General features: G+C 35.0%; 3 protein-coding genes and 2 long non-coding RNA genes across 5 annotated transcripts; 4 read left to right on the top strand and 1 right to left on the bottom strand.

The window, feature by feature from the left end:
- The first annotated feature begins 10,113 nt into the window (after nucleotides 1-10,113).
- Nucleotides 10,114-11,257, top strand: LOC123551006 (uncharacterized). Its single transcript, XR_008370794.1, has 2 exons — nucleotides 10,114-10,676; nucleotides 11,011-11,257. It is a non-coding gene; the product is annotated as an uncharacterized LOC123551006 (long non-coding RNA).
- A 10,733-nt stretch (nucleotides 11,258-21,990) lies between these two features.
- Nucleotides 21,991-39,148, top strand: LOC128556205 (uncharacterized). The gene is made up of 10 exons (XM_053540444.1): nucleotides 21,991-22,093; nucleotides 24,847-24,936; nucleotides 25,653-25,793; nucleotides 27,994-28,114; nucleotides 29,209-29,422; nucleotides 31,127-31,274; nucleotides 32,914-32,980; nucleotides 33,655-33,810; nucleotides 35,304-35,458; nucleotides 37,380-39,148. Exons 2-10 carry the CDS (start codon nucleotides 24,847-24,849, stop codon nucleotides 37,476-37,478), a joined length of 1,191 nt encoding a protein of 396 aa, XP_053396419.1. The 5' UTR covers nucleotides 21,991-22,093; the 3' UTR covers nucleotides 37,479-39,148.
- A 15,221-nt stretch (nucleotides 39,149-54,369) lies between these two features.
- Nucleotides 54,370-56,448, top strand: LOC128556724 (uncharacterized). The gene is made up of 3 exons (XR_008370795.1): nucleotides 54,370-54,479; nucleotides 55,467-55,607; nucleotides 56,226-56,448. It is a non-coding gene; the product is annotated as an uncharacterized LOC128556724 (long non-coding RNA).
- A 41-nt stretch (nucleotides 56,449-56,489) lies between these two features.
- On the top strand, nucleotides 56,490-62,909 carry LOC128556123 (uncharacterized). The gene is made up of 7 exons (XM_053540045.1): nucleotides 56,490-56,499; nucleotides 57,179-57,392; nucleotides 58,368-58,515; nucleotides 60,602-60,668; nucleotides 61,053-61,208; nucleotides 62,278-62,432; nucleotides 62,564-62,909. Exons 1-7 carry the CDS (start codon nucleotides 56,490-56,492, stop codon nucleotides 62,741-62,743), a joined length of 930 nt encoding a protein of 309 aa, XP_053396020.1. The 3' UTR covers nucleotides 62,744-62,909.
- Nucleotides 62,910-66,007: 3,098 nt separating this feature from the next.
- On the bottom strand, nucleotides 66,008-68,518 carry LOC123553202 (multimerin-2-like). The gene is made up of 4 exons (XM_053540047.1): nucleotides 68,404-68,518; nucleotides 67,726-67,941; nucleotides 67,325-67,474; nucleotides 66,008-66,983 (listed from the first exon to the last, which is right to left on the bottom strand). Exons 1-4 carry the CDS (start codon nucleotides 68,516-68,518, stop codon nucleotides 66,535-66,537), a joined length of 930 nt encoding a protein of 309 aa, XP_053396022.1. The 3' UTR covers nucleotides 66,008-66,534.
- Nucleotides 68,519-72,089: the final 3,571 nt, after the last annotated feature.

A 72,089-nucleotide genomic window follows, 5' to 3' on the forward strand; every position in this document is an offset into this window, starting at 1 on the left:
CTTGAAATTTTGGGAAAAAACACATTTATTGTTGAAAACAAAACTAACATCGTAAATTCTCGCAACTTCTACTATTTCCGCCTTTTTCGAAGAATATACCAGGACATAGAAATATGACGCGTACTTATTCCGGTCCGTCCGTCCCGTCACATTCCTGTCCGTCCAAAACTCTCCAACCACACAAGATTTGAAATGTTACCATAATGGGACAGGTGTCATGCGCAAGACCCAGTCCCTACCCACAAGGTCAAGTCACACGTAGACGTTCAAAGTTAAGCAGTCTGTTTCATGTGCTGGTTCATAAATCTGCCATTCATCAAGGGAGATACAATGTTACCCATATAACGACTTCATCGCAAGATGCAGAACCCTACTCTAAGTCAAGAGTCAAAACGCATATAGGAGAATTAGACCCCTGGCCATCGATTTTCACGCACGAAGTGAACATATTTTAGATAGCGCAAAGGTTGGATGCTTTTACTTATTTAAAGTTTTTGGAAAAATCGAATCCACTTTTTCTGCAGTAAAACAGGCAACATGTTACAATCCAACTATTAAAGGAAAAACGTTGGACATTATTTTAATATTTTTTTAAGATTAGACTTCCCCTTTGTTGTTTACTGTAACAACTTATATTGATTTTTTATAGATGAAACCCTAGTAAAACTCACACCACTCTCTGAGGTAACAACATAGATGTTACTATCAAATTTTTAGGTTATTTTAAGTATATCCACCTAGTAAGAGTGTTTTGTACTTAGTAATACAAAACTTACTCCCTTTGTTGCTACCAATACTTTTTGCATTTTACAGTTCGATGGCAAAAAGAATTATCATTTTAACCAATTGGAGATATAATTATATTGAAATTACTTGTTTTGAAAACATGGTATTGTTGTATTTTTTTTTTTAGGAATTTCATGGCTTTAAAATGTAACACTTTAGCCAAATTTGCATTTTACTATTTTGAACTGCAAAGTGCAAACTACATTTTGACATCATTCTCAGTTCCATTGTGCAAAATGAATTTTTATTGTAAAATTCAAAATATACTTAAATTTTGACGGAGTTTTGTGAATAAATGGTTAATGAATTGGCTTTATCATATGAAAATGAAACATTTTTAGTCTCATTTTGTGTTGTAAGATGAAATGAAAACTTTTTTATTTCATTTTGCTGTCAATTTGTTTATTTTACAATTCGAATTACATTGTATAATAATATTGCGTGTGGATTTTCGAAAACCATGGTATTTTTTATGCTTTTTCCAGGATTTCTATTTTGCAGTTCATGATATATTTGAATCGCGTGCAGCTTCTCAAATTATGAACAATTGCAAATTTGCAGTGTCGAATTGTAAAATTACAATTTTAGTTTGCGTTCAAACATGTATGTACAAGAAGATCTGTATTGTATTTTTTTCTGATAATACACCATTTCAAAATCATTGCGCTTTTATAATTTTAACTACAAATTCGCTTTTGAATTGCAGACAAGGTTGGATAGATTGCAGACAAAAACATATATACTGCTAGTAGTTTCGACAGATGTGATTTTGTGTTAGCACTTTCCGATTTAAAATGGATATATCAGTTGTCGGATAGCTTTTTCTTATTTTATTAAAACTGTAAAATGTGCTAAGATGCACTTACAATCGCCGCTTTAACGTACATTAGTGAAATAGTATTTTTGACGTTTGCGGTTAGAATTGTTTTCAAAATCTTCAGGAATGTTGATCATGGTAGGGGAAAAGCCATGCCGTTTTAAGAAGAACTATATGAAAAATGTTAACGCCATTTATGGAAACTCCCGTAAATTCAGTTATGTAAGCGTATAAAACTTGATTAAGGTTTGATAGTTAAAAGCTAAATTACTTTCGAATCAAGTACAGAAGCCTATCAGTGTAGTCCCAAGTACATAGTTTATCATTAAACAGTGGTGTCCACACTTTTCTCCCGTTTATCGTCCCAGTTCTCAATAGCATGATTTCGTTTACCCAAAAAAAAAAAAAAAAAAAAAAAAAAAAAATAAAAAAAAAAAAAAAAAATAAAACAAAAAAAAAATAAAAAAAAAAAAAAAGAAAATAAAAAAAAAAAAAAAAAAAAAAAAAAAAAAATTAATATAATAAAAAAAAAAAAATACTGCGCTATGTTTTTAACCTTATAACGATGTGTAAGTATTGTAGTCAATTTTTCATTGACATCGTCCTTGCAAGTCAGACATTGTGTATTCACAAATAATTATTCCCATCATGAGAGCAAAAGCTACATGTTCATTTCAGGAATAATTTTTTTACCTTATAATTTTTTTTTTATTTGATAATTAATAGACTGGAGATTTCTGACAAAGGTGTAATATTTTTGCACTGGCGACTTTTAAAAGGGAATCTTAATATCACAGCCAAATTTGTATCCCGCAGCAAGCAGAGCTGTAGGTGCATGGTTGGCAAAAATCACGTAAACTTTATGTTGGTCTGTAACAGCTTATAGGGTACTCTATTTTGCGTCGGTTAAGATGTACATTCTTTGAGGCAAATACACACTCACGCACTGCTTTGCTGAGATAGTTACATCAAACAGCTGAAGAATGTGTTCAATTATTGGATAGAATATCAGTCATAAACCCTTGTTTGCAAGTGGCAAATTATTCCCTATATATGCGCAATAAAAACTGTTACAAAAATGTAATCCTAGCATAATAAACTTTTTTTTAAATTTGGATGTGCCCAAATTTATGATTCTTACATTTATATCTAATCTTTCATACCTTACAGTCTCTAAACGAATTGGGGCAACCCCAAGGTCTACCATTTTTGATGACTGAGCTAAATTCTATGACCCGGGTCAACCAATATCCAATGTAATTAACATGGTTGATTTATGATATACAATCCATGTCAACCAATTCTGAATGCATTTCTGATGGTTGATTTACGAGCTAAAGACCCAGTTCATAACCAATTCCTACACTTTTCTAATGGTTGATCGACGAGCTAAAGACCCAGGTCGACCAATTCTGAACGCATTTCCATGTTGATCCGACGAACTGCGACCCAGGTCGACCAATCTGAACACTTTTCTATTGGTTTATCTACGAGCTAGAAACCATGTCAACCAATCCTGAACACTTTTCTAACGGGATCCTACGGTGCTACGACCCGGTCAATCAATTCTAAACACTTGTCTAATGGTTGATCCTACCACTACACCCCAGTGCTAGCCAATCCCGAACACTTTTCTAATGTTGATCTACGATCCTACACCCAGGTCGACCATTCTAACTCATGTCTTCTGTTGATCTACGATCTAACACCCATGACAACCAATTCTAAACACTTTTCTAATGGTTTGATTCTAGCGAGCTACGACCCAGGTCGCGCCAATTCAGAACCATTTTCTAATGTTTGATCTAACGATCTGCGACCTCAGTCAACCAATTCTAAACACCTTTTCTAATGTTGATCACATCTACGACCCAGGTCAACCAATTTTTTTTTTGCCGATCCTTAGTCTGTGTTGATCTACGATCTACACCCAGTCAATCCAATTTCTGAACCCTTTGATATGGTTGATCTACGAGCCAACGACCATGTCGACCAATTCTGAACTCATTTCGATGGTTTTGATCTTCGATCTACGACCAATTCAACCAATTCAAAAACCTTTTCTAATGGTAGATCTACCAGAATCAATCGACCCCAGGTCACCAGTTCAAAACACATTTCTATTGTTTTCTACGATCTACGACCCAGGTCAACCAATCCGAAACCCTTTTCCTGAATGTTGATCTACGAGCTATCGAACCCAGGTCAACCAATTCTTAACACTTTTCATATGGTTGATCTACGATCTACGACCCCAGTCATCCATTCGATCCCTTTTTCTGAGGTTTATCTATCATCTACGACCCAAGTCAATCCAATTCTGCTCGCATTTCCCGATGGTTGAACTACGATCTACGACCCAGACTTCCAATTCTTAACACTTTTCCTAATGGTTGATCTACCGAGCTACACCCAGGTCACCAATTCTGAACAACTTTTCTAATGGGTTGATCTACGAGCTACGTCCCAGGTCGACCAAATTCTGAACTCATTTCGATGTTGATCGACTGATCCTACGAACCCTTCAACCAATACTAAACACTTTTCTAATGTTTGATCTACTATCTACGATCCAGGTCATCCAATTCTAAACACGTTTCTAATGGTGTGATCTCGATCTACGACCCCAGTTCATCCTAATCCCGAAGAACCCTTTTCTGATGGTTGATCTACGAGCTAGCGACCCAGTCCGACCATCCTAAACACTTTTCTAATGGATGATCGAGCGATCAGACTACCCCAGTCAACCAATGCCCGAACCCATTTCTGATGGTTGATCTACGATCTACGACCAGGTTCCAACCAATTCTGAACTCATTTCTGTGGTGATCTTCGATCTACACCCATCAACCAATTCTGAACACTTTGTTCTAATGGTTGATCTACGACTACGACCCAGGTCAACCAATTCTAAACTACTTTTCTAATGGTTTATCTACGATCTACGACCCATGTCAACCAATCCCGAACCCGTATTCTGATGGGTATCTACACTACGACCCAGGATCAACCAATTCTAACACTTTTCTAATGGTTTATCTACGATCTACGACCCATGTCAACCAATCTGAACACTTTTCTAATGGTTAATCTGACGATCTAAGACCCATCGAGACCAATTTCTGATCGCATTTCCGATGGTTGATCTTACGATTCTACGTCCAGTTCGACCAATTCTGAACACTTTCTAATGTTGAGTCTACGAGCTACGACCCAGGTCAATCCAATTCTGAAACTCATTTCCGATGGTGTGAGTCTACGATCTACGACCCAGGTCAACCAATTCTGACACTCTTCTAATTGTTTGATCTACGACTACGACACAGTCGACCAATTCGAACTCAGTTCTATGTTGAACTCTACGACTACGACCCAGGTCGACCATTTGAACACTTATTCTAATGGTTGATCTACTACTACGACCCCAGGTCGAACCAATTTCTGAACTCATTTCTGGAGGTTGACTCTACGATCTACGACCCAGGTCGACCAATTCTGAACACTAATTCTAATGGTTGATCTCCAGCTACGACCCAGGACCGACCAATCTGATCACTTTCCTAACGTTGATCTACTAGCTAGCAGCCAGTCAACCCAATCTATCTCTTTTCCGATGGTTGTTATACGATAACGGCCCTCTAATGGGCAGACTATTCCTAATACCTTTTCTAATGGGGTTGATTCTTACGATCTACGACCCATTCAACCATTTCTAACACTTTCAATGGTTGAACTAACGAACTACGACCCAGTTCCAACCAACCCGACGCACTTTTCTGATGTTGAATACGAGCTACGACCCAGGTCAACCCAATTCTAACACTTTTCTAATTGTTGATCTAACGATCTAGCGACCCATGTCAACCAATTCCGAATGCCCTTTTCGCTGATGGTTTATCTTCGAACTAACGGACCCTGGTCAACCATTTCTGAACTCTTTTCTAATGGTTGATCTAAAGCTACGACCCAGTTCCGACAATCTGTAAAAGCTTTTCTATGGGTTGATCTACGAGCTAACGGACCCTGGTGACCTATCCCGAAACCCTTTTTCTGATGTTTATCCTACAGCTACGACCTCAACCAATTCTAAACACATTTCTATATGGTTATCTACTATCTACGACCCGTCAACCAATCTTAAAACTTTTCACTAAAATGGGTAATCTACGAGCTACACCCAGTCGACCAATTCTGAACCATATCTGATGGTTGATCTACAACTACGACCCAGGTCCAACCTATTCTAAACATTTTCTAATGGTTGTTCTACGTATTCTACGACCCAGGTCAACCAATTCTAAAACCATTCGTATGTTGATCTACATCAACGACCCAGGTCAACCAATTCAAACCTTTTCTTCTAATGGTTATCTTCATCTACGACCTCGAGGGTCAACAATCCCAAACCCTTTTTCTGATGGTTGATCTACGACTACACACAGGTCAACCAATTCTATCTAAACACTTTTCTAATGGTGTATCTACGAGCTACGACCCAGTTACAACCAATTCCGACCCTTATCTAAGGTTTATCTACGATCTACGACCCAAGTCAACCAATTCGGAACTCATTTCCGAGGTTGATCTACGCTTCTACGACCCAGGTCAACAATTCTGAACACTTTTCTATGTTGATCTTCGACTACGACCCAGGTCAACCAATTCCTAACACTTTTCCAATGGTTTGATCTACAGCTACGTCCCAGTCTACCATTTCGCCTGAAAAACGCATTTGCTTCTGATGTTGATCTTCGATCTACACCCAGGTCAACCAATTCAGAAAAATAACCACCGTTTTTCCTAAGTTTGACTCTACAGCTACGACCCAGGTCACCATTTCTGAACATTTTTCTAATGGTTGATCTACGAGCTAACGACCCAGGCAACCAATTCTGAAATCATTTCCGATGGTTGATCGACATCTACCACCCAGTCAACCAATCTGAACACTTTTCTAATGTTGATCTTCGAGCTACGACCATCCGACCAATTCGAACTCATTTCTGATGTTGACTACGATCTACGACGCGCAGTCGACCAATTCAGAACGACGTTTCTAATGGTTGAATCTACTAGCTACACCCAGGTCCAACCAATTTCTAAAACCTTTTCTAATGGTTATCTACATCTACGACCAGGTCCACCAATCCCTAACTCCTTTTCTGGATGTTGATCTACGATCTCCGACCAGGTCAACAATTCCTGAAACTCATTGCTGATGGTTTTATCTACGATCTACGACCTCAGTCAACCAATCCGGATCTCCTTTTCTGATGGTTTGATCTACGATCTACACCCCAGTCGAACCATTCTGAAAACTTTTCGTAATGGTAGATCCACGAGCACGATCCCAGTCGACCAATTCTGAACTCATTTCTGATGGTTGATCTACGATCTACGACCCAGTCACCAATACTGAACACTATTCTTTTGGGTTATTTACGAGCACGACGCCAGTCCGATCCAATTCTGATCACTTTTCTAATGGTTGATCTACGAGCTACACCCAGGTCGACCATTCTGAACTCATTCTGAATGGTGATCTACGATCTACGACCCAGGTCGACATATCTGAACACTTTTCTATGGTGATTCATACGAGTACACCCAGGTCGGACCAATTCTGATCTCATTTCTGTTGATGATCTTCGATCTACGACCCAGGTCGAACCCAATTTTGACACTTTGTATGTTGTTCTACGAGCTAACGACCCAGGGTTCGGACCACATCTATCTCTTTCTTATGGTTGATCTACAGCACGACCCAGGGCAACCAATATCTTGAACTCATTTCCGAGGTATCTACGATCTAGCGACCCAGGTCAACCCATTCTGTACACGTTTCTAATGTTGATCGACTACTACGTACCCCATTGTCGAGCCAATTTCTGAACTCATTTTTCTGATGATATCTACGATCTACGACCCAGGTCACCCAATTCTAAAACGTCTTTCGTATTTGTTGGATCTACGATCTACCGAACCCAGGTCAACCATTCTAAACACTTTTCTAATGGTTGAATCAAGCGATCACGACCAAGTCAACCAATCCAGAAACCTTTTCTGATGTTGATCTACGATCTACGACCCGTGTCAACAACCAATTCTGAACTCCTTTTCTTGATGGTTGAAGCTTACGATCTACGACCAAGTCCGACCAATTCTGAACACTTTTCTTTGTTGATCTTACGAGCTACGACAGCCAGGTCAACCACTACTCAACTCATTTTCTGATGGTTGATCTACGATCTACGACCCAGGTCAACAAAGTAGACATTTTTTATTTGTCGACCTACGATCTACGACTACGCGCCAAATCACACACCTGCCATTTGCAAGAAACATGATATGGAAGTTAGTTTGTATATGGCAGATACAACCTTATTTAGATGTCTGATCATTGCTTTTTGATTTCAGTCCGGAAAAGATGAAAACACTTACACGAGGAATATATATATGACGTTTTATGTGTTTAACTCTTCAGTTCACTATAAATACTAATTTCAATTGTTCCATTTTATTCAACCGTTTTGGCAAACAGTTTTATGTAGGCTTTTAATCGACTTTATATGTTGTGTATGAGCAAGTCTTTTCTACATATCAATTGGTATTTGAGAATTATGAAAGGTATTTCAAAATTCATTTATATCTTTAAGACAACTGATGTGTATAAAGCTTATATATCATTCAGACATTTTATATCACAGCCATGATAGCAGTTATGGAGCGCATTGTCATAATAAATATGAAAAATTATGAAAAACATTTTATGTTTTGGTTCTGTTTTGTATTGTATGTAGTAATGATATACTAACTGTTATTGTTTCCGAACTCACTATCGGTATTAACATGTTAAACATTTGTTACTGACAACATCTCAACAAGTACCAAATGCGGGTACGTCCATTTGTCCGATGTTCAAAAACGAAAGCCTTAGTGTCACTTGTTGAATCTTTCTATATAACTGTTTTGAGTTTGCCTAGATTCAACTGATTCGACTGTTCCAAAAGATAATATATAGTAAAAACAAGCATTTGGCGGCCGTTCAACCCCGATATATGTAACAACTTCACATGCTGCATATTATCCCTACATGGTTTCATGTCTCTATTGTTTTTATGAAAAGACGAAGAACTTAATTAGGTACATGAAACACAATTTTTTAACTGTTTTCCTCAACGTCAACGGCCACAACACTGGTCTGACTGTGTGAGATCAAATTAATATATAACTATATATACAAACTGCAATGTTGATAACAATCCTGTCATTTTTGATGATACCGACTCAATACTTTCTGCGAAATGCCCGACACTAATTCAGACGGACGGACGGACGGACGGGCAGGCGAGAGCAACACTAATCACCATAACCAAACATAACTAAGGTGGACCGAGGAGGGAGGGGGTGCACAAAAATAGAGATGAGTCGCGTCATGAGAAAACAAAAATTATGTGTTTGCGACAAGCAGGGGTTCAGACCAGCCTGCGCATTCCATGCTGTTCCTCGCAAACAGTTTCTCTAATTGCAATAGGCTTTCATAGCGAACAAAGCCACTCTGTTGGTTTTCTCATAGCACGGCTCAGATTATTTCATATTGCAACATTTCAATGCAAAAGAAATCGTTTATCGCAAGCTGCACCTTAAATTATACTTCATTACACATCTTCTTGAAATATGTCCAAACATTTCATGCGAAAAAAATATACGGCTTTCTTTTTACGACGGGTTACAATGAAAATTCATATCATTTCCGACTGTAATATTTGCATATGTAGATGAATATGCACTTGCTTATTTGTACTTTGTCTCGCAATTGTACAATCTTCAAAGTTGGTAACCTGAAAATTACCATATATGTTCACGTGATAAAGACAACTATGAAAGATAATAATTTCCAAATACAAGAGTGAATGTAAGGATTAGAAAGTAATAGATTTTTTTACCACGGATTGATAACTATCTAGTTGCAAACAGCATACGCCGTTTTAGTACTAAGACGTTCACTGTATAAATGTGCGTAACGTCAGAAAAAAGCGGGGAAATGCGCAACGTCATAACATAAATTCAGCTTCTAGTCTGCCAATATTCTCTGAGTTGAATAGCAGTCGGAATAATAACCTAAAAAAGAAAAAAATCAAGATCAGAATTTTGGAAGAAATCAAATGAAGCATATGATAATTGTTTGTAAAACTGAGTTATGGTTGTTCTAGCACTAACAAGTCGCTTTACGATTGTTGCTCAACATATATAGTTCAACATATATAGTTGAAATTGACAATATTCTAAATAAAACAGTGTAATATATTTCACTGTGATATTATCAGATGTATTTCTCTGTGAGATTATCATATGTATTCCACTGTTAGATTATTAGATGTATTCCACTGTGAGATTGCCAGATGTATTCCACTGTGAGTTTATTAGATGTATTCCACTGTGATTATTCAAAGAATGTTCACTGAAAATTTATCTGACGGAACAGAGAACGTGCAGACAAAGATAGTCTGCATGGATGTGCACGCTGATCTTGGTCTGCACTGGTCGCAAAGTCAGAATCACTTGTCGCCAGACGGCTAAAGGTTAAAGACTGCTGCTGTGATAGTTAATAAAATCTTTAAGAAGAAAACATTCGAACTTATATTCATAGTTTAAAGTTGCAAAACAAAACAATCGTGTTTTCCGAAATATTTCGAGGTATATTTAGCAAAATTGAAAACACAGTTATGGCTACGGCTTTTTCTTTTAATATTCTAGTTTCTCTGTTACATCGACAAGGATATTCGATGTCTTTCTTAACCTTTCTTTTGATAATGTTTTAAAGCAAACAGTTAATCAACACCGACAAAGTGAGAATCTGAACGAATTTATGACCCTTAAATGAAAGATTAAATAATTTATTCACTTGCATGCAGCTAACTACGAGATCCTCACTAACAGTTTTACTACCAACCTTGTGAAAGACAGCACATTTTCATCGCAAAACCCGTACAACGTAGAACCAGACAGTGATTACGAATGGGCAATTGACCATGTGTTCTGCAATGGAGACGCCAAAATCCTTAATACCAAAGTAAAACTATTTCATTATTATTGAATATAACTGAATTTGAACATGAAATATCTTCTGAGTAGGAAAAGATATGTTTAAAGAGGTAGCTGCACAATTTCTACAGTTGTACAGTTAAACTAAATGCTAACATATTTTTTTTCTGCATCTTGCTTAAAGGTTCAGTTTCAATAAATTGATTCGGTAGGCCTTAGACCCTTATCATATAAACCAGAAACATAAATTAGAGCACATGCAAATATTATATTGAAGTTAATGTGCAGGTATGTACGAATAAGCTTTGAAGTTTGCAGCTTCTTGTTTTTGACATGTTTACTAACTGCTAATCCTTTCACAGACTGCACTTAAAAACGACAAGAGGTTGCCGGGGCCACGGAAACTACCATTGAGTGACCATTATGGAGTAAAGGCTGTTGTTAAAGTTAAATACTAGCAGTGATGAATTAAACAGATCAAAAGTTACATACTGTATAATGTCAGCAGACGTATGATGTACGAATAAGACAAAATTAACACAGATATCAATGCAATAACTTGTTCATGAAGTTTGTTTGTTTTTGCAAACAATAAAAGAAATAAGCATTTATTGTTTGTTTTCTCGATTCTTATGGTATTTTGAAAAGCAGGAGGCAACATCTCCAGTGGCTCAAATGTTTTGCAATCTGGTGACTTCGGCCTTTATGCTACGAATTAGATGTGTACTGTGTCATGGCTTCTTTGAAATCTATCCTGTTCTACAGCAGACAAGGAGACGTGACCTTAAGCTGTACAGTGTGGTTACAAATAGAAAATAGAAGGGATTAACAGAAATTTTCCGGTGCACTTTAACTGCCAGAAATAATAAAGTATTGTAATTCATAATATAAGAACTTCATAACATTTATTGATCTTCACCACGGTTTTTATTGTTTTATTTTTTGACAGAACGCAGATTATTACCAGTATTATCAGTAAAACAAAAGACATCAGTCTAGACGGCCACTGACATTCCAGTAAAAACACACAATTCGTATGAAGTGTATTATATGGGATGAAATGTTTAAATCTTGGCTTTGGTTTTCTTTATAAAGACGCTTATAATGTCCCCAAGAGACAGCCTTTGGCCAGGCTTGCATCAAGATACTTTCCTGAAGTTTCAGATTTGATGCAATGTCCCTTACAAAAATGTTTGGCTGATACTCTAACCTATACTAAGTCCCAAACAAAATTTATTCGGTGTTACCAAGTGGGTAAATAAAGCTCATTGCGAATAAGTCATTTACTAAAAAGTATTCAACTCATGACATAAAATACATTTGATATCGCGTTTTAGTTTACCAGAGACCAAAATTGCTCACAGTAGCATATGAATGTAGCGTTTGTTTTACGACTGTTGACATGCTAATCACATGAATAAAAACAACAGAGGTCATTGCATTGACCTTGAACCTTAAGGAAGTCGAGTTTTTGGTAACTTTCAAGTAAGTTACTTTCACACTTGATGGTGGATTTTAAACTGATGAAGATTGCGATGTGAAGATTTTTGTAGGTAAGCCTATTCCAAATAGAGTTTACATAGACCTGCCTTATATACAGCTCAGCACAATGTGCGTTGCTGCATATCTTTGAACATTAACGTTTTTAATTCCGAAACGTTTTTTTCAACGTGGTTCATATCGTGGTTCAATATCCTTGAATCACGAATCGAAACAGCCCGGCTCATTTTAGCAACCTACAACCTTTCTACCTGTTCAAATTGTAATTTGTACTATCAATTAAACATCCTACGTGTGTATATTTGTATTAAGATTATATGGGCGAGCATAACTACGGTTATTAATCTTTATTATTACATATTAGTTACGTGAAGGGTATGTACCATAATTCACCACTTTCCCCATTTATGTTTGCAACATGATTAAATGACCTTATTTGCAAAACAAAAAAAATTCTTAGGTAGTTTTTAATTGGCTTAGAGCCAATATTTTCTTTGTCCTGAATGGACAAACAGAGTTTGTTTACAAGCAAATAAGGTTAGATTGTATTATATTAAACAACCTTTAATACAGAGTGACTACATAGGCTAAATATCTATATGGAACGAATATAAAAGCAAAACAAATCCAAATGTTCTTAAATTAAACTTATCAATGTATTTTATTCACCATAGAGCGCAATATATTTATACTCTAGAGTTGAAGGAAGTGGGAAAAACTAGTTTGAAATTCCAATATTTTGACCTTTTTAAATTCCAGAGACTGGACACAGTCTTTCTTTTGTGGGGAGATTTGGAGAAAACCCGGATATATTGACCTACTTTACTAAACAACCTGCGTCAAATGTCTTTTCTTTTGATGTTGTTTTTAAAGTACGACTTATTAAGAAACCCTAATTATATCGTCCGATAATTTAAAACCTAATTCGTGTAGTTTGATTTTCGGCAAACAGAATAGATGTAGGGTAATGTGTTTTATTTAAAATTTTCGCACCTAATGGATAAAAAATAAGGCAAATTATTACTGTACTTTTGTATTAAATTCAGTTTACGAAAACATATATGTAACCTTCTAGATCATTCTAAACAGACATAGAAATTTTGTTGTACCATCAAAAAGACAACTCTCACATAACTGCTATTAAAGTTTTGTTAACCTCGGAATGGGAATCAAGTGTCAATAAATTTGGCAGTCCTAATGTCATTCCACTCGACCAGTCGAACATTGCAACATAAACATGTGACATGTTTTTTCAAGGGAAAATCATTTCAAATGAGTCCTGTCACTTTTGTTGTTTAATTCACGTTTTTTGACTCCATAAAGTCTGAAATGAGTGTCTGTGGAAAATTCAAGTAAGCATTTTCCTCTTAAATTGATCTGACTTCAAAATGCAGGTTTAAATGCAGGTTCTCATCGTCTACAATCTACTCTAGAAGACAAATGATTGGTCATTGTATTTATTCGTTCCTTGTGTTTATTGCTTTGCCTTTAGGCTTTTATTATGCTAGATGTCACCGTTATAAATGGTTTCGCGATAATATCTATGTCCACACTAATTTATTCAGGTCGATTGTTAAAAAGATTCTAAACAGATATTAACACACTCGACACCTCATTTCTGATGATATCCTTCAAACTGGGAGCGAACCCGCGAAGTCCCGCACTCGAAATGGACGCCCTACCACGTCAACGCTCAGTTAATACACTATATATGCACATAAAAATGTTAAGAGTACAAACCAACTTAGCCAAATATACATAAAATCTTCTGAAACACACAACTAGAATCTGATACAACAACATGTAAAATACATAGATCATCTTATATAATGTGCGCAGCAAATTGCCAAATACAAAATAAGACGTTTCAAAATACTTTTAGCGGGAAAAAAATGACTGATCATATGATAAATGAACTATATGACAGGTATAGTATAAGCATATAAGTAATAGTTATTGTTCGAGTAATAGGTCTGCATTGTGTATATAGACCTGTGAGGGATTTGTGAAGCGAGCGAGCCTAGCGAGCGAGGTTTCAAATCACCTCACAGGTCTATAAACACAATGCAGACCTATTACTCGAACAATAACTATTACTTATATGCTTATACTATACTACATGCTTCTTTGTTTTATATATTACAGATTGGTTTCGGATTTGAAGAACGTTTGTAACGTGTATGTATGATAAAAACAAATAGTTGGAAGAAGGAACAAGACAATATGTGTCACAATTTATCGGATACTATTAATATAACAAAATGCCCAACTTGCTACGAACCTGTAAATATATTTGTCAGCAATTAGAGCATGACATGTTGTATTGCATGAAACATCCGTGCACAAATTTGAAAAAGTCTCTGAGATCATCCATGTGTGCCTAGTCAATTAGTCAAAATTTGACGCGGATGGTATTCTATAAGTTTTTTTCATAATTATTCTAGGAAACTTTAAGTTTATCTAGCTCTTTAATTTGACACTTAAATATTATAAAAAGTATTGATGTAGATTTATTTTTACATTATCACAAGAAATGCGTATCATAATATACCCTGATTTTGGCACACGCCAAGAAGACACAACGGAATGTGCTAAAAACTGCGCAGACACCATCGATAAGATATAGAAACCTTGAGTTTTCTTGACAATGAAAGTAATTAGTACAATTAATCTAGAGGTTGGTAGTTCGAGGCCTCTGTTTTGAATGACATGGCATCGATTTGAATAAACATTATATAGTTTAATGTCGTTTTGGTTCTCCGCACCTGATTCACGTGAGGAAGTTGTCATATACTTGTGGATGTCAATACAAGTATAGAATCAAGGATACATTGTACAGAGCAAAATATCTAATAATATTTAAAGGCATAAAAATGTCAACTGTTAATTTGATATAAGTTAACGACATTCAGCAAAATTAGAACATTTTTCAGAATACAAGAAATGTTCTTTAACAAGTTACCCACTAATTACCACTACCTAAAAACTGCCTTTAAATATGTTTAAACTGTCAATCTTATTTCAGACACGCTCGGAATGCATCACCATAATTTAACTGGGTTATTTTCAAAAATACAACTTCGTTACTTATGTTCCATGTTAATTGTACAGAAAATCGTCACATTTTTCATTAGTAGATTATTAATTAACTTGCAGGAAACTTGTGTATATAGTTTGTATTTTCTGCAATTATATAATTCTCAATATTTTTCTTTGTAAAATGAAATGTCCTGTTTCATGAAGCATTCTTCATTCTGACAAAGGAGTATGCCCGTATTAACTTTCAGATAAATACCAAGACATATTCAGAACTGAATGTTAAAACTTTACAGTAAAGTCATGCTCTAAGATCAATTTTCATGTAAAACTGGTTGGATTTTTTCACTTAAAACGTACTTTTTTGAAACTATTCACCTTAAAGCCCTGCTCCGCTGCTATTCAAATTCTTTTGTGTGTATGCAACCCATGATTACAATAGGTAACAGTTAACGGCCACGTGCCATACTGTAGCACGCAAAACCACAGGTATTTCATATAGAATTATATATGATATAGACTCTATTTTGACAGGCGTTACTGTTCACAGTCAGGATTTTCATGCTTTTTCAGTTACAACTCAAGGTTAAAAGGTAGGACGGGAGCAGGGCTTTAAATGTCATGCACGGACTTCTCATGATTCTACTGCATTGTTTCGGTCGCTTACGCATAACTTTAAATTTAATCACTGACAAGTGCGTAAGTGTGTCGATAATTTGGCTTTGTGGTTAAAGCATTGGACTAGCACCGGAGCGACTCGGGTTCGATTCCTACTACAGGCAGTTGAGATTTTTGTGTAGACAGTAGAAGTAGGACAGGTCTGGAAATTGTTATAGACCTCTTAAGTGGTCTATAAGTTATTTATAGACCTCGTCGGAACAAAGAAGCCGGTAGGTAAATTATAATTACTCACTTGGCAAAGATAAGGTTAATTCTGGTGCATCTGAAATGTCCCTTTCTTCTGAGGATGTATAAAACTTTTATGGTGGCACTTCTTGCTCAGCAACTTTATGTGACTCGTCAGTTCCCTCCGCAGTGGAACTTTTGCCAGTTTAAATTATATTAGCACTAGACGATGGCTGACCAACTATAAGGTAATTCTTATCGTTTTAGACCCACGCTAGTTATATTTCCTGTTGGAATAATCCACATTGGCCAAGGATAACAAATCTTTCCAATTGCGTTTAATTTCATCAATGGTTTGTTATTGCATTAACCGAACTAATAAGTGGAAAATACTTAGGACTCCGGGTACATTTTTATGCAATCTCGCCAGGCATATGTATGTTTTGACAACACAGAAAATGACGTCACTCGACCGTCAGCTATTTCTGGAAGTAAAGAAAATGAGTGTAGACATACTAAACATGAAAACGAAAGTCGCCTTTGCATTGGTCGATAGTTAGGGGTCACGCGCAGGGGTCACCCCGTCAAAATGTATGCGCGTGGACTTCTTCATCTTTTTTTGCCTCTAATGGGGAGTCAATTTTCAGCATTTTCTAACAATTTGAAAATACATGGGTTTTAGCACGACTTTTCATCTACGAAATCATATTTGAACTCGGGAAAAGCACAAATCCCACAGGGGTTCGTAACGGAGCAAGGGTACATAGAGATTTTTGGAACTTCGTCAAATCGCTCAAAGGTCCTTTTGATGTTGTCTGAAAGCGTCAGTATTTGCCTCGGATGTAAGATATTTCCGTATTTGAGAGCTGCAGACCTAGAGACTTCAGAAATATTTTCAAAATGAATTGAATTTCGTGTAATAAATGTTGATTCTACGGCAGCGTGAAAGGGCCATCAGACGCCAGTACTTTTTAACACGTTACAGTTTGTTTGTTTGTTTGTTTTGGGTTTAACGCCGTTTTTCAACAGTATTTCAGTCATGTAACGGCGGGCAGTTAACCTAACCAGTGTTCCTGGGTTCTGTACCAGTACAAACCTGTTCTCCGCAAGTAACTGCCAACTTCCCCACATGAATTATCAGAGGTGGAGGACTAATGATTTCAGACACAATTTCGTTTACCAAATAGTCACGAAGAACACGTTACAGGTGCGGAAAGGATATTCGTTATGTTCAAAAAGTTATTGACTGAAACTATTTTTTACATTCTTTCTTTAAAACCTACATTTACATAAAATCGTGTTGTAATGTAATTATACAAACGGCAAAGAAAGGGTGCATATGTTTGTATGTTTCTGGTATATATCTTGCAAGGAAATCATTGTTTATAAGAAACACACCTGTTATATGATGTATGATATGCTTGAATTTTAGAACAGTCGTACTCTCGACGGCCGTAAAAGTCTCCCGGTACTTGGATTTAGTCTTGTATATTTTCTGGTTCATGGAGTCCATTCAATATCTATGAAACAGAATTCCGCTTAAGCCGGTGCTAGGGGGCTTGAGACGTGTTGCACTTTATTGCCTCTTATGAACAGACTCAATCAAACCGAGTTTTTCCGTACATCGACCAGATAAATAAATATTATTATATATCATAGGTAAAAACACTTAATTGTCAGAAAATTCACAAATGCACTTTTTTAATTTGAAAGATATTGCCAAGACACCGAGGGCTTCGTTAAGTGTATATTAAAAGTAAAAAGGATTTTATACGATTTCTAAGGTAAAGAAGTTGTTCAAATATCTTGTGACGGGGTGGTTTTGCTGTCCAGCTCACGCCACCCTCCCCCTACCCTTCCCCTAGGACCCCAATTTTGAAGTCGTTGACGCACCAGTGTAGAAGTATACTTTCGTCACAACTTGATACAGCTATCAATATATTCAAGAAAAACAACTAACGTACCCAGATACATGTATCGTAAGTCCTTTAAGCTTAACTGAAATTAAATTAAGTTACTTTCAGAATAAACATAGGAAAGAAAAGTCGTTTTGAAAAGTTTTGTTTCTTTATAAAGATGTGTTAATAATGTCTCTTGGCAAAATATTTGTGCAACCATCTTTGACTATTTTTTATTTCTGATTTAATAATCAATACAAGTTTTGTTGTTGATGTTACCTTATTCAGCTACAGGGTTGTAAGATAACTTGGTGTTTAACGTTTGTTGTCTACAAAGAGATAAATTAAAGTGATTTGAATATGATGATCAAAAGCAAATATTTACTGGAGGCATAGACATCAAAAGTGTTATTTTTTTCATCGGATTGATAACCAAAGCAAACAAACAACAAAATAAAAAGAGAAAAACACCACTTTATCTGCTAAAATATTCAACCTAATAAGAGGTAGAGAAGACGTGTACTTTAGTGAAACATTGTTGAAAGGCCGACTTTTGTCAAAACAAATAATTGAATTTTTTTAGCAGTTCGTTTATATGCGATTAACATTTTATTCTGTATGAACATCAAATAAGACTGTTTACTTGAAGATAAGAAAATAGTATTATCACATTTGTATTTCGAAAACAAAAACATTTGAAACCCCCTTAAACGTTTATTAACCGATAAAGCAGTAATCGTTTCAGTTGTACTTTTCTGGTGAGTAACAAAATATCAAAATATTTGTTTTGTCCTGCCCGTTACCCACCAGATGTTTTAGTTATTAAAGGATCAACTCTTTAAGAAAATCTTAAAAGGGCAGCTCGATTAATATTCTCAAAATTGCTCTAAAGTAAAGAAATGTTAGGAGGGGAGCTCAGCATATACTGTAACCATCCTATCAGACATCATCTGGTATGTTTATTTGTACTCAAATTATCAATAATCTCAAACATGTTTAAATACTATATTAGTATCTTGGTTTATAAAACATCAAACAATATTGATATTCTTATATAAGTGACACAATTAAAAATTGTGAAAATACATGCTGTAGCATTTGTTCTTAATGGATTTTCATAAGGATAAAAACAAGTTGCTAAAAGCAGATGAAACAGTTGTCCAAAAACATGGTTAGAAAAGCACCACTTTTAATACTGCACATAAACTTTAACAGTTATAGCTATCAAGGGGGAGGGGAAATAAAAACACGAGATATTTAGCCTAGTAGTTTCTGAGACTTATATGGAAAACTTAAACAAAGATTAATAAGGATAAAATTTTAATAAAATAAAAGCTGGAGTTATATACCATGTCCTTTTAAGTCATTCTATGATGCCACAGACATGTGTGAAGTTTGAAAGTATTTTCTCCAAGTGGTTTATTGGTAACCTGCTTACATGCAAAGCTTTAACCAAAAAGTTAAAACGGGCATAATACTAATGAAATAAAAGACATGTACCTCCATCTACGTGATACTCCGCAAAATCAAACAAGGTTATATGGCGGAGGCGCAAGTCATAAGACAAATTGTTAGAAGTCTCAAATCTCATTTACAGTTTAGTTTATCTATGTCTCGTATGTGTATGTCGTAACTAAGCATAAAATATATATATTACAGATCAATACACATACGTTCACAAAACTGAATTAACAGAGACAAAATCATAAGATATTACATAAGTAAATCTTTCTTAATAAGACTAAAAGTAATCACAAAAACAGTTATAAGTCTCGCACAGTACTTGCTAAACCAAAATAAAAACGCAATAAAATTGTGTTTTACTTATATGCTTTTTTTTGCACTTTTAAGTGGAGATAATCTTTCTTTGCTTTTTCCCCGATGTAAACAATTTTTGTCTACAGGGCGTTCCAAACAAAATATCAGGCCTCGTCAGCTCGATCCCGCTCCTTTAACTAAACGTATTAACTTTCAAACGTGACTTTAAATTGATGTTTGAATGAACGTCTTCTTAATTCGCCAAATCCATAACAAGAGTTTTGATGAACTAGTTACACATCATTTTAAAGACTTCCTGAGATAATACTAGCATATTTCTGAATTTTTAGATATCTTAAAAAGTGTCAATTTTATAGCCTGAAATGTATTTTCCTCGAGTAAAATTCTGGCCCATTGCTTGTCAAAAATCATTTACATTACATGTGACTTTAGTCAAAATCTGCCCCTAAATTATCAGAAATAAATTGAAACTCCTAAAATGACCAAAATTGTTTCCATTTCTAACTATAAGACAGTAGCAAACACTTTAGTGTACCCAGAACCATCGCAGAAATACCCATAGTATGGCATTTTCGGTCGAAATAGCTAGAATTTGCGACGTAATGTACAGAAACATAAACTTGCACCCACCTTACCAAAGATTTCTTGCTTCAACATTCGGAGGTCAGGGAAAAAAAAACTTTTTTCTTTTAAATAAATTTCAGAAGAGGTCGAACATTTCAAGTTTGAAAGGTGTATACGTTTTCGTGTACTTTAAGCTAATTTTGCTTCATAAAGCCATATTTGGGATAGTTTGTGGATATTTTTGAAGTGTATAGAGTTGGTAGTGCGATGTGGTTTGGACATCAGATTTGCCATAAGTGACAGAACATTCTTGAAAAAAAGGAGTTGTACATTCTTTAAAAAAAACTTGAACCTTTGCCAGAAAGAAGTAAAATATTCATTGGAAACCAATTTGTTCTTCAAAAATACTTCCATTACATTCTAACAATGATGTCAAACGTGAATTTAACATACTAAATAATGTATGTACAATGATTAAGCAAGAGGTATTCTTTAGGACATAGACTCTTTAGGAGCTGGGCTAATTATATGTTTCTGTCCCACCTTGTTGGTACCCTACCCTATCAAAACATACATTGAAATAGGAGTGTATAAATAATACTGTTGTATCATTCTTCAAAACATCACAGAGAATATCGTCAAACCCACACTAACCCCACATGTTTTCCTTTCTTTGCCAAAGTCTGCAGCATTTTTCACAGGTAACACCGAGGAGTTAGAATTCAAACAAGGATATGCAATAACAGCTTCAAAGCAGGAACCGGCTGATATATATTCTTATTCAAAAGATTTTGACTGACATTTCTCCAAAGCATCGTAATTTGAATAATATTGAACCATCGTCCAGCACCTCCATATGGACTCCCCTTTTCCGTGTCCTGTGAAATATCTACTCTATGAATAATTTCCCTTCTACATCGTTTGTTAATTCACACAGATTTTCATTTAGTACTACACTATAATCCACAAAAGTAGATACTAGTACCTTAGTTTAGACGGAAACTTTTGTAACACTGTTGCAGTATTTAGAGATAATACCTAATTTTCTAAATCATGATAAATAATTAAAAATGATGTAATGGTGACTGTTTGTATAACTTTTAAGACCGAGCGTAATATTAAAGTCTTGATTTGACAATGTTGTAGCATGTTGCCTCAGCTTGAAAAAGTTGTCAAATAAATGCATGTTGCATGATATAAAAATGTTTTTATGGCTTATAAAAATAATTTAGATCCAATATTTAAGCTGAAATATAGATATAATGTTATGTGGATCACACATCATATGTAAAATAAAAAAAATTTAAAATTTACCTTTAAATTAACATTTTAATGAAATGTTTAATCACCAAGTTTTTAATCGTACAATTTGTTCATTGTTCCTTTTGACTGATGTCGTACAGGTTCATAGATAAATACCTGACAGGATTATTATTTGTTTCATTGATGGATCTTTAGTACTATATATTAACATTATTATCATTATTATCATTTTATTATTACAAAACTGTAGTTCAATATTCTATGATATACAGTGATAAGTTTATGTTAGTCATAATCAAAGGACCATCATTAATGTTAAAACATACACACATTAAACTCGAATCTTTGTTTATGTATTCAACCACGTCATAGCAAGTAAACACATCAAATGAGACCTTCCCCTAGTAAATTGACGTAAGTCTTTGGACCATTGCATCTTTCAATCAGATTAAGTTTTTTTGTCATCAATATCTGTCATGCCCATGTGTCTATATAAGTAAACATTTTACATTCAAGGGGTGTGTGTAAGTTTATCCGGCATTTATTAAAAACGCTTAAGGTAGGTTGATATTTTTATTCACCTGTTTTTATACTTTATTTTATAATAATTATTTATTTCATATTTATTTTATTATTTATTATTGAATTGTATAAATTGTTCGTGATCAGTTGATTGTAGCATTATTAAAGCATATTTCAAGCAAAGTTATATTTTCTACTTTCTTAACTAAAACTGTTATTTTATAATAAAACATAGTAATTACTGTCAAAATTTTAGAAAAGTAGTTTAATTTGCTAATATTTATAAATAAGAAGTATAACCAAAATGATTCAATGAGATATTCGTTTACACATAGGAAAAACTATGAGGTCATGTGCATTATATTTCTTGAATCCTACTTGTTGTTTCTCTGACCGAAGCCAATTTTCGATCATAAATAAATGGATCTATAACTCATGAAACGAAACAAATATTCTTATTTTAAAAGACTGAACCATAAAATCCCATTAATTTCATTAACACAGTCTATTGAAGAAAAATGTTATTGCATCTTTATAATATAGATTTTGGTATTGAAATCAGTTAATCTATAGCGTAGCTGTTATGGAGATTTTGTCAAAGTAGCGCTACAACACGGTTGCTGGTCAAACCGTACATAAGGCGTGTTTTTTCCGCCTTTTTTCTCAAAATATTCTGTTGTTCATGATTGGCTTGTATATTTACTTATTGCATACCGTTTAGTTGTGATACATTTTTCGTATGATTCAGTATATCATATACATCTATCTAAGACTGAAGTCGAATATTTTGATTGTGACATACATGTTCGAGTAATAATATAAATTCATGTATAACTAATATACATTTATGTATATGAATTAAGAAATAATGTATAGCAAAACCGTGTTTTAACGTTATAAATACACGGAAAGAGGTTATACGTCCGCGGAATAATTTCACGAGGGCGTAGCCCGAGTGAATTATTCTGGCGATGTATAACCGATTTTGAGTGTATTAAATTAGGTAAAACACGATTTTGCTATACATTATTTCGATTCTAATATGCCCTTCATCTAAAACAGTAGATAAAATATAGTAGCGCTCTTTCTTGGTCGCAACAAAAACATTGACGTCATCGCACGTTAACGTGACGGACGTCATTTTAGAGTAAGTGTGTTTTAACAGAAACAAGCATATTAGAATGTATCATATATGACAGAGCTTTTATACACAATAAAACAACTTCATTGTAAATATTAAAGAAGAAAATATGAAACAGATATTATTTAAATCACAATTTCAAAATTAAGAAAAAATGATATAAAAAGTAAAAAATATCAATTAGCAAATGAAAAGTTAAATTAGAAAAAATACAAAGAGTAACCGCAGTTCGAACTCATGATATTTCATAATATTTGAAAATGTGTACTGAGGTTCGTTACATTAACATTTACACATTCCATTTTTAAAGCTAAATGCTTTGATCATTAATGTTCAGCTACTGTAATGTAAAAGCTACCGAGGGATATATATAGACAATGTATATCAACATTTTCAAATCTGACATTTACATTAATAAATCTAAGAAAAATTCAGTCTCACTAAAATTAAAAAAAATATATATCTATATATGTATGAGGAAAAACAACAGAATCTCTGTTAACTGGACTTATATGTTTTTGTACAGATAGATATAAAAGCTAATAACCAAATATACAATATAAATCACTGAATTATCTTTAATGAAACATCATGTAATACAAACAAGTCTTTTTACTTAACATCGCATTAAGGTTTGTCATTCCCCAACCCGTTGACATTCAAGTATCAGTGGAAAGTCACATCTATATTTTTCTCCTGCTTTTTCAGCGTTCTCCTCATATTGGCCTTAACTTGAATTTCTAAGTTTGTTGTTATGATCTGATTTATATGATTGCTTGATCTTTGCGAGCCGAGCGGTAATCACCACGAGAATGACGCGAATTACCCTACTAAAAAGCTGTTCATCTACCGCTACCTTCTTTATATTTGCTGGATTCACTGCTCCTATCTCAATGATTCCCTGCCAAGTGATTTCTATGTCGATGCTGTTCAGTTTGTTTGGCTTTCACTACGCGACTGCATTTCACTATGATATTAGCAACTTTTTCGCGAACTGCATTTATAACATTTACATCTATGTACCTGTATATTTGCATCTATTAATCTATCATGCAGCATTGCTGTTCCTGATCATTACGCAAAAATATAATAGTTTCTTCTTTTCTTTTATAACTTTACTTTTATTTTCCCATGTATTAATTATTATAAGCTCTCTAATCACACTTTCACTCTCCACATCTTTCATTCTCAACCCGTCAACTTTCAAAACATCATGAATTTTCATTCAATTTTTCACCAAGTTTGTGAATGTAAATAAAGTTTCATACGAAGCCTACTTTTACAAATTAGAATTTCGAAATATGAAATGATTAACAAATTCTATCAAAGAATTAATTTATGCTGAAATGTACTACACCTTGCGTTTTTACATGTAGTATTTAATTCTTTATCATAAACAAAAAGTAACCCATATTCACCGATTCAATGAATTTTAGAAAGGACTTGTCCAAATGTTATAAACAGTTTAGATAAATCAGTATATATCTAAAGCACATGATGCTTATAATGCCATTATCTTTAAAACATGTATTAAAACAGCAGTTATATATGGCCGTAACATACTTGTTACATAGACATATGTTATTTCCATACCCGTCCAGTCAGTCCAGTTTTCACCATAATGTATATATATATTCACTGCACTTCAGATGATGTACAAGAAACAGATCGTGCAAGTGTGTCTCGTTATACTTTTATTTGGACATTTTGTTGAAAGTGGTAACGTTGGCAAGCTAAAGGTAGTGTTACTTTTCCCCTTGAATATCATTATATGTCTACACGATGAATTCATTTGTCTCGCTTTCGTAGTGGACATTTTATGCTCAGGATCCTTCGTTCTTTAACCTTTACCATGCTTAATGTCTAAAATGGATTAGTCCATCATTCACTTGTTTATCAAAGGAGTGTTCACTGAAAATGTACTGACAGAATAACGAACAGTGCAGTTGCACGGAGGTGCAGGCTGATCTTGGTCTGTGCTGGTCGCAAAGGCAAAATAACTAACCGCCCGCCAGAAGGCTAACTGTCAATCATCCTGACAACACGTGCTTGATAGGAAACTTCTGGCTACACATGGAACGTATGAATGTTTATCAGCTATTTTATATTCTACCATTGAACTTGCTCGTTACATCTGGATAAAATACATTTGACAAAACACTTGCGAGAAATATAGGAGCATCACTTGTCTCTTTATCCACAGACCGATATCTATGGCAATAAATGCCTCGTGTTAATAGATTTTCCACTTCAAAGGCGCAGCTGATACTTTACACATCTCAATAAACATGTCTTACTGTAAAATGTAAAAAAACTATCATCATGTTTGCAATGTAGACTACATCACAGAAAGTGATAAAGTGAACAAATTTGTACTTTTACGTTTCCATTTGACTCTGGTACCCAATCAGAGAAATTGTTAACTTTCTAAAAAAAAAAACCAACTTATTTTCAGGTTTTGACGTTCAACGCAGGGTTGTTAGATGCTTCTTTAGCAGAAGATAACCCAAATATTACAAACAACCGAGAAGAAAGACGCGATGCCCTCATCGATTATCTAAAGAAATCAGACGCTGAACTTGTCTGCCTGCAAGAGGTTATATATTTTTTTTCTAGCGAAAAATTATCTTTATGGCCAGTTGCTTTTTTTTATTGTCAAATTGTATAATTCGTATGCAAAGGGAAAGAAAATTAATGCAATAACATGGGGGATTGACGTTACCACAGATTAATGACGCTGTGGATGCCATGCCCATCATTGACGTCTGGCCTCGTAAACTTCGTCACCTCAAAAATTTCCACTAACTAGTATGCCATTCGAAAATCCGAGATATGTATAAACTCAAAACTTCAACTAAATAACTTGAAATTTCGTATACGTAATTCAAAATTAACAGTTAATAAGTAAATATCGGGTTAATGAGTCAAAGTTTCGAGTTAATAACTCATATTTTCGAGATACTTAATTCGAAGTTTCAAGTTTATACCTGGAAATTTCGATATAGTACGTCCTTATCCTCAAAATGTGAACGTCTGCCCCCCTGTCAAAGGCCAAATATGTTAATGGACTACTTCTCTTAAACACCCGAATTTGGGAGTCACATTGTTGACTCTTAGAAAGTAAAAAAAATACAAAATTAATACATCTGACTACATATCCATTTATGATACCCTGCATGCAGGGATTTGAACATATACTACCACGCATCAGTGTATTACTTTCCCTAGCCACTAAGTTCAAACACTACCCGGTCCCCTTCTATGACCTCTCCTCAAACTGTAGAGCTATCCAGGTACCCTATGGTAGCTGTTCATGTAGAGAATATTTATGTTTCCGTGTCATTCGGGCTCAAACTGGGTCGAAAACCTTCTAGATGATTTAAACATGATAGAAATAGAGTATTTTTAAGAGCGAACACTGCCTGGTTATCATATAATAACGATACCTATCCCTCCCCGAGGACTACATAATGTAGTCCATAAAACCCTACTGCGAATTTCAAAGGTCAGTCGGCTTAACATAACCTTAGGACGGCCAGCACATATTTATGCAATCTCGCCAGGCATATGTAGGTTTTTGACAACACAGAAAATGACGTCACTCGACCTTCAGCTATTTCCGGAAGTAAATAAAATGAAAGTAGAAATGCTAAACTTGAAAACGAAAGCCGCATTTTGATTCGTAGATAGTCAGGGGTCACGCGCAGGGGTCACCCCGTCTAAATGTATGCGCGTGGACTTCTTTTTTTTTTTTTTTTTTTTTTTTGCTATACGGGAGCCAATTTTCAGCACTTTATTACGAATTGAAATTACCTGGGCTTTAGTACAGCATGTCAGCTTTTAATCTATGAAAAAATATTTGAGCTCTGGATAAACAGAAATCCCACAGGGGTCCGTAACGGACCAAGGGTACATTGATAATTTTGGAACTTCATCAAATCGCTCAAAATGTCATTTTTGATGTTGTCTGAGAGTGTCAGTATATGCCTCAGATGTAAGATATAACCGTATTTGAGAGCTACAGACCTAAACATTTCAGAAAATATTTTCAAAATAAGTTTCGTGTAATAAATGTTGTTTCTACGGAAGCGTGAAAGGGCCATCAGACGCTAATACGTTTTAGTACGTTAAGGCTGCGGAAAGGATATGATATACTTTACTATTAATTTTACATTTTTACAAACGTTTAAGCAGTGTAGAAACACAACGTCCTGAGCTTTTTGCCCTCTTGGGACTATTTCTAAGCGATTATTGCTTGCAGTTTATTCTATTTAACAACAAACAACAAGACTTAAAATAAATTACCTTATAGAGGCTATGCTTACTTGTTTCTACCTGTATTGTGCCCAAAACAGCGAAAAAGACCGAAGCTTTTTAATCCCATGGTGGCTGTTTACCATGCTTTTTGTGCGAGCAATGCAATGGCAAGCTGAGAATTAGCTATTGCAAAGTGTAAACCAAGAGAGACTCGTTCTAAATCAATATTGTTTCTTTTTTTGCATATGTGGTATATGTACTTGGAAGATCTTTCAGTCTCATTTACGCTGAATATTAGCTAAATAATCGGGCCGCTGACTACCTTTTAAACAAAGCTAACCTTGTTTTAAGGCAAACATTAGCTTGTTTAATAGGTTAGAATATATTATATCATTGTTTCTTTCACTTTACTAAAATCGCCATTTAGGATAGTTATACTATTGTGACACTAGTAATATTATGAGCATTTAAGTAGATGAATGTTCAGTTTCATACAGAAAACTCCTAAAGTTTATTTAATCGTATTTTTCCATAAATAGGTTCCTTTTGGACAGGACGTTGAGAAAATTGTGAAAGAGGTTAGCAAGAAATTTCCGTACTCATTCAGTCAACTGCACCAAAGTAATGGAGCTCTTCCTCCACAATCAACTACAAAATGGGGTAGGTAAACGCATTTTGTAACATTAAACTATATGCATTACGAACTATACATAATAAATAGATGGCTATAACATGAATTTGAATCTACTGATATGAAAAGTAATACTAGTATTTAAGATTTGGGTAAAGAGAGCTTCAGTTGCAAATTAGTCAAGTTGGTTGGCATGAATAATTTATCAGTTCCAGCGTTACTCACATTGGGTCTTCCTCCATCATTATAAAAGCTAGAAAATCGCAATGTGGCCTAAACTCACGCTGTTCCGGGACATTTATTGCAATCTTTGTAATATCGCAGTTATTAACGGTAAGATCGGTCTGAAGCCAGCCTCCATTCGCTGATATGCTTTGTCTAAAACTGCAACTTTTAGGTCAATATCAACCTTCACTACCTTGGCTTTGTCGTCTATTGTTGACAAAATAATTCTCAGCCTTGCGAATTTGTCTGCATGCCCACTCTTTCATGCGTGGCAATTGTTTACACTTCAACTCGTTGGCGGTGCACATGTAAATCTAATTTCATTACAAAAATCAAAGTACGCGAAGGACTCTTAGTAAGTTCTCTACTCGATGTGTAAACCACAAACAAAAATGAATTTGCACAGTCAGAACAAATAGATAAGTGCCAGTGGACTTTAGCACTGCCTATCATGGATTTATTTGCCTATTCCATTGGAAACATTCACAGATGTTAGCGTAACTCCCAACTTTAAAAGGATTGTTATAATATAATATTTAACGTTATGTAATGTGCACATAGATGCACAGATAAGTAATATAAATGAGCCGCGCCATGAGAAAACCAACATAGTGGGTTTGCGACCAGCATGGATCCAGACCAGCCTGCGCATCCGCGCAGTCTGGTCAGGATCCATGCTGTTCGCTAACAGTTTCTCTAATTGCAATAGACTTTGAAAGCGAACAGCATGGATCCTGACCAGACTGCGCGGATGCGCAGGCTGGTCTGGATCCATGCTGGTCGCAAACCCACTATGTTGGTTTTCTCATGGCACGGCTCAAATGTCGTAATGCAATGAAGAAAACATATGTGTTGAAATAGAATATTTAGTTCATATATGTATTGTTTCTGTTTGCAGATCCTTCATGTAATCCTGGTATCCTTAATGCGGTATTTACTTGTGCTTTAAATAACGGATGTGCCACTGGTAGTGAGACAGTCCGACCTGGTGCAGAAATTTTTCAATGCATCGTGTCCAACTGCTTAGCTGAAATTAGTGCACTTGTTGCTACAAGCGGGGAGCCGTGTCTTTCATGCATAACAACAAATTCACCGCAAAATTATTTTACAAGGTAAAAGATCAGATTTACATATATGTATGTATTAAGTGCATTTTTATATACGTAGACGTCATATCGTTTCTCGTTCACTATTAGACTGAACACCTTAAATATCAAAACAGAGTTCGATATAAAATGACTTCGACAGGAAGAAAAGTGAACATCGGTTTATAATAATTATGCGTAGAAATAAATTGAGATTGCTGATAATTTTCTTTAGTCAAAGCAGATGCTTTACTCCTTTCCAAACATTTTTTCGTTCTATACAGATTACTCTGCAAACATTCGTTTGTCAAAAAGTGCATTCCAGATGCCACTTTTTTTCAAAATTTAATTATTTATCATTGATGAGAGAACATCCTCTTTGCTAAACATGTGAAAGCGTCATTTTCGGTAGGTCATTTTTGTCATTATAGGGATAACGCATGTTGTTTTCGTAATATATCATCTTCATATGTTAACTTATCGCATGAAATGAACATGTAGAAAATTAAAAATTGAATATATTAACCATCAATTTCATCAAATGTCCATGAAATGTAAGGGAATTTCAAAGATGTTTGATCACGTTGACGTCATTTCCTTCTGAGTGTGTGTATGTAAGCTTATTTGTATAGTCGCCACCGGTAACCCATATGGGCGACTCCTTCAGAAGACTGTTAGTAATGTTAGTAGGAGCATAGTGGTTTGTCGTCCGAGTTCAGATGCACAGGAATTGAAGCGCAAGTGCTTAATATGTAAGCATCTGAAAATGAACAGTAGTACATAAAAAGTCATTAGACGACAAATCACAAAAAGACTTTGGCAGTTTTCATTCTTACATGTTCATTGAAATATTTGGATAAAAAATATACTTTGTGGTACCGTTAAATGTCGCACCACAACGCACAACTTCTGCATAGAAACCAGCACCAAGTTGCTTTATGACTTTATTTTTGGGTTACCTTATTACAACTGCCATGGATCTATGAATATACGTACAATTGATATCACTGTTATGTTTTATTTTACTGAACTGGCCATTAAACAATGTGTCCATTTTTCATTAAAATCTGTCAAAATTTGGCAGAGATGTTGAGTATTATTTAAGTACTGTGGAGAGTACCGCGTGGAGGCTCAAACCTTTCATTATCAAATCAATTACGTATGTATGGCGCGGCAACATTGAAAAACAAACATGCAGTTCAGAACCCATAGTTCACACAATGCATACTCACGCACACACTCATCTAATCTTATTTCGGGTTCAAAATTATTGAAAGTATTAACTAAGCTGTAATGACTGTTGAACCTAACTTAGTTATGTTTTCTTCTTTTGCTGTGCGACATTTAGCGTTAAAGGTGCGACATATAACGGTGTGCAAATCTTTGCGACATTTGGCGTTAAAGGTGCGACATATAGCGGCAGATGATTTCGCGACATTTAGCGATGGTTGCGACACTTAACGTCAATCCTGCGACATTTAACGGTGTTTACGACATTTAACGGTGGTACGACATTTAACGGCGCCACATATTTGACTATATTTATCCGGGTAATAATGAACCGGACGTCATGCGGCATTTTCACGTCATAACTGACATCATTATATTTTCTTACCGGTCCTCGCATCAACCTGTTGTTTATCGCAGAATATATAGAGCTCGGTTTTCTATTCCGTTTATCTTGCAATCAAATAAAGCCATTACGCACTGACAGGTTCCCCTCTCTTGTAGGTGTGCTGGTGCTCCATCTACGGATTTGTGGAATATGAACAAGATGGGACTCTTATTGTTGTCAAAGAAAGCACTGTCTGAAACTCATGATGTGGAGTTTTTTCCAAATTATACTAATATCTTTCCTCAAGGATATCTCCGTGCTAAGGTATATACATATTTCTTATTCGTCTTGCGCATACGTTTGTATCAAATGTCCGTTTACAACAAAAGTACCCTCTATATGATAAAAACAAACAAAAAAGTCGAAGTAGAGAGAATTGTGAGAAACTTTAAAAATGAGTTCACATATTTCTTTAAACCCAGCTATTTACATAATCTTAACTAAGATATCGCATCATAAAATAACATTTTTGAATTGAATTTACATGGTTTTAATTTTCACATATTAGCTGCGTTTATATGACAATTCTGACATGTTGTCGAGCTGCAGTCATTTCAATAGCTATACTATATTTTCACATAGCGATTCAGAGGCTGTACACTTTGTAGAGGGGGGCCTCATTGTATTACTTCAATTATTCTTATTGTAGTCATATGAGCCTTATAAAAATAATGTACTAAGGCAGACCCATTTTTGTACGATGTGGAACTTGTTAATCACTCAGTGAAAATCACGTGCTCTATATACATTACAATGGCAGGTTCGTTTTCTTGTTGATAAAGAGTATGTATGCGTCTTGAATATTTTTGTTCTTATATGAATTGTTAAAATATAAACTTACGTTCTTTTTCATTACAGTAAGTAAATGTTCATTTTGTATGTTAATTAAAAGAAATAATAAAATGGAATTTATTGTTATTGCGACAGTTGTCACATTCTTACGTTTCTTTTTTAAGATTGTATTTTTATGTAATATACAATCTGATCGCCCGCCTCTTCAAATGAATGTAATACAAAACATACTTCGTTCAAAATTACCTTATTTGTATTTGTTTTTTTTCTCCTGACTGTTCATTCATAACTGATCATTTACGGTTATCTACATTCATTTGATATTCTGAACTCTGAACTACAAGAAAGTATTGCAACATTTGATACACTTCGGAGTGAGCTATTGTTATCACTCACCATCCGTCGCCCGTCCTCCAACACTTTTCTTCGAATGACATTTCCCTTGAAACCATTTTGTGGAAGTTGATGAAACTTGACCGAAATGTTCCTATCAACTTTTTTCAACTGGTTCCGATTGGGTGCATATAGGGGGCATCAGAGCTAAAAATACATAGATCTTCAAACGACATCTCCTCATAAAACGCTGGTCCGATTTTGAAATAATTTTACTTAAATGTCTCTTGGGTGACCCTTTACCAAGATATTTCCAAATATCCCAATTTGACCACCAGAGGGCATTGTAACATTTTTAATAGCTATTCAAAAATCTTCTTGTCAGAAACTACTTAACTTTTACACAAATGTTCATTGGATGACCCTATAAAAGATTGATCTAAAAAAATAATGGCCACCAAAGCTAACTATATAAGCAAGTTCCTAACAACGTCTCCTTAACCGATGGACTGATATGAGATAATTTTACTGAATTATTTCTTCGGAAACCGTTTACTAATATTCTTAAAAGCCATCTTGAATTGTCATAAAGAAAACTCTTAACTGCCGGGCACAGGCCTATTTTTCCCTATATGCTTCCATGGAAAACTTGAATGAGCAGGTGACTTTTCAAAGTTATTTGGCAAAAAATCGTTTCTTATAATATCTGTCTGAGCTGTGAAAATCTGGTTGGCGATATAGGGCCACCTTGGCCTTTTTGTTTATTTTTTTCTTACAGGTGAATGGAAATAACTTGACTGTGGCTTGCGTTCATGCGATACAGTACCTTCCATACACATTGGAATGTAAGACTTTTATATAGGAAAGGAAGAACACATTTATCAAAATAACGATTGTTTTTTTTAAAATTGCTGAAGAAATGTATGAGACTGCATATATATGTACCCAGAACTTATTGACCTAATATCAGTCAGGACATCATTGGCCGTCTTGTTGATGTCGCTGACTTGAATCATGCCGGCCCGAGGCCTCATAGGGTGTAGATTTCTTCATGTGAGGAAGCCATCCATATTGCTTATGGAAGGTCTGTGATTCTACCCAGGTACCCGCCCGTGACTGAAGCAAAAAAAAAGCCCAAATGATATCGATCATTACATAGTACAGACATCATTCCTTTGTATGTGTAAAATATATTTTAGACAGATGGAAAGGTCGTCTATGTATCACAAAATGTAAAATGGAGATTGTATCACTTTAATGCTAGCAGACAATTACAGCTAAACTATGTCTTTTTTCATCACAATTTAATCCAGTAACAAACGATGAACCTCATGATAATACATTGTTTAACTGTTTATTCACAGTCCCTAACATAATCCTTGATAATGTTTACTGCTTTCTCAATTTAAAAATGTCGCAAAGTGAGTGTGCACTATGCAAAAGTTTTGAAGTGTAATAATTAAGTCGTTATTAAAACGTCGTTTGTTAGCATTATCTCATACTGCTTTTTTTCTTACAGTTCCTCCTTTGGGTACTGATTACCCATCCTACGCCGCGCAAAATGCTCATGAATTGCAAGAACTTGTGAATAGTTTCAAGGATGTTAAGCCTTCAGCTCTTCTTGGCGATTTTAATGTTGGACCAGCAGCTCTGTCAGTTAACGAACTCGGGCAAGGTATGCTTTGTATCACCAAAATTACAATTAAGATAAATAAAGGTTATGTCTGCCCCGCTAAATGGTTCATTTTGTATTAACAGGAATTTCACAAACACAATCAATAAGCTAAGAGCTCATACCAAAGACGTGATGTACCAGTAGCTCCCTTGCTTGGCGCTCAGCATTAAAAAGGGAAACTGGCCTCTTCTCTCATACCCTCGTGGCGATGGATTCCATCAGGAATGAGGTGTCGAGAGTGATAAATATAAGTTGTAGAACTTCCTTCACAATCGATCTAAAATAAATTATGTATAAACTAAGCTAAGAGCTATCACGGTTTACATAATAACAGACCAATTAAGTGTAATTTGGAAAGTCAATTTTTTTAAACCTGGAAAGTAGTAAGATTCACATGTATCGGAGATGTAACGAGATGTGTGTCTATAAGACACAGGTGCCCCCGCCACTCCTGCCAATATACAATGTAAATGTTTTCTTGACTAGGTGAAATATGTTTAAAGTTATATGCAACACAAACATTTCAACACTTTATGTGTATTTTTTCAATAAGAGACCATAACTCTGGCCTAGCTGAGTGAAATTCCAAAGGGTGCACAACTCTAGGTGAAGTGAATTTTGAGATCCATGGGACACAAACGTATATTTTGAATAAATCAAGGGCCATAACTCTTGTCCTGCGAAGTGAAAAAAAACTCAGGTGCATAAGTTCGCCACAACTCTGGTCTGACAGAAAGAAATCCGAACAAAATCCGAACACAATCCAAGGTACACAACTTCACACGCAGAATTACATTCCTTTGGTGTTTCGTGACCCTAGGTCAAATACTTTTTGAGATATATGCGGCTCAAACTTATATGTCTTTTTATGCATATTTTTGACTAAGTCAAAGGCCATAACACTGGTCTGGCTGAGTGACATCTCTAACAAAACCCCAAATGAACACCGTCACATGATGAATGATATTTCTGTAATGTTTCATAATCCTGTGTCAAATCCTTTTTGAGATACAAGCGACACATACTTAGGCCCTTATTATGCATATGTTTGACTAATTCAAGGGTAATAACTCTGGTCTGGCGGTGTAAGATTCCAATTAAAACACAAGATGCACAACTCTCTATACTGAATAGCAATCCAGTGAGGTTTGATGGCTCTGTGTCAAATACTTTCTGAGATATGCATGACACAATTTCTCACGGACAGATGTTCGGACTGTGAGGTTTGATGATTCTGGATTTAATACTGCTGAATAACAATCCAGTGAGGTTTGATGATTCTGTATTAAATACTTTTTGAATTATGCACAACTCAAAGTCGGACGGACGGACAGACGAACGGACAAGGTCAGCTATAAGTGCCCCTATCGTTTGTTGTTGTTCTTGTGAGGGTGGGGCATTCTTCATCTTATAATTACTAGTGTTCACTAACATTTATGCCAAGAAATATTAAAACGTTAACCTGTCTTACGAAATTATTTATTTTCTTACAGATAATTACGAGATTTTGACTTCCCATTTCACTACAAAACTCGTCAAAGACAGCACCTTCTCTACAAGCAACCCCTACAATGGTGGAGAGTTTGCTCAAAATGTCATAATTGACCATGTATTTGTAAATGGAGATGTAGATGTTCTTAACGCCAAGGTATTAAAACACATGCTTCTTTAAATAAAAATATCTGCGCAAATGTCATGTCTCTCAAGCCCTTTGTTACAAATTAAAAGTTTTCATTCTATCTAAAAACTGAATTGGTTTAGTTACAAATGAAATATTATGAATTTAATAACACTTTCAGCTGATATTTCAAGAAATGTTGAAAGTTTTGGAACAAGAGTTTATAGTCTTCATTGTTATTCAGAATGATGTGGCGTATGTCCTCCTCCGCATTGAGCTGAATTCTTTTGTCTAAACAGCAACTGAATAATTTTGTATAATTTACAAATACTATTTTTATATGAACAAGTGTACTTATTGAAACTGATACCGCCCGTCAATATTTTGTCAACATCGTGAATAATTCTAATTTACTTAGACAAATCTGTTGTTAATAACATTTATCACATATTTGACGAGAATCTAATATTTGGTATTACACTAGTGCTGTTTTGATATTGATTTTGGTCGAATTGACTTTGTCTGTAATTTGGAGAGAAAGAAGAAATTGCAATGTTTCAGCAGAAAGGGGTACCATGTGTTAAAAAGAATCTTACATTTGTATCTTTCAAAAGTGATAAAATGCTCGGCAGATTCTCACGTTTTATTATTTATTCAACTCGTTTCTTAAATTGAATATGAGAATGCTCTCATGTAAAACCACAGTCACACATACGGCGCAGATAGCTACGTTTAGCTACGGATAGAAACGTAGTTATCCGTATCGATCCGTACCTGAGCCGTACGGACTGGTACGGATTGATACGGGTTACTACTTTAAGGTACGGCTCAGGTACGGATCGATACGGATTACTACGTTTTTATCCGTGGCTAGACGTAGCTATCCGCGCCGTATGTGTGACTGTGGTATAAGATCGTTTATGTAAAAAATCAAACATGAGTCCAAATACATTATTTCATTCATTTTGCGACATCTACCCAGTTTTTATAACATTAAAGATTACTGTAGTGCTGTTTTTATAAAATGAGCAAGTAAGTGATAAAGATTTAGAGACGAATGTATTCGCTTTTCGCTGATACAAGGTGAAATATCAAACCTTTCATGTGTTCCCAAGGTATGACAGTATCCTGATAAAGAATTTGTTTTTGTGATGATACCTGCCTTACAACATTCGTTCATTAAAAGATTCTAGACATTTCAGTGTAGTTTTTTAACTTTTCAAGCGTTGAGGCCGTAACATGAATTACACCATTCAATTGATTTACAACACATTTTTCTAGATATGTGAAAAATTAAGTGTACATTTAGTGATATGAAAGATAGTGTCGGATATATCGAAGGGCGGTAGAAGTTTCGGTAAGTGTATATATTTACTGCTAGAACAAGAGACGTCGTCTCAGTTATGTAGAACTTCGTTTGTTTCATTACTTGTTGTGTTCATATATTATATACGGTTTGTCCGACATTCGCGCGAAACAGTGCAATAATAAATGAGATAAGTGAAAAAGATCACAGGCCATTGATTGGTAGTTTCACTTGATTTCAAGAGCGAATTGGATTGTGTTTAGCGGCAGGAGCTTCGTTTGGCCATTTTCCAGACATGTTTCTGTAATAGAATTGTGGTTAGTTCATCTACCCAATGTAACAAACTTCTTCAGTGAACTTTCACCTGGATCAATAGCGTAGGACCGTTGCCTTCAGACATATTTAAAGATTTTATATCTAATCTTAACGTAATTCAAAATTTAATCGCTTCGTCTGGTATTGAGGTCGCGGCCGCTAGACTGATGGCGTTGTGCTCATCCTACTGAGCTAACAAAACGTTCTAGCTGGGCTTTCTAAATTTCATTTGGACATTCTCGTAAGCTAAAGATGACGTCTTTTGAAGTTTTGCATTTCTAATTGAATTTAACGTATTTATATCATCTATATTTCGTCTATTATTTTCAGGTGGTACTGAAACGAAACAAGGTATCCCAGGGCTTGCCGGTCAGTGATCATTATGGAGTTAAAGCTATGCTCAAGATCAAAAAATGTAATGGAAAATAAAACTGAATGTTTTTGCAAACGGAAGACCGAGTAGCTTGGATAAGAAAACAAACCTTTGTGAATTCAGTACTGAAAATGTTTCAGTGTGCGGAGAATTCTTATGTTAAAAAGTCAACCCTCTAAGAGTTGTTTGGTATAGAACGTTTAAATTTGAATTTGTTTTTCCCATTTGGAACAATGCCATGTTCTTTCAGCTCTGAAGACATAGCATCGGTTTTGAGTTGTGTTTATACCGGTTATTGCCTCTTTTTGTTGTATATAACGATACAGGTTTTTGTTACCCTGTCTAAGGTTTTATCCTTCCTAAAGTTGCTTTTTATTCACTGTTTTTAAGTAACTTTTGATACTAGTTTAGATGACTTTTGCCGGCAAAAGTGTGTGTTTGGCTGTCACTCAGTTATTTCAATTACATTTGTAAACGTTTCAATTGAACTTAGATGAGTTATAATTGAAATACTATTTTCATCAGCAATCCGTAAGTCTAGGTGGACTGCATTTTTTACATTTTCAAAAAAACATCATCAAGTCTTGAATAATAGTGTTATGTATGATATACACATGTGTCTTGTAATGATTTTATATCACGGGTGGTAAACGCGCAACCTAATTCCCGCTGGGAATACGCTTAAAATGGGTTGCGCGACTTCCGGTGCTGGTGTTACGCGTAAAAATAGACGAAATTGAGGTATGTGAAGTCATGATTTTGCTTCGTATGAGACAAGAATATTTTTTCTCGAAAAAAGGAAACTGCTATTCGACACAAATATGATGATACATCGTATATATAAAATATTTGGTTTGTAATTTATGATTCTGCTCTATTATCACAAAAACTCGGGCGACACGAAGTCTGAAAAAGTATGAAATCAACAAAAATGGAAGTTTCTGACCTCATATACCCCTAATCTGAGGACATCTGATGCTTTTTATGATAACTCAACTATTATGAAGTAACGGATATCAAAATCATTTGCTTCAATTCCTGCTTACAGGGACAAAATTGACAAGAAATCAACGGGAATGGCGTTGCGCACCGGGAATGGAGTTGCTCGTATACATCATAATGTATATAATGTATACGCGCAACTCCATTCCCTGGGCGCAACCCCATTCCCTATTGTTTTTTTTTGCCAATCTTTTCCCCAAACGCAACATTTCGTTCAAGTCTATGTAATATTCATGACTGTTATACACGTATTTGATCATTAGAAGCGTCATATTTCCAGAAAGAAGGCACAAGAGTTAGAAAATTTGCATTTTTCATGATTCCAAACTTTTTTGAAAGACCGAGCCAGCAGAGATTTCATGATATCAGGGCTGATTCTTAAATTAATAATTTGGTATTTCAAACATATGATCTTTATTCACTTTTGTGTCGAATAGCATTTTGCTTTTTTCGAAAACACTCATCAAGTGTCATTATTTACAAAAACAAGAACCCACCTACCTCGCTTTTGTATATACTGGTGCGCAACACCAGCACCGGAAGTCGCGCAACCCATTTTAAGCGTATTCCTATTTACCACCCGTGATATGTTTAAAAAATATTTTACATTTAATATTGACACAACCTACCTGTATCCCGAAATGTCCATGACTAATTCATTTCTTTTTGTTTATACATGTTAAAAGCCTCCATATAAAAATGTAATATTAAATATCTATAAGTATTTGTGTAAACTTCGTGCAACCTACAAACAAGAACGTTAAATGCGATTCTAAATTCTTTTACATGCGTCCCCATATCGTTGTTTAAATGTGTGGAGCAGTCTGAAAGAAGAGACCGTTTGTAGCAAAATGTAAACATTTTAAAAGCCCGATAAGACAGAGAGTGGATGTCTGATCGATTTGATCTGTAGATTATTTACTTACTTAAGATAATTACAGGAACTGTATAAAAAGATGTACAAACAAATTGATTTGTGGAATAGATAAGAAGAATTCATCTCAAAAGACTCCGAACAGAAGAAGTAAGCCTCCGTGTATATCCAGTAACACCAAAATGCGGTTATAGACCTTTCTAACGTAAACGTAATTACGAAACGGAAAACTGAATCCGTAAAATTTTAGGCTAATTTGTGGTCTATGGGAGACAATTTCATCCAATAGTAATACAATAGTATCTCCCTTAGACCATTATATGCAAATAACATTTACGTATTCAGTAATCCGTTTCCGATTTACGTTTACGTTAGAAATGTCTAATAACAGATCATCGACGTAAAATAATATACTAGAAAGCGCAAATAAAAGGCGTAAATCGGCGTCGAAGGAAGACACGGTGAGTAAACTGGCCAGTGCGGAAATAAAAGAATACGTCCATACGGCTTCAGATACATTGTGGTTTTAAAATGCGATCTAGGTACATGTTTGCACCAACTATCTTACTCCGTTATTATTACTGAAATAGAAGAAATGCGTGCAAAAATAAAAAAAAAGAAAGTTCTGCCTTTGGAAAAACTACAACATCGCTGGTATATCTATGCACTAGCCTGCTCTTGGTGCACTCATTTCAGCCCATGCATCTTAGAAATTTATCACACACTATATTTCTTATACTTTACAACAGCGGGTGTTATGTGCGGCAGCTATACTTCATCACAGTGTTGTTATAATTTCTGGTACTTTGAGATCATTTAGTTCTTAAGATTGCATATCGTTTAATAAGCTGGCGCCAGGGGTGGTGAATAATGTTGAATTATTTAATAACGGTTCATCAACAGTAGTGATGGGAATCGGTTAGAAAACATTCAACCCAATCAATCAGAATAATTGGAGAGCCTAACCTTATCGATTATTAATTGGTTTAGCAAACATTATTTGAGCCGCGCCATGGGAAAACCAACATAGTGGGTGTGCGACCAGCATGGATCCAGACCAGCCTGCGCATCCGCGCTGTCTGGTCGGGCTCCATGCTGTTCGCTTTTAAAGCCTATTGGAATTAGAGAAACTGTTAGCGAACAGCATGCATCCTAACCAGACTGCGCGGATGCGCAGGCTGGTCTGGATCCATGCTGGTCGCACACCCACTATGTTGGTTTTCCCATGGCACGGCTCATTTAATCTGAAAACCTAAGCGTCAGTGGATGCCGTAATAAAAAGCATGTGCAGTTAAAACATTAAATACGGTCATGTTTTAAAAGAAAAGCAACTTTCTGAAATTTGCATACATTGTTGTCAATGCCAAGTCGAAAGTCTTATTGAAAACTATGAATACTTTTCACATGACTGATTTGACTAGTTCAATCGCTTGTAACATAGAGTAAAATTAAAAAAAAGGTAAGCCCGATGTCGACGACGATATCACAACAGAAAATCGGTTAAAGTTAGTATTTTCTCTACCAACTGATCGTCGCCGATCCAGTGATAATAGGTTCAACAATAAGAGGACAGAATTGACCAAAACGAGTCCGCAATTTTCACCGCTTGCTTTGCTTTCAGTGCTCCCGAGGGATCCCGTTCTTTCAGAAATTGTAAAACGAATCCATCGATAGATACAACAGCAGCAGCTGTACCTCCATCACCACCTTTAAGTTCATTTGCATGGCATTAATCGCCACTTACAACAATGCTTGAGTCATATTTCTTAGGCACGTTAATACATCTTTTCTGGACAGGCTTAGTGCTACTGAGCAGTTTCAACTTGATAGACAAAGAAGATGATATCGGCTAATACCACGTATTGCATTGCAACACATGATACAAGAAGCACATTCATGCAAGAATCGATGTTTTGAAACAGTCCAATTGTTAAGAGCACAATGGATTAATAAATTGGTCACCGGACTAGCTTGCTTCAATTTCTTTAAAACTATGAAAAATATCAAATTCAAATTATTCTGATTTCTTCGAAAGTAATGCATTGAACTCACTCGATTCAAGTTCTGTTTTTGGTTAAGAAGCTAAAGGAACCTTTTTATACAGTTTAATTGTATAACACAATATTATATACCTACCTCCAAAGAAAGTTATGTCATGGACCAAATAATATTATTTTCCTATAAGTTAATTTCGCTCCGGAGTATTGGCCGTAAATTTACCGCTCGTTCAACGGTGAATACCATTCTGCCCACTTTAACGTTAAGAAGGAAATCCCTAAAAAATAGGGTTCACCTGTTTAGTACTGGATACCGGGATGTATCCTACGCATATCCTGTATATTGATTGTTACTGATTGTTACTATAGTAACTGACAATAAGAAACAAATTTCAAAATTATTTTTGCTTTTAATAATCAGTTGAGACAAATGCATGTGTTTGCCTCACTACAGTAGTAAGCACTATACTAGTAATTGACATGAAGGGTCACCAGACAGTTGCTAAGCAACGCTTACAAAATGTAATGTTCAGCTGTCATGGGCTGTTTGTAGATGACGCCTGGGTTCAATAAAGTATTCAAGCAAATAATTTATTTAAAAAAAATGTATTTAGATTCTGTTAACAATGCACTAAAACATATTCAATTTACTATTATGATATTGCTGGTTACAGTGGCATGGGTAGAATACGGGGTTTCTATTCTCATCCTCCACTCGAATGAGTACACAGTGCAATAAATCCCGTATTCTCACTCACGCTATGATAACCGGCAATATTACCCTCGTTAATAGAATCTAGCTGTTATACAAAGAATGGTTCAGCCGATTTGATTCAAGGTCAACATAAGAAATGTTTCTGCAAAAGTTTTCACCCAATGGACTGTCAATGAAGAAAACATACTACCCAACCGATCCATAAAGTGCCCTGCTAAAACAAAACATCGGTGGAAAATGAGCAACACATAGTCTGTTCAGTCCATATACCCGGTAATCTGTTGAATAGATCGTTTCAGTGTCAAATATTTTCTGACATAAGGTTAATGCACCAGTTATATACGTCTTCACACACGGAACGGTTTTTCGATGTTCAACAAGGTCATTGCATATCCGTATTTTATCTTCACGCTTGGGACACAAATAGTCCTTAGTATTACAAAGCCCGAGAACTATGTACAAAATAGTTGGTCTACCATGTGGTGATGTTCTTACTGTGGACGACCGAATAGACTGTTCCAGTCCTTCAATAGCTCATTATGAAAGATGAGTACACTTTATACTGAGGTGACGGCTAGAATTGTATAGATATTTAGCTTTTCTAAACACAAGCATGTGCGCGATGAAATCCGAATACTTGGGTTAAATATTGGACCAAATAATGTTTGTAATACCGGTTGCAACAATGCAAAATATTCAGCCCTGAAACAGACGCGTAAAAAAACATTGGTCAATGAAAGTTATAGATACATGAGAGCCAGTGCCTGGATGTGATATTTGTTTCGGCGATGTTTGATAAAGTAATGTTTAAGTAAACGTACCAACAAATTAGTGAAAATACCTGTAATATGTAAAGATAGCAAAACAAAATCAAATTCTTGTCAAGAAAGCTTCCGTCGAAGACACCATTATCTCTAAGTTCCTTGAAATGATGGATCCAATATTTAGCACTCTTTCCGAAGCATACTCCATCAGCATTTATGGAATGTGCAACACATCTCACAAACCCTAGCACCGAATTATGTGGAACTTGATTATTTTGAAAAAGTTAATTGAGTCCATGATCGCAAAGGTCGCGAAGATACAACATGAATTGCTTTTAAGCATTTACATTCTATCTTATGTTTTAAGGAATATTGTTAAAAATAACGGTATTTATTCTGAAGTACTGTAGTGTCTTAAAGCAATTGATTTAGATTGATACACTTACTATTACGGATATTAATGTTGATATTTTTATGTATCATTTGGTTGCCGAGATTGAAGACGCTGTGATAAAAAAGAGACAGAGGCGAGCTCCCGAGGTAGCAGCGCTGCAGGTGTCAGCACGGAGTGATATCACATCAGAGTTCATATATATTTTTTTTAGAAATTTTTACATATCAACTTTTGGACCACTTTAGTTTCGAATGTTTATATTTATTTTCAGTGTTCCAAACAGTTGACCTCCGAATGTTTTTGTATTCTCTTTCTATGATTTTAAATGTTATATATTTTCTTTCAATGATCTAAACAGTTGACCTCAGAATATTTTATATCTGAAAGGTTGACCTTAAATTATTTATATTGTCTTTCAATGATCCAAACAGCTGCCATGCAAATGTGTGTTTATATTTCTGTTTCAGTGACAAAAAAATGTATTAATTAAAAAAATTGCCCAATACAAAACAGTAATGAAACGAGAGCATTGCATGAAAAGTTCTGCCTTTGTATCTCCTATTAATTGCCTTTTCTATCCCGAGATAATGTATTCAAATATCCAATTTTAAATCGTCGTCATTTTACTCAGAAAAACGCATGTATGAATATGTAATGTAACACACAGGATTATAAATAAAAAATAAAAACAACAATGGTCTTAAATTATATACAATACATAAGCAATCTCGAAACATTCCTCTTCAATTGTCTCTCTATATGAGACCAGTAGGACGTGGAGTGACGGAACAGTCTAATAATACAACATGCCGTGCTAGTGAGAAACAGCCGAAACATGCTACATATGAAAGTACATACGAAAGTGGCCGTGCTATTTGGAAGGAAAATGTTGCATCTTTTTGTAGGATAAAACTTCGAAAGAGACTGACCAGAAAACTTGTCTGTACACAACTGCAACACAACCCTGTTATCTATACGCAATGCTTGCTACAAAACCAGAATTTGGTCTATAAAACAAACATTGTAAAATGCCAAATTATTTCTGAATGAAAAACAGCAACATAAATTCAAATAATAAATATCCTCATTTAAGTTTCCAAATGAAAATGTTTTTTTTTTATATTGTCAGGTTTTATAGAGGTTATGAGTCTGATCTATGTACATGTACTCGTTTATGTAAAAATAACTCTGCATGATTATACTTTATATATTGAACGTTTTCAGGTACATAGAAAGCATAGTGATCAATTTTCAAATTTGCGCCGCCTCTGTCGTTTATGAGATTTATAATGAAAATGTTACACCTACACGTATCATTGTGCCATAATTGTCAGTTTTGTTACTAACAGTTGACTTGACAAATTTGAATCAAAATCGAACGGCGTAGTGCTAAAAGGCTGATCAAAATTGAAATGTCACTTTCATTGTATTCTACTGGGAATTCTCCTTCTTCTGAATAGTAACATGATCAAGACACAAACATACGCACGCACGCACGCACGCACGCACACACACACACACACACACAAACACACACACACACGCGCGCGCGCGCGTGCACACACATACACACACATGCACACATGCACGCGCGCACACGCACACACACTTTTTATATCCCGCAAGTATGGTGTTATATGAAAAGCAATATAAGTATGATTTGATAAGCTGCATGTAATCTCATGAATATTTATAATAAAATGTTCGTATATCCACCATAAGTTACTTTCATAACCCTGTGTCCATAATTGCATAATCCTTAAACTTCTTCTGTATGAGAAATGAATGTTTTCTGAAATGACGGTTAGAACAAAACTCGAATGTGTGTTTCTGTTTATAATTTGGTTTGGATCTACAGTTGAATGTCGCCGCCGATTTGACAAGTTAAAGGTAAAGGGATATATATTTCAGTCATCCTTTTTCAAATTTCGTATAAACAAATATTTCAGCAGCTCTTTGTTTCAGCGGTGAACAACATACCTGTAGCAGCTTCAATAATAAATTTTCATATATAAAAAAGCAAGGATAGATATCCAACAGGGAATTTTGCCTTTACGTACGCTTTATTTGTGATTTCTATAAAAAAAATCCTGTGAAAGAATAGAATGGAAACAAGCAAAATAATAACAAACTTGTTTTAAATGAGTCTGTCTGAGACGTAATGGAAAGTGAAACTCTCCTGACGCCCCCTAGCATTCATACAAAAAAAATTGAGAGGGGTACATTTTGGAAAAATGATCGGGAATGATTATGTCCGCATACATAGATCAAAGCGCTCAAAATTTTAAGTCCTCATGTTTAGAAATTTTGAGAAAATACTCCAGGAACTGTTAAAATTGTAAAGCACTTCAATGATTTCAAACAGGTTTGAACGGAAAGAGATCCCACATCTAACACCACTGTCAAGAAATTTAATTATGTATGACATTTTTCTTCATTTTAAGAACATTTGGTAAGAAAAGTTGAAAAGAAATGTTGAATAATTTTGATCGATTAAACACTGTTGCAGTAAGAGTTTACGAGTTTAAATTACAGTTGTTTGGCTTCATTTATGTAAATGGAGGTACTTATCTAACATATCTAACATTAATTTGGGAATAAAGTTGGGAAAATCATCAACTTTGTTGTTCGATGACGTGCAACAGATTGACCTTTCAGAAAGGCAATTATAAATATCATCGCTGCAGGTTCATATATGGCTCATTTTCACGAACCAACAAATTCATGAAATTCTAAGACGGTAGTACCGTCCTTGATTAGTTTAAGCGAGCTTACAACATTTTCACTTTTATTGTGTTGGGCGACCTGTGGGTTTCCACCTCTAGGACAGTACAATGGTGTGATACGATGATAAGAAACAACCACTAGTTAAATACCATCGCTCCAGTTTAGGTGACGTGAGGTCATCTTTTGTTTGCATGACCATAAATTTGCACACTTGGTTGTTTTGATTAAGAGTAGACTTCAGTTTATGTAGATTTTAGTCGTCGAATGTACATTAAAATGGTATTAAAACTTTCTTGGTGGTACTGAATGTCTGCTCGTTGTGGAAATAATTGTCTTTGTGGAAATCCTGGAACTGTTTTCATGGTTGTTGTTAAGATGGTCTTCAGAACTGGCAGATATCTCACAGTTAGTATACTTTCTGGCAGTGGTAGCAGCAGCCACCAAAAACAGCATTTTTTCAGGTTTTGACTTTCAACACCGGCTTAGAAGACGCTTCCTTGGCAGACGACCCTGTTGTTCCAAATAACCGTGAAAAAAGACGCGATGCCATCATCGAATATCTAAATAAGGAATCAGATACAGACTATGTCTGTCTGCAAGAGGTTGTAAATGTTTTATTCCGTGTATGCATGTTTAAGAATAAATAGTATATATATAATTTAATGTGGAATACTCTAAATGAGCATATATATATATATATCAGGTAGACCTAATTATAAAGTAGACAAAAAAGTGATTTATTTTTGAACTTGTCACAAATGTACGATCTATAAGATTCAAAAGATAAGTCTTGTTCAGCCATTTCATCAACATTATTGGTCGTTTTCAGTGTGATCTCTGAATAATTGCACTGATAAGTACATTTTGATTCAGTAAAAACTTATCTGTACAAACAGGTTGCATTTGGACAAGACATTAAGGCTATAGTAAATGGACTTAGTACAAAGTATCCTCATTCGTTTAGCGGTCTACATCAAATGGATGGAACCCTTCCGCCTCGGTCAACAGTAGCTTGGGGTATGAATATACATTTTAAGCATTTAACCAACGTTTCTAATATGGTCTATAAATAAGAGCATTATTAATTTCAAATAAATAAATACAAGTTGTTCCTGAATAACAAATTACAATATAATACAATACAAAGTGTTGGTTATCAAAGAACTGCATTTTGCACAACAAATGAAAAGTCCATAAGCACGGATGATTTAGTAAATATGTACCAAATCGAGAAGTGTTTAAAGTATATCTTGTGAAAAACTGAGGAAAACTTGTCTTCGATCTGTTTTAAGAACCATCTTGTGATGCTGGTGGCTTTAATGCGGTGTTCAGTTGTGCGGTGGCCAAAGGCTGTGCCACAGGAACAGAGACAAAACGACTGGATGCAGGACTTTTTCAATGCGTTATGAAAGAATGTTCAAAGCAATTTAAAGCACTTGTGAAGTCAAGCGGAGAGAAATGCCTTTCTTGCATACTTTCAACTTCAATACAAAACTTAAAAACGAGGTAAGAGTATTTTTAAGAAATAATATATCACAAACAGTGATTTGTCGTTTGGAGTTCAGATGTGAAGGAATTACATCACGAGGGCGCAGCCTAAGTGCTATAACGGTACGCATCTGAGTGACAAACACTGATCTTATTCGAGAGCAAATCATTGAGAGATATTATTTCGATTATAACATGTTATAAAGAATTACTACTCATATCTTTAAGATATACACGAAATATTTGCCCGTTTAGTGCGGTTTTCTTTTCCAGCGCGCCACCTATGACATAACAACTGTGACGTACAAACAGTGAATGTGTAGCATAATAACGCGCAGTTTCAGTTTCTTTGTTTAATACGGAAATAAATCGGGTCGTGATAGAATACTCCTTTACTCATAAGAAGACAAAAGGTGACAATAGCTTAATGTATACACAGCTTACATCATCAGTCAATCAAAAACATACGTACTAAATATAAAATAACGAATTTGACTTTTCCGTACCATTTTCCTCCTGCATTAATGATGCCTTGTAATATTTTACAAAGGAGAAAATAAACTACGTGAAAAGATCCAACCACGCTCAAAGAACGCCTGGTAGTATATGTGTTTGACAATTACAGAAAGATATACCGACAAAAAACAATTAGACAATAAGAACAAAATATACAACTGAAGGAATACAGTTTTGCACCGCCTTGGAGCGGTCAATGGCAAAATACCATAGGATAGGTTTATCCGATTTATGGTCACACGGCGCATGAAAAACTTACTCTTAATGCCGACCATGTTCAACAAGTTACAGAAAAGTGTTAAACAAGATTAGTTATCACAAACAAAAGACATTTGTTAATAACTACCCGTAGTCGCATGTACGTTTTTATTTAGTTATACATTTTCGCAGTTTTGATAACGGTAGGATTGCTGATGAGGTTTATAAGAAATATGAGCCTCGCCATGAGAAAACCAACATAGCGGCTTTGCGACCAGCATGGATCCAGACCAGACTGCGCGGATGCCATGTAAGGATCCATGCCGTTCGCTTTTAAAGCCTATTGGAATTGGAGAAACTGTTAGCGAACAGCATGGATCCTGACCAGACTGCGCGGATGCGCAGGCTGGTTCCATGCTGGTCGCAAACCCACCAGGTTGGTTTTCTCATGGCACGGCTCAAATATATTGATTACGTTTATTGAAGTCTTCAACATGACTGCATGCTCTTGTAAATCTTATTAACTGAGATATTTGGTATGGATAAAAAGTGTTTTCAGCTAAAGTTTCTTTGTAGGTGCACAGGTTCTGCTCCGTCCACAGCCCTCTGGAATATGAACAAAATGGGACTTTTGTTGTTGTCAAAAAAGGTTCTGAGAGCTACCGCTGCGGTGGGGTTTTATCCTGACTACATAAATTGCTATTCCACAGGGTATATTCGAGCTAAGGTATTTGTATCTTGTCTTCGTTTCCATTGCACTGAAGTGTATGAACAACCAGACGTACAAAGAAAAACGTCATATTTCTATTAAGGCAGGCATAAAGATGCAACGGTAATTTTATTATTGGACGGTCCCAAAATCGAAACCTGATTACGGGGCCTCCGTGGCCAAATGGTTAAACTCATTGGCTTCAAATCACTTGCCCCTCACCGATGTCAGTTCGAAACGTAGCTTGGCGTGAAAGGTTGGTGGTTCGAACTAGGTACCCACCCTTAGCTAAAAAACAACAAAATTTGAAAAAGTCTACTACTTTTGTTGGTGTCACTCAAAATCCAACAAACGGATATTATAATATTGGCACATTCGTACTCACTGTTCAGACATGCATTTGTATGGAGAAAATAAAACGTAAAATCATGAGTAAAGTAACATTAATAACATTCATTTTAGCGATGCATTCGTTGTTGTTTTAAAGGTATATATTTTTTTCATAAAAAAATAATATTGCCAAAGATAAACTCACATTTGTTGCAAAATAACGAAGGTATTCTTTTATTGTCGAACAGGTTGATGAAAGTAACCTTCATTTGGTCTGCATTGATACAGTACAGTACCTACCTTATACATTTGAATGTAAGACTTATATACAGTTATAATTGTTATATTAAGAATATCTTGTCTATTGCTTTTTGTTATAGTTACATCAAATGCTAAGACTGGAAATATAGATTTCTGTTTTTCAGTTACCGTAGCCATTAGCTATTTGATACACTTTTCTTAAAAATGCTGTTATAATATATTATGAAAGAAATAACTTGTAAACTACTTCAGTTTCATTTAAATGTCTGTTTGAGTTAAGAGTTGTTGAAATAGGAAAATACATAACAGACTTAAGTCGTAATTGATACATTGACTCTTTTCCGCTGTTGATAAAGTATTTAGTTTATGAGTGTTTCCACCGATATCGAAAACATTTGTTCCTTACATTCCCTCCAATGAGCGTTCTCTACCCGACGTACATTCTTCAGAATGCATATTAAATACAACAACTTGTAAAGTTATTTGGGAAAGTGAAACCGCTAGTCATTTTTGGTGATTTTAATGTTGGACCTGCTCGAACATCAGTCAGTGCGATAGGGAAATGTAAGTTATTAATTTGCCAGTCTTTTTGTTTGATAAAGGAAATGGTAGAACATCCAGTCTTCATCTTTTCTTAACGATGAATTATACGTAAAAAATAAAAATGGCCAAAATATGATAAGCGATAAGTACTAAACTGATACTTTGAAATATACATGCGTAATACAATCATGTAAGAACCTGTCACCGTTCAATCCATTTACAGCTAACTATGACATGTTGACCGATGCTTTTACTACAAAGCTTGTAAAGAAGTGCACAATTTGTCCAGAAATCATCTACAACGTTGGAGAAAGTATCCACAATGTCACTGTTGATCATGTTCTTGTAAATGGAAGAGTAAGAATTCGATCTGCTGCGGTAAGAATTTGTTATGTTTGTTTATGGCATAAATGTCAGCAGCTGTTGTGCAGTTTGCTCTGATCGAACTTATAGTTTGCCCGGTAATCTTTGCTAATCCTTTTACCATGCTTATGTATTAGAGGGTAAAGTACTATAACAGGCTCAACCAAACCGAGCCTGCAGCATTTTTAGTAGTGTTGGACGACCTGTGGAGTTTGCAACTTTTTCTAATTCAATGGATTTTTTTTAGCTTGGATTGTTTATAAGATAAACAAGACCGATAGTTTCCACACATTTTCATAGCTTTTATATATATGTTTGAGTGTTTAGTTAGGATTTTTCTGTGCTAAATAGCATACAATGTATAATCATTTTTTGCAGGCAAAGTTAACACCAGACGAGGTGACGGTGGGGACACAAGGTTTGCCTGTAAGTTACCATTACGGAGTGCAGTCTGTGATTCAAGTGCGAAAACGTAGAAGAAGAAACAGGAAAATTTGAATCCGAATTACATTACATTCGGGATACTGGAGACTTTGTAATGGAATTCTAAAGTTGCAAATGCAGTTTATTCGCAAATGTTCATTCTCAAGTGAATTTACTTTGTCTTTTATATATTAAGAAATGAACTTAAGAAATAAAGATGTGAGCATATATCATCTTAATTTTTGTTTGGCTACATACGACCAGCATAATATCGTTTAATTTTTATTTTTTGTTTGGCTACGTACGACCAGCATAACATCGTTTAATTTTTATTTTTTGTTTGGCTACGTACGACCAGCATAACATCGTTTAATTTTTAAGTTTTGTTTGGCTAATACGACCAGCATAACATCGTTTAATTTTTAATTTTTGTTTGGCTACATACGACCAGCATAACATCGTTTAATTCTTGTTTGGCTACATACGACCAGCATAACATCGTTTAATTTTTAAGTTTTGTTTGGCTACATACGACCAGCATAACATCGTTTAATTTTTATTTTTTGTTTGGCTACATACGACTAGCATAACATCTTTTAATTTTTAAAATCAGCTTTAATAATATGGACAGATCCCTCATACTTTCATTTAACGGCTAAAACATCGCCACAAAGTACAAGATAAAGCGAGTTCAATGTTGGAGACTGTGTCGGGGGGCGTCACACAGCATTTTCCCTCCACTAGTTTAATAGTATATTGTAATTTAAGTAACAATTTTGCAGTGGAATCTTAGTTAGGACATAAGTTCACCTTTGATTCAAGCTTTAAGAAAGTGTTAGAATGGCATATCTCAATGTATCAATATATTCTAAAACCAAATTTGTTTGATATTAAAAAGAAAAGCGTTATATTTCTTGGCACGCATATTGTGTGTCTCTTTATGAAAACAACCGTCTGCTTGCTTACTTCATACCAATGCCAAAAAATCCTAATAATGAACGTTTTACGTCGTTTGTCAAGTATGACCTACTTTTCATATTTGGTTTAGATCTAACAAATTCACATGGAAGACAAAAATACATACATGTTTCTTCAAAACAACTAAGAAGAGCCAATCAAACTTCATTATATATTTCTCTTAGTTACGGCATATGATGCGACAAATAATTTCATCATCATTTGACACATACACTACTAGTTCATTAAATTTGTACGTAATAAACTCTAAAGTACTAAAGCTTACAAATTGCGTTCTTTTGTGGAACAATATCTAGTCACTATTCACAACAACTGGTCACTTATCTCATCATTCAAGTTACTAATTCCACAGTTTGTATAGGTAGTATGAAAGATAAACTTCCGTCCAAGTATTGGCTTCCTAAACTATATAAACGACCGAGAAATATTACTTCACAATTTAATCAAATATTTTTACTTAAAAGACGCCTGTAAACAAAATGATACTTAACTAATTTACAAAATCTGAATTTACAACCTACGTAGAATAATCCACCATCATTTGCTCCACTTGACATGTTACCAGTTCCGGTACTTATTAGATACACAGTACATATGACTTCATTACTTTATATACCACTTTACTACATGATTAATAAATGACATCCTTGCTGCTTTTATTAAAGTGAGAATGCTACTTGTGTTGCATGCAATTGGAAATTGTTAAACATTTTACCATGTGGACTTATCACGATGACTGTAAAACATTTATGTTAGTTTGGGCCTGCAGTTTTCCGACAAGTAAATGGTATTCCCATTAGAAATGTGTGCGTCCCTTGCAGCAGATTTGTTTTTGTTTTGCTTTCCAGTCATTTCCCAAATACGATTGGTGTTCAGTTTATATCTAAAAAGTATAAAATTAAATATCTGATGAGAAGCATGTATACTTATTTAAAAAAATGTGTTTTGTACTGTTTTCAATATTAAAATATCTTCTCGAAACATATACTTTGATAAGAAAATTTCAAATGTAAATGCGCGAAAATACATTATTAATCAAAAGGCTTGGTACATTGGATTTTGAAGGTTTACTTTTCATATAGGGGTATCAAAAATACGGTAACCGGTTGTGGTCATAACATTTATTTAAGCTCTAAACAAAGTTGGGTTACAGTGTTTGAGATATGAAGGGAACTTTTTGAAATTAAATACGCCGCTAGTATGATGTAAAAAGTCACTTATCCGACATAAAGACAAATGTCAGCCGAAATTGGAAATTCTCTTGGAATTACATTTCGTGTTATTTGGGAGCAAGTAACAGAAAATGCAAGGTTTATCAGCTCAGCACTGGGACACGACTCTGGAGGATGTATAAGGAATATGTGTATTTGGCGGTAGAAAAAACATTCTGTTACTTCTGATGAGATTGCTACATAAGAAAAGGGTCAACGATCAAGAGAAGGAACTTGGGATCGATCAGCGTGATTCTTTTGCTATAGCCTAATGTTAGGTATAGAGATAATAGTGCGTTTCAAATTATCAACGAAGGAACAAAGTGTACAAAAGATTTGGCAAGAGAAATGGTTTTCCAAACAAAAAAACAAACATCTAGCCATGCATCTAAACAGACATTGAAACAATCTAGAAATACTGTTTCATTACTCCCTAGCCTCAAAAGACTAACGTATATAGGAAGTCCAAAAGACGGATCTGCTGAGACCTGGACCAATTAACCGTATAATCAACGTTGGCGTCTTGCTGTCAAAGGTCTCAAATCATTGAAGTATAGATAATTTAACATATATTTATATTTGTATTCTGTTTATAAATAGGTTGAACGCCTCTCATATGCAGGCAGATTGTTATTGTATTTAAGTTCGTTTTACTCAAATGTTGGAAGGAGCTTCCGTCGAATAAATTTAGAAAGGACTTTTTTCTTTGACTATTTTACCTCAGTTATGGCCCTTTGATAGTTTTGCTATATAGAATATGGAAAAAAATCTTGTGTCCAACTCCTAAACCACTGTTGAAAGGATATGTTTGAAAGTTTCACAGATGAAGGACATTCATGTAAAGATGACCATAAATAATAGACGTTTTCTGTGGCTTTTTTCTTTCTAGAATAATGACCCTTTCTTAATCTCACAAAATAGGCCATATTGAAGAAAATTTTTTTGCGTTCAAATACTCATACACTTTTTGAATGAATGGATTCAAGGTCGCTCAGATGCACAACCTTATCTGTATACAATGTGCTTCACACTTTTAGTCGAACTTCTTATATGTGAAGATCGACTTTATTAAATACTTTGCTATTAAGAAGATGGCACAGTGTGTAGGGCATCCGTGTCCAATGGACACAATTCTAGTTTTAGACTACAACGCTTTATATATGATAATATTATCCCTTCAAAAATATATGGTATTTAAAGACCAGACTGTATTTAAACCCGCCACATGATTGGCGTTCAATTCTTTGAAATACATGTAGTTTGACACCACACTTTCCTCTTTCTTTGTTTCTGACGAAATATGTTGCAGCTAGACAGTTAGCAGCATATAATCTCTGATTTATCTATCATAAACAGTTCGTACTTTTATAATAGCAACCACATGCCACGCACATAGCTAGATTTGCGTACTGTTAATTGCTCCAGACATCTATATCCTTTCTTTATGAGCACTTCACTTATATAAAACATTCTACAATGATGGTCAGGACAAAACTCGTATGCGTGTTTCTATTTATAACTGTTTGGATGTCCCGCTGAATGCCACCGATTGGACAGGTTTAAGGTAAAGTACTTATATTTCTGTTTCGTATGTGTCCTTGCTTTTAGGCAGAAGCATTGATAGAAATATTAACGTGCTTTTATTTTAGTAAAATTTCGTCAAAGTTTTGGACCGTCATAAGTTATTTTGTTACATCAAGAATGATATAGTCTTTCAACTCTTTGTATATCATTTCAAAGAAAACATTTTAGAGTCGTTGTTAGTATCTACTCGTTATTGCTTTATTTGAGCGTGTTCATTGGAATTTCTGGGAAGTCAATTTGCACGAATTAATAAGCTGCATTAAATTTGTTGATAAATGAGTGTTGTCTGGCATCGTAATTAGCCGTCATGGAGATTCTGATGCGTTTGTGCGTAGACATGCTTTGAAAATCAAAATGAAAATGATGAGAACAGAAAATAACTCTTTTTAAAAATATATTTAAATTGATAGAAATTTGGAGCAATCTTAATCTAGTCTGGGGTACTAATATATTTAAATTGATAGAAATTTAGAGCAATCTTATTCTAGCCTGGGATACTAATATATTTAAATTGGAAGAAATTTGGAGCAATCTTAATCTAGTCTGGGGTACTAATATATTTAAATTAGTAGAAATCTGGGGCAATCTTAATCTAGCCTGGGGTACTAATATATATTCAAATTGGTAGAAATTTGGAGCAATCTTAATCTTGCCTGGGGTACTAATATATTTAAATTGATAGAAATTTGGAGCAATCTTAATCTAGTCTGGGGTACTAATATATTTAAATTGGTAGAAATTTGGGGCAATCTTAATCTAGCCTGGGGTACTAATATATTTAAATTGATAGAAATTTAGAGCAATCTTAATCTAGCCTGGGGTACTAATATATTTAAATTGGAAGAAATTTGGGGCAATCTTAATCTAGCCTGGGTACTAATATATTTAAACTGGTAGAAATTTGGGGCAATCTTAATCTAGCCTGGGGTACTATATCATTTTAAATGGTATAGAAATATTGTTTTAGGTTCTGACGTACAACGCAGGCTTGCTAGATGCTTCCTTAGCTGAAGATAATTCCGATATTTCAAACAACCTTGAAGACAGACGCAATGCCCTCATCAAGTATCTAAAGAAGTCAAACGCTGATCTTGTTTGTCTGCAAGAGGTTGTACCTGTTTTCTAACGTTCGGAAATTGTCTTGTTTTTCAAAGTTCAATTGGTATTTGTGAATTGTGTTCATCAATAATATTTCTTCGATCAAAATCAGCCGTTTTATTCTTCTCATCAGCTATTTTGTCATTCTCTCGTTATGAGCATTTCTGATGAAGATTTAACTTCTGATAAACTATTAATTCTTGATTTTAAGATTTAAAACAAAGAAAATGGTAACTGATAGAGAGCGCTCTTTCAATAAATGTTACGCTCTCAATGATAAAGGTATTAGAAGTACACAAATCCTGTGTTAATAGCAGCTAACACTTCTATTACAATACAGATTGCATTTGTTTTCTTACGATATTGCCCTTTACTAAATATGCTTGAAACCTTTATCTATATCATACTACACATGTATAGATATTTACCATTTCAAATATACATGTAGATATATGCAAAATAAATGAATTTTCAAATAACCCGAATCGTGTCACGTTACAATGTATCAAAGAGTCCAATCCATTAAACCGTTCATCATTCTACTGTCTCAAAAACAATTTCAAACTTTTTCTAAATGGACACTTTTAAATAATTAAACAATAGTAATCCCTAAAATTTGTATTTACAGGTTTCATTTGGACAAGATGTTGAAAAGATTGTTAATAGGGTAAGAAGGAAATATCCACACTCTTTCAGTGAACTGCACCGAAAAGATGGAACACTTCCTCCCCAATCAACCACAGTATGGGGTAACGTTTAATAATATATCGGCTGTCATAGAAATATTCTGCTATGTTACTTTTTAAGCAAAAGGTTGTCCCTCGCTTATGCAAATAGTCTATCACAGAGGACCTAAACTATAGTCTCAATAAAATACTGTGCCCAACGCTGGATGAATGTCAGTAAGTAAGTACGATAGAAGTTCCAGAATTTTAACAGCGAATCCTCATCCAGTAAAAGGTAGAGAATCCACACGAAACATGCTTCCCATAATAGGAACCAGCAAAAATATAAAATATCGCGAAAACAGGGATTAATATGTATAAATATAATCCGAAATTTATAAATCTCTGTGTATATTGTTTTCTGTTTAAAGATCCATTTTACGGTCATTTTCTCGTTGTATATACCTTGTTTTCTCGTAAAAGTGCTATTCCGTGATCAATGCATGTTTTCTGTTTAAAGAGTCCGCCTGCGATAAATGCATTTTTATATATCTTGTTCTCTATTAGAAGAACCGGCCTGCGATCAATAAATATTTGTAAATCTTTTCTGTTTAAAGAGTCGCATCTTTGTACATCTTTTTTCTATTTAAAATGCCATCCTGTCATGAATTCACGTTTTCTGTTTAAAGAGCCGGCCTGTTATCAATGCATGTTTGTATCTCTTGTTCCTGTTAAAAGAACCATCCTGTTATCTCATTTTGTTTTCTGTTTAAAGTGCCATCCTGTGATGAATTCGTGTTTTCTGTTTAAAGAGCCGGCCTGAGATCAATGCATGTTTGCATCTCTTGTTTTCTTTTAAAAAAACATCTTGCGATCAAAGCATCTTAAAGTTGTGTATCTTGTTTTCTGTTGAAAGAGCCATCCTGCGATCAAATTGCTCTCGCCAATTTGTTCAAATGTGTTTTATACAATGGATGTGCGAACGGTACAGAGAAGGTGCGGCTTGGTGCAACTGTCTTTCAGTGCATGGAATCGAATTGTAAAGCAGAATTTACCAACCTTGTTCTAACAAGCGGCGAGAAATATCTCTCTTGTGTCACTAGAAATTCACCTCAAACATACTTCACAAGGTAAAGTGTCTGATATTTCTAGATTTATATGAATACAAATATCTTCTACGTGTATAACGCATTATAAATATGTATGTGTATAACGACAATGCTTATTGTTCAAGTGGACATTTGAACCCCCAACTCAATAGTGACCCTATTGTATATTTGATAGTTCCTACAACAAACCAGTTACAAAAACAAAGATATATGTTTCTACATGACAAAAATGTTGATGGTGGGGAAGGGAGGTGTGGGGCCGAGGCAAATATCCAATTTAGAAATAAATATTTTTGCCAGTATATTTAATATCATTTAGAACAGATGTACATATCATATTGCATTCACGTATTAAACGATTTCGTTCCTTTACAAATTTCAGACCTAATTATATATTTTAAAAAACGCATCATAAGTAAGTAAGTAAGTTTATTTAGGTAACAAGTGACATAGCATGGCAATAACAAAATGCATAAATATCAGCAAAATTAATAGCAGACTAATAAGCACATGTTAAAGACCATGAAATGCACACCAATACCAAGGATAGTACAAAAAAGTGAAAAGTGATATTCAATTATTTCAATTGTGGTCCTATGGCCATATAAGATCTTCCTCAAAAAAGAATATAATACATGTAATTCCGGAGATAAAAAGAATATATTCTAAACCTTCATATATACATTCTTCGGTGCAATTTAGGATTCCTTACCGTTACATATTAAGTAATAGGTCACGTTAAGAAACATTTACTTGAATTTTGATTTAGTAATCTGCAACTGAAAAACATGTACGTGTCTGTCTAATGTCTTTCGTTGTTCAAACTTTATATGTATAGTATACTGAATAAGGTTATACATGTATGTTGTGTTTTTATTATGATATAAATTAAGATTATTATTTTATAACCTTAAATTCTTTTACACTGACTTAAAGCTTTCAAAATGCATCAGAAACCATTATCTTTACAACTAGATAGCTTTTTAAAATTTATAGATGCACAGGTGAGCCTTCTACAAATATTTGGAATACGAATAAATTGGGACTACTACTGTTGTCTAGGAAGGCACTGTCAGATACCAATGCTGTGGAATTTTACCCTGATTATACAAATGTCTTTCCCCAAGGATACCTCCAGGCAAAGGTAACAAATCTGATCTTCAGGTAGTTTTAATAACTTCGGAAAACATCATTAGTTGTGTGCTAACCAGTTTCAGCGAATAAAAACATTGGCTTATTCCGTTTTTGTCCGTTTTTTTTTACGGAAAGTCATATATTCGTTAAACTATATTTACGTCCGAAGACAATGGAGGGTATTATCCGCCACAATACAAACTGCTACATTACATATTTCAAAGTAGTAAATCATAATAAACTAAGACGGGCAAACATTTTCAAATAAGTAAAGACGTTTAGGGAAGCAAGAAGACATAAAAATAACTTTAAAATAAACTCATTGAAAGAAAGATTTACTTTTCTAGTTTACTTCAATAATTACAAATTACATGCACCAAGATGGCAAATCCATTATACCCTAGGTCAAGGTCACCAAGGTGATATACTTAGGTTATTTTTAAGGTTGAAGCTTTTCGACAACCTTTGTTTTTCTGTCATATCTTTGTTACTATTGCTTATATCTTACTGTCACTTCACATAAACATTGTCCAGCATACACACAAAGCATGTGCAGGGGCTGGGCCCATTATACCCAAGGTCAAGGTCACCAAGTTGTTATACTTGGAATTATTTCATGTTAATTTTTTTCGAAAGCAACGTTTATAGACATATCTTTGGTACTTTAAAAATAATGACTTATCATCTGCATGTGTGGTTACAATCCCCATAACTCTAATTTTATTTTGACAGAATTATGTCCCTTTCATACTTAAAGTTATTTTGGCAATCTTCGCTTTCTGGATATAACTTTAACCCCTCCGAGTAGTAGGGTCTTTTTATATCTTGGTGTATCTTCCTTTTAAAGTAGAGGTCTCTTATTGAGACATAAATTCATTTTACTGTCAAATCGCCGAATAGTGGAGCGCGCTGTCTTACGGACAGCTCTTGTTTAATGATGCAAGGAAAATTAAGAAATGAAATATAAATAACACCAAATAGTACTGACATGCATGTTTTATACGCTTTCACTGAATGCAATTTGTAATTACTTTAATTACATTATTGCAATTAACACTCATGAGAGTAAAAAGTTGACCCTTGGAAGCATTAGACTCTACCCAGCTGAGTGAATGTAATTTTTTAATTTATTACTTGTAACATTCAAATTAGTTACACGGAAGTTAAGAGTTGTCATGTTGTAATAACCCATCTGAAATATGCAATTTAGCAATTTTGATACTCTGGGGTAAGAAAATGGGATTTGCGTTTATGAACACTCAAATTGTTTATTTGCAAAATTCAATTTAGCCACATGGAAGTTAGAAATTATCATCTAGGTGCATGGAATTTGCATTTACTAATTTGAAATATGTAATGTAGCAGTTTGTATTGTGTCGGATAGTACCCTCTGTAGTAAACTGCCGAATTGCCAATCGAAACTGCGTAATTACATGGAAATTGCCGAGTGTCAATACGGTCCGTCACCTTAAGTATCATATTATAGCCACTCCTTGGTTACTCTTGCAATGTAGTGTTGAATAAAATATTACAAGGGTATCGTGCCAACTTTAAGAAACAGAATATTGACAACAACCGAAGACTAGTGGGCGTGATGGGTGTTGCACTTTCCATTACTTCTCATGAAAAGATTCAGTCAAACCGAGGCCGCTATTAATTGGCTTGGTTTCATTCTATGCTTCCAAAGGATCTTCTTACAGAATGTTTTGATTACTAGTTACTTTTTCAGTTCCAGTTTCACTAACTGTACATTTACAGTTTGACAGTAAAACAACAAAATCTCGGGTATATATATTTGTATAACCGTTGGCTAGATATCTATGATGTTGGATGAAACTAAGTTTCACTTTACCAGTACAGTATATAGTTTTCACATATAATACTTAATCGAAATAAAATGTTTGAGACGTCAATGTAAGGGGATATTGACGAGGTAAAACGGACGAATGAGATGCTCTTTGCGTTTTAAGAGATTTTCAGAAACTGGTAAGTATGTGTTATCGTGGCAATAATGACATGTTCTTATAATTACGAATGAGCATTCAGACGTATATTATATTTCCGGTATGTCGAAAGTTGTCTGGGTTTCTTTGCAGGTTGATGCAAATAATCTGAATGTGGTCTGTGTTCATGCTATTCAATATCTACCAATTACATTTGAATGTAAGCATTCATTTATCTTATTTGATTATAGGAAATAGTGTTCATGCTTAATGCTATTTTGGATTGATAAAAGCAGTTGTTTTATTGAGTGTATGTTTTTATCAAACGTTAGTGAGATGTGCTTTGAACGGCATTTCTGTGTGTTTATAGAGATTTATAGGAGTATGGACATCTTTGAGTTTCTTACTCAAGTATACGCATTGTTCTTTTCGGAAAGTTTCATAAGTTCTTTTTATACGACGTTGAAACTTTGTGGCACCTTTGCTGGCATTAAAATCCATGTTATTTTATATAAAAATTGTATGTCAGCTACATACTCATTTCCTTTATTATTTATTTCTGAAGATTGCTTCTTTTCCTTTGGATTACATTTTCATGTTGCAGTCCCACCGGTTAGTGATCTATTCCCAACCTACGCCGACCAAAATGCGTTCGAAATGCAAGATCTTGTTAAGAGATTCGCGAGCGTGGAACCTCTAGTTTTACTTGGTGATATGAATGTTGGACCAGGAGCCCCATCAGTCAGTCCTCTTGGGTTGTGTATGCAAATACGTGCTTATCTTATTGATGGCGATGTCATTTATAACATTACTTTATTTATGCAGGTGTAGACAAGAACATATCCTAGATACTTGCCAGTACAAAATAGTTATTATTATAGAAGTTTGATCTGGGATGCTGTAATCGGCTTGAGTGAATTTTACCAGGTCGGAAGACACAAGGCGCGCAATCACCGAGTGTGATCCGACCTGGCAAAATCCGCGAGAGCCGAATACAAAATCCCAGATCTAGCTCTGTTATTAATGACCATTTAATTATATACCTCCATTCTCGTACGAAATAACAGTTTATCGACTGTATTTTTGTGAGCGCTATTTATAAAACTGTATCAGGTCATGCATATTAAATGTAGATAGTCCGGAAACATACAATACAAAAGGTACAATACGGATTTTTTCTGCCTGTTCGTATTTATTTGTCAAAAACAGAATATATGTAGGTATATAAGAAACTATTCTCTCCGAACTGCCTGACGAAGCACATAATTATGAAGGACCAATGAATGTATTTGTATTAAAATAGTTCGATTGTTTTTCCGCTCTACTATATTTAACAATATAGAAGTTAAAGCTCGGACTCCCTGATGTAAAATTCAACGGCGCTTTATACTTAGATAATAATATACTGTTTATAAAGGTTTGATTTAATTGAACATTATCTTACTTCATTAGCGTCTGATCGCGTTGATAAAGAATAATGTAGTCGGGGCCTCCGTGGCCGAGTGGTTAAGATCGCTTACTTTGAATCACTTGCCCCTCACCACTGTGGGTTCGAGTCTATTTCGGGGCGTTGAATTTCTTTATTTGAGGAAGCCATCCAGCTGACCTACGGAAGGTCGGTGGTTTTTCCCAGGTGCCGGCCCGTGATGAAATAATGCACGGACATCTCCTTCCTCCACCATCAAAGCTGGAAAGTCACCATATAATCCAATAAAAAATAAAGTATTTGTAGTAAAATAGTCTCATTACTACATTTAGCACTAACCCATTTCAATACAGACTTGTGAAATCTCGGGCTCTTTGATGTCAAAATATTCATTTACTTGCAGCTAACTACGAGATTCTGACCTCTGTGTTCGATACAAAGGTTGTGAAGGAGTGCACGTTCTGTTCAACAAACCCATACACAGGAGGAGAATTCGTAACAAATGCCATATTAGACCATGTACTTGTGAATGGAGACATAAAAATTCGCAGAATCAAAGTAAGATACAAAGCTAATCATCTGAGCCCAAAATGACCTTAATACTTATTAATTTAGCTCTGTTGGCTGGTAAACTGCTTATTACAGTTTCCATTTGGGTGTATGTAACTACTCGACTTTCTCTCTTCCAGGTCGTGCTTAAACCAAATGATTTTGCGTTGGGAGAACAGAACTTGCCACTGAGTGACCATTATGGAGTAAAAGCTGTGATTAAAATACAACCAAAAAGAAGAAAAGAAATAAACAGAACAGCCAAAATGTTTAAAGAACTTTTTAAAGCTCAGCTTTTTACCACCACTGAATACGCTTGACTAGTCCCCATAATTTTTATGACACGTTTCTATTATTTTTAATTGAATAAAGAATATGCCACAACTAGCCAAATTTGTGGCGGAAACAACTTAATTTTTGTTTTACTTGTTGAAAAAGTAGACTATATTTTTTATAACATACCATATGACCATTGCATCAAAACTCAGGTAGCTAGACTATTTCCAAATTTACAAGATGTAGTAGAGCTTTTGTTGTTACCCTTTCAATATTCATTGAAATGTTTATTGGACAAACATCCAATCAATATATATCGACATGGTTCAATGCATCCCCAGTCCCTCTTGAACGTTGTGAATTAAAGCAGTGTCAATGATTCTTGACCATTTTAGTACACATTTTACAATTTCCAACAGATTAAATTGCTAAAACTGATTTCACTGTATCAATCCTCGGCGGTGACCTGAGTTGACCAAATCTTGACTCGAGGCCACTGTACTGATTACGGTAGTAACAGATCAGCAAAACATATTAAGACTTTTTTGACCCATGTCATTCCATCAGCAACTTTTAAGTCAGTCAATCACATTTGAGCAATCTTTTGTGACATTTTTCAGTTTTAATATATTCTGTTAGAAAAGAACAAAAAGACCCATTCCATCGAGTTAGATGTCTATTGGAAATGTATATTTTATTCATTTTCATAATATTTTGTAATTACCTCCCTTTAATATAAAAGTATTTAAAAAGTGGACTGTTTCTTTTGATTTCAATAAAATTTCCGGTTTTAGGTAAGGTAGGTATAAGTATAGTAATAGTATTCAAGTTATGCCTCGTTAAGGTTTTCAAAAAAGGGAGGTAATTTAAAAAAGCGCACATAGAGTTTTGGATCCTTGTCACTGCACTCCCTCTCAATGACCTCTATCAATATGTAAAGTATCTAGACAATACCTTACATAGTATTCAAGTTATGTCCCTGAGAAGATTTTGAAAAAAGGGAGATAATTTTAAAATGGGACCACTTAGAGTTATGGTTCCTTGTCACTGCACTCCCTCTATAACCTCTATCAATATGTAAAGTATCCAGTCAATACCTTACATAGTCTTCAAGTTATGCCCCTGAGAAGGTTTTGAAAAAAGGGAGGTAATTTAAAAATGGGACCACCTAGAGTTATGGTTCCTTGTCGTCACTGCACTCCCCCTAATAACCTCTATCAATATTACTGCTCTACTGCTAACTTCATATGCGTGCGTAACACTTATGTTCGTAATATATCCCTAGAAGAATAAAACTTTACACAATGACAAAGGACATTGATCGGGTATACAGTGTACAAGAACCATGGGTCTTCTGTATACACTGTACAAGAACCATGGGTCTTCTGTATAAACTGTACAAGAACCATGGTTCTTCTGTATACACTGTACAAGAACCATGGGTCTTCTTTGCTTACTTTTTGAGTTGTCTTCCTTTATTTGATTCATTCATCGCACATTTGTCCAGACTACTATAAGGAATTAAGTTAAACCTCACAAAATGACAGAGAAAATTGAGATAATGTGCAGTGTACAAAAACTATAACTATTTTATTTACTTTTTGAATTATGTCCCTTTATTATCATAACACTTTTGTCCGTAGTAAAGGACTTGTGGTATTTTGTATTGTTGTTGGGTTTAACGTCGCACCGACATAATTATAGATCATATGGCGACTTTCCAGTTTTGACAGCTTTTGAGGAAAAACCCAGGTGCCCCTCCATGCATTATTTCATCACGGGCGGACACCTGCTCACTGAGATCTGTAAAAAATGTATTTTATACTTCTTTGGTTGTGCCAAGAAATTAGAGCACATGATTGTATATTATCTGACAGTATGGAATATGCAATTTAATATCGGGGACTTAGTTGATGAGTTTGAGCTCCATATAAAGTGCCGGTGTAATGAAGTATTTCGACCCCCATAGAATAACGACCCCCCGGTCATTATTCTATAGAAAATGTGACTCCTTTCCTGTAAAATATTGACTCCCCTTATAAAAAACTGACTCCCTTTGAAAACTCTATAGAATAACGACCCCCGGTCATTATTCTATAGAAAAACTGACCCCTCCAAGTAAAATACTGACTCCCTAAAGATGACTCCCTTCGAATCTCATAGAATAACGACCCCGGTTATTATTCTATACAAAAAGTGACTCCTTCCATGTAAAATACTCACTGCCGAAATGACTACATTCGAACTCTCATACAATATCGATTCCCGGACATTATTCTATTTAAAAAAAGTTACTCTTTCCGTGTAAAACACCGGCTCCTAAAAAGACTTTCGACGATAATATCTATTAAAAAGTGATCCCCACCAAACCTAACGGACAATTTTACTAGATCTACAACTCTAATACCCTCCATTGCCAATAGTTAACATTTTGATTGTGCTACTACTACTGGTGCCGCTACTTCTATTGCTATTACTACATGTACTTCTTCTTCTTCTTCTACTACTACTACTACTACTTCTACTACTACTACTACAACTGCTGCTACTGATACTACTATACCTGCTTTCACTAATACGTCTTGTACATCTACCTCTTCTTCTCCTGCTGCTGTTGTCGCTGTCACTTATTCCTCTGCTGCTGCTGCTGCTGCTGCTGCTACTACTACTACTACTACTACTACTACTACTACTACTACTACTACTACTATTACTACTGCTACTACTACTACTACTTTCTATTGTTACCGCTACCGTACTTTACTGCCACTGCTAAGTATTGCAACTTCTATTAATACTAATTTCCATGCTAGCAGTTTCTTGTGCAGTTTTCTTCTGAAGAATTACTTCATACCGAAGTGTGTTTTGTGAACGTATTGTGAATTGTTATTTTCCTGAAAAAAAAATGTATACACCAAGATACAGCGTCTAGAAATAGAATCCCTTTTCCCGTTGCGGAATGCTCTGATTTCTGTGTCAAGTGATGGTATATGGGGCTAATGGTCAAACGGAAGGACGGACGGACAAGGTCAAATCTATATGCCCCCCTCCCCCGAGTGGGGGCATAAAATGCAGCAATTAGGCCTTAGATACATGAGTTATCACTAAATTTGACCAAATGACCGGGGGTCATTTTTCTATGGGAGTCACTATTCTTCGTGAGGTTCAGTTTACTTCACGTAGGGGAGTCATAGTACTATGATCTGGAGGTCATAATACTATGACCGGGGGTCACTTTTTCTATAGAATAATGACCGGGGAGGGGGGTCATTATTCTATGGGGGTCGAAATACTTCATTACACCGGTACACCGCAAGAAGACCATCAGGGGTTGATACTAAACATGTTCATTCGGATGAACGTTACTGATATTCAAGTTCAGTTGTATAGGTATTAAAGATTTCCATCATGAAAGTATACACAAAACTTCCTGTTTTATGGATTTATCTGAAATATTCTATAAAATCTCTTTTTAAGATAGTACTTGTGAACAGTTTTGATCTTATAGATATTACTGAAGCTGTTGGAATCAACTGAAATAACAAAAATATGTCTAAGCTCTAAATATTAATTTACAAGATTGTTGAAATACATTTCATGGGCACTTATAGGGATATAAGAGACCAACGAGTGCAAATAGTCGGTTTTATATACGCAAATCATCGGCGTGTCTGTTGCAAGAACTTCTATCAGAAACAAACAATATTTTTTTAAGATAGTTAATCATAACACTTGCAATCTGATGGTAAAGAAGTATGCTATAATATTAGGACAATTTCATAAAAAATGTTTCAGATTGTTATGCATACATTATTCTCGCCGCATTCAGTCGAAATTAAAGTTCCATTATAAGACATCCCATAAAACTTGTGTAACCGCCTTCCCCTCTCAACGCCGTTTCCGCTGTCCATTCGGTAGTTTCAATCCATACCTCATCTCCAACACTCAACTGTAGCACAGCTGACCCAGAGCTTTGAACAAAATTGTCGTGGTTATGAGCATTTACAAATATTCCTTTGACGGCTTGCCCATTTTTCATGATCTCTGCTTCGATTAGATAATTTGGTTGCAGTAGAATTGATGCAGAAAATATATAAATTCCAGTCTTAGGGGCGGTGAATAGTCCATGGTGACCATGGTATCCTCCCCCGATGGTAGTGATAACGCTGTCAAATACGATTATTTGATGCTTAACAACATGACTAACATCATGTGAAAGGTATGCCTGAAATGCTATAGGTGAGGGAGTGCTCCTTGCGGTTCTGGAGGGAAGATGGCTCTTTCCTACAACAGGAGGTAAACACAATATTACACTATTATTATAAAACATCTTACATTGCAAGAACTTATATAAAACATTCCTTGACCCTGTAATTTTCGTGTGTACCAAAGGATTTTCACCTCTAGTACTTTTCGTTAGCGTAAAAGTTACGTTTAATAGCTTATTGCTTTTATTTGAATTTTACATGGAGACATTTATTTCATAATATGTGAATATGTTGTCCACTATTTCAATGCAAAGCAGTTTATATCGCCAATTTGCTCATTATTGACAATGTAATATGCTATGTTAAGCTAGTAAAATATAAGACAAGTTGTCAAACAGATTATAATTATAATGTTACTGGTTATTCTATTTTCTGTTATACTCTCTTTCGCAACATCTGAACTTGTTGGTCCCCTTTGTCCAAATTCTGCGTTTTCGTCGGTAAGATGTCTTTGTTCATTTATCTTGCTGAAAGGTGGATTCGGGGTTTTCTGCTTTTTGTGAATATCTGAAATAGAAAATACGATAAAGTATCAATTTTGTCTTTTTCAGATGAATCTTAAGTATTTTGGCCAATAAAACATTCAACGAAGGCCAATAAAACGTTCAACGAATACAGTTTTACGTAAAAAGGTTTCAGTGGGGTATTGGCCTGCTCCTTTTTAATTTAGATGAAATAGTTTTATAATTGAACATTCAATGGTTAAAATGAGTTTGTAAAGTACGTTGTCCATAAATCAATATCAGTATTTATATTACCTTTCTCCGTTTCATCAATCCATCGCTCTTTTGACACATTGTTGTTATAAACATCTGAATGATGTTTTCCAGTTGGACGTTGCAACCATATCTTGTCAGTCTGTGACTCGATAATGTTTTCAAGAAATGAAATACGTCTATCTTGTTTCTGAATATGCTCCTTTTGTAGGTGTATTGTGTCTTCAAGAATGCCCAATTTCCGTTTGAACTCTATACCTAAAATGTAACGGACTAAATCAACGTCTGATTGAAGAATTTATTTGTTGGGTTTACCGTCATCCCGACACAATTTATGTTGTTTAGCGACTTTTCCGGCTTTTCTTTGTAGAAGGAAATACCATGTTCTCCTCCAGGTATTATTTTGAACATAGACAGGCACCTGTGAAGAACCACCGACCTTCCGTAAGCCTGTTGGGTGGCTACGTCACGTTAAAAATTCTACACCCCGTTTGAGGTTTCGAACTACACCGGCAAGTGACTCGGGACTACTTCATTACCCGTAATGGCTCATTTTATTTCTCTTCAAACATGAATACGGTAGCTAAATGAAATTGATAAGTATCAGCATCAGTGTCTTGCCTCGAATTTGAGACCGCAGAATAAGTATGCATTGATTTACATAAACAGACTTGTAGCTAGTAGTTATAAAAATAAGAAAATATTTACATTGTATTTTACCTTCAGCTTGTATATGTTTGATTAATTGCATGAGATCCGTCTCCTGAGGTTGTGACGCTACCAGGGCAACAAAACATATTTCTGCCAACAGTAAAGCTATTTCACACGCCGCCATTGTTATTAAATGCTCAAAGATAATGTTTGTTAGATAAAGTACTGACCATGCTTGCAGAGATATATTTAAATAAAAATGTACGTGGCCTCCTGTCTAGCAGGAAACCTACTTACATGTCACTGATAAATGCATGTCAGTTACGAATGTCTACTAAAAATATGATAATACATGTCATTGATTTTACTAATGAATGGACCTGTAATTATACTCGATTGAAATTTTGAAAACATCTTTAGAAGAAAGGTTACGTCCTAGCTGATATCCACAGAAACAGTTGGTGCGATAGAAGAAAATTTAATAAATTGATATTATCAACGTAATTTGAATGTAATCACAAAAACGCAAAAACAAATGAAGTTCTTTTTTTTAAAATTCTATCTAGACATAAAATTAACATAAATGTACAAAATACACATAAACTACATAAATCATTTAACTTTATTGACAGCAAAACAGCAACAAACTTATCTTCATACGTTTATAAATAACACTAGTTCATGACTGATAAAAGAGTCTTTATTTGATGCATACCAGTTCGTAGTAAAGATGTCTCCTACGGTATGCCTCGATTTCTTTTTGTTCGTATTTGAAAAGCACACACAATTTGTCATTGTTCCAACCAGAATTATTCCCGATACGAATCAAAATGTTTAAGTCGTAGTATCCCGTATTACCACGTAGTGACCTTGAGGAGGAGCACCCTTTTTTCTAAAAACAAAAGAAACAAATGATTACAGCATAGTCGTTGAAGGGTATATGTAATACAGCTATTAAATAAAAGAAAACACTTCCTTTTATACTAAAAATATGTTTCTCTTAACTCCAACTGAGATTATTTATAAAGTCGAAAGTCGAAGCTTTTGCTATAGTAGGAAAAACAAACAAAATGGCAAGAAGCAATATAGGGTAGTGAATATTTTCTAATAATTATTTTAAGAAACGCTCGGATATTTAAAATAAAAATCGGCATAGCTTGCCCAAAAGAACGAACAAATAGAAAGACAAAAGGGCAAGGTACATACATTACAAATCATTACCATAGGTTCCAGTCTTTTATAAGGGTGGCAACTCTGACAAACGTGTGTAGTGTGCACGGTCTAGCTCAGTTAACAAAATATAAATACTTTTCTATGGGCTTCCTTGTCACCTGATTAGAACATGAATGATTTAAAAATAATTGGCTATCAGCAAAATAATCAATGCGAATTAATCTATCTCAGTTTAATCGATGATGAATTCTGTTGTACGGTGATTCACAACAAACGCAAAGCCTACATCTATGGCACGCCCATTGTCCAAAAATTACGTGAATCCAGGTTCACGGTCGAAAAACTAGGATTAACGATTGACCAGGTTTTTTCAAACACTAACCTATATTTTCGAGCGAAAACATAAGATAACGGACGTAAACCATAGTTTACGCTCTTGAACCCAGGTTTACGTTCGATAAACTAGGTTTCTCGATTGAACTATGAATTTCGGCCGTTATCCTAAGTTCACGAGCGTGAACCTATATTTACGGGCATAAACCTGGGTTCACGAGCGTGAAACATAGTTTACGACCGTGAACAGTTTACGATCGTGAACATGGGTTCACGTAATTATTAAACAATTGGCGTGCCATACGTTAACTACACATCTGGTCCGTGAAAAAAAAAAACAAAAAAAAACAAAAAAACAACAAAAAACATTTGGGCAAAAAGCATAATTGTGAATGTCTGCCAGACGCTTTGTGAGGAAAGCAGTCATTTCCTTGCCTTCGACACTGTTTATATCATTAAAATCAGTCAAGGAAAAAGGAATTTATAAGCATAAATCTTACCTGAATCGATCGATTACCTTGTGTCTATCGAAATGTCACATGGGGCGGCCGCCCAGTACATAAGATCTACCAAAATACTACCATATGTCGAGTTCCTATCGCAGTGGCCCTTAAACGAAACACAGAGATTTGAGCAAGCTCTCAGGAAGTGACAGGTGGCCAAGAACCCATTAGACTTTAGTAATAATAATGATACATTTATTTTTCAAAGTTGTTGATCGCTCGGCAGCTAGGCAGATTCTATATTACATTTATTTCCGCGATGTTGACCCCTTGGCTGTCAGGCAGATTCTGATCTCTTCATGGCGCTGCCCGCTTATTTATACGCATCTATTCAAATGTAATTAATGAGCAGTTAATGATTAAGACAAAGTAAGGCTTCTAATAGCAGATTTTAGTAAAGGTAGTATTATGTAGCTGGTTTTCGAAAAGGCATTGGTCTTGCTATACTATGCATTATAATATACATTTATGTGACCTTTAAGTGTAAAGTTTGCGGAATGGAAACAAAAGTAAGAACGTAGACGTAAACTGTGGACCTTTTATCGGGATCATATAGTGTAAAGAATAAATAAGTGTTTCCCAGGTTCAATTTCTATTTACTTCAATGTCGGGATCATATAGTGTAAAGAATAAATAAGCGTTTCCCAGGTTCAATTTCTATTTACTTCTGTTCATAAGTTTTACAGTTTACAGTTTAGGAATAAGGTCAGTAATTCGGTCGAAAATGTGCTTCCGTGGAGTAGAAAGAAGTCCATAATAAATAGATCCTAATTTTCCCATTTTTTGCGCAAATTCGTGTAGAACGAGTGCTTTAATCACCGTTTCTCACTACTAGAAGACATTCTGCATGAAATGAGACGGTTTTCATGTTCATACACCCCACAGGACAAGTTTTGCAGATCGAAACCGGAAGTAGGTGTTTATTGCGCGGACGAGAGTAAATATGCGCCATTTTTAGGGTAGCAGACCACAACTGACTGGCATTTCACTAGGAACTACATAACCCCCTATTTTCTTTTCATTTTTTCGTTAATTTGTGATAGAACTTTCATGAAAAATAGGTGTAGGAAAAAGTGATGTTCTCTAAAGATACGTAAAGACGATATGAAGTTGTCGTTTTTTATATGAAACAAAGAAGGATTTGAAATACTGACCTTTAACCTTTATTAATTAATCAAGCCAAGGCCCATAACGGATGTGACGTCAGTGGAGGCGCAAAACGCCGACATTAGATAATGTAATGTGAGGAATAAAAGTTACTTTGTGTGCAACTGTCGTTAGAGCGTCTTGTTGAATTAACGCCTGGCATAATGCGTACATTGCCAAGAAGGAAGAAAGGACGATGAAAATGTCGATCTTATAAAATTGCCATATATATGTAATTTTTAATTAATTCTTTAACATTCAACATGCCAAGGATAAACACACAAGATATTTAACAGTCAATACAACGCGTATTATATCATGCGATAAGAAATCATGACAGCAAAAGCGTGGATAAAAATGGCCTGTAGACATCACAAACAAATACTCCATTAAGTTATTATTCGGATCTTTTCAGCATTGATGTTTTTTTGGAGATTTCACAAACAATAATCACGAGAAATAAAGTATTCATTCTGGTATAATATTTTTGGTAAATAATTGCTAGTAATACATTGCGTTGTATCCCAGTAGCACTCCCAACGTCTCTTGTCAAATACCGATACCAGCTGCCATTTACACTATTACGCTTTATATCACGAT

This window comes from Mercenaria mercenaria, chromosome 4, assembly GCF_021730395.1.
Source record: "Mercenaria mercenaria strain notata chromosome 4, MADL_Memer_1, whole genome shotgun sequence".
Lineage (NCBI taxonomy): Eukaryota > Metazoa > Mollusca > Bivalvia > Venerida > Veneridae > Mercenaria > Mercenaria mercenaria.

What these genes read in the sequence shown, in the direction of transcription:
- LOC128556205 (XM_053540444.1), top strand. Translation starts at nt 24,847, where the DNA reads ATGATGTACAAGAAACAGATCGTGCAAGTGTGTCTCGTTATACTTTTA. An exon ending in AAGGATATCTCCGTGCTAAG is followed by an intron (nt 31,275 to 32,913) that starts GTATATACATAT and finishes TTTTTCTTACAG; the next exon opens with GTGAATGGAAATAACTTGAC. An exon ending in AGTTAACGAACTCGGGCAAG is followed by an intron (nt 33,811 to 35,303) that starts GTATGCTTTGTA and finishes ATTTTCTTACAG; the next exon opens with ATAATTACGAGATTTTGACT.
- LOC128556123 (XM_053540045.1), top strand. An exon ending in CCTCAAACATACTTCACAAG is followed by an intron (nt 57,393 to 58,367) that starts GTAAAGTGTCTG and finishes TAAAATTTATAG; the next exon opens with ATGCACAGGTGAGCCTTCTA. An exon ending in TCTACCAATTACATTTGAAT is followed by an intron (nt 60,669 to 61,052) that starts GTAAGCATTCAT and finishes TTCATGTTGCAG; the next exon opens with TCCCACCGGTTAGTGATCTA.
- LOC123553202 (XM_053540047.1), bottom strand. Translation starts at nt 68,518, where the DNA reads ATGGCGGCGTGTGAAATAGCTTTACTGTTGGCAGAAATATGTTTTGTT. An exon ending in GATTGATGAAACGGAGAAAG is followed by an intron (nt 67,475 to 67,725) that starts GTAATATAAATA and finishes TTTCTATTTCAG; the next exon opens with ATATTCACAAAAAGCAGAAA. An exon ending in AACAGAAAATAGAATAACCA is followed by an intron (nt 66,984 to 67,324) that starts GTAACATTATAA and finishes CTCCTGTTGTAG; the next exon opens with GAAAGAGCCATCTTCCCTCC.